The sequence below is a fragment of the Dasypus novemcinctus genome, chromosome 1 (genome assembly GCF_030445035.2).
Source record: "Dasypus novemcinctus isolate mDasNov1 chromosome 1, mDasNov1.1.hap2, whole genome shotgun sequence".
Classification (NCBI taxonomy): domain Eukaryota; kingdom Metazoa; phylum Chordata; class Mammalia; order Cingulata; family Dasypodidae; genus Dasypus; species Dasypus novemcinctus.
Genome location: NC_080673.1, coordinates 107,085,680 through 107,157,768, shown reverse-complemented (window position 1 = coordinate 107,157,768; position 72,089 = coordinate 107,085,680). Strand labels below are relative to the sequence as shown.

General features: G+C 35.9%; 1 protein-coding gene across 1 annotated transcript; it reads left to right on the top strand.

Moving 5' to 3' along the window:
• Window positions 1-31,317: 31,317 nt before the first annotated feature.
• PDHA2 (pyruvate dehydrogenase E1 subunit alpha 2) lies at window positions 31,318-32,641 on the top strand. Its single transcript, XM_004453711.2, has one exon. It carries the CDS (start codon window positions 31,352-31,354, stop codon window positions 32,525-32,527), a length of 1,176 nt encoding a protein of 391 aa, XP_004453768.2. The 5' UTR covers window positions 31,318-31,351; the 3' UTR covers window positions 32,528-32,641.
• The last annotated feature ends 39,448 nt before the right edge of the window (window positions 32,642-72,089 follow it).

Below are 72,089 nucleotides of genomic sequence, written 5' to 3'. Positions count from 1 at the left end.
TTCTTTCTCCCAAATTTCCCCAAAGGCTTTTTACCAGAGTGATTAAGCATTGGGGGGGAAATAAAATGATTAAATATTTTGGGGATTACTGTAACACTGGCTCTGAATTGACATGACTTCAAGAAGACCCAAAACATACCTTGGTCTACCAGTCAGAGTAGAGGTTTATGAAGGCCAAGCAATCAATGAAATTTTACCTCAGGTCTGTCTCACAGTGGGTTCACTGAGTCACATTGCTTTCCTGACCTGTGGAGTGAGACTCCTATGGTAGGAAAGGCCAAGTGAAAGCCACTAGGTCTGTTTCTAACCTAGCAAAACAATAAACCAAAAGTAATGCTGCATTCCTGGGTGGATTGGAGAGATTAGGGCCACCATCAAGGACTGGAACAATGCAGAAATGGTGATACCCACCACATCCCCTTTCAGCTCTCCTAATTGGTCTGTAGAAAACAGATGGATCTTAGAGGATGACAGCAGATCATCACAAACTTAACCAGGTGATGACTTCAATTGCAGCTGCTATTCCAGATGTGGTATCATTGCTTGAGCAAATTAACACATCCCCTGGTACCTGTTTGCAGCTATTAATCTGGAAAATGCTTTTTTCTTAATACCTGTTAGTAAAGAGCAACAGAATCAGTTTGTTTTCAGTTAGCAAGGTTAGCTATGACCTTCACTGTCTTATCTCAGGTGTGTATCAGTTCTCCAGCCCTGTGTCATGATGTCTGCAAAGAACTTCATCATCATTCTCTCCCACAAGACATCAAACTTTTCCATTGTACTGATGATATGCTAATTGGACCTAGTAAGCAAGAAGCAGCAACCACTCCAGACTTATCATTAAAGCATTTCTGTTTCAGATGGTGGAAGATAAGTCCAACAAAAATTCAGGAGTCTTCCACCTCAGTGAAATTTCTGGATGTCCAGTGGTATGGGTATTGTTGTCATATACCTTCTTCAGTGAACAGTAAGCTTTTGCATCTGGCCTTTCCTATAATGAAAAAGAGACACATCACTTAACTGACCTCTATTTTGCAGAAAACATGTTCCTTATTTGGTTGTGCTATACCAGCCCATTGACCAAGAGACCCAAAAAACTAATTGTATTGAGTGGGGACCAGAAAAAGAGGAAGCTCTGCATAGGTCCAGACTGCTGTGAAAATTGCTCTGGCACCTGAGCCATATGATCTAGCAAATCCAATACTGTTGGAAGTGTACGTGGCAAATAGAGTGGTTTTCTGGAGCCTTTGGCAGACCTTTGGAGCAAAACCCTGCCATTCTCTGAAGATACCTAATCTCCTTTGGAGAATGAGATTTTTGCCTATTGCTTGTCCTTAGGAGAGACTGAACACTTTACTATGGGCCACCAAATTCCCATGAGATCTGAATTGCCTATTATGAAATGGGTATTGTGACCCAACCAGCTATAAGGATAGGCATGCACAGTAGCTCTCCATCATGAAATATGAGATAAATCTCAAAAACTAGTCTGGGAAGACACAAGTAAGTTAGAAGTAGAAGTGGTTGAAATGCCCATTGCTCCCACTCCTGTCACATAGTCTTCTCTTTCCTAACCCACAGCTAGAACCTCATGGAGAATTTGCTATGATCAGTTGACTGGGGAAGAGATAATGTAGGCCTCATTTACAGAAAGTTCTACCTGATATACCAGTTCCACCTGAAAGTGGGCAACTGCAGCATTACAGCTCCTTTCTTGACATTCCTGAAGGACAGTGGAAAAGGAATATCTTCCCAAGGGCATAACTTTAAGCAGTCCACCTGGTTGTGCATTTTTCTTGGAAGGAGAAATGACCAAAGGTATTTTGTATACTGCTCTATGGACTGTGACCAATCATTTGGCTGGATGGTCATGGACTTGGGAGGAACATGATTAGATATTGGTGACAAGTCTGGGAGACATGCACAAGGAGTGTACCCCAGAAGGAGAACCACCCCACATGAAAAAAAGTGCAGCCTACCCAGGAGTAGCACTGCACACATGGAGAGCTGACACAGCAAGATGATGCAACAAAAAAAAAGACAGTTTCCCAGTACCGCTGGATAATGCAAGTGGATGCAGAAGAACACACAGCAAATGGACACTGAGCAGATAACGGGGTGGGGGGTGGGGGGAAAGGGGAGAGAAAAAAAAAAGTCTGGGAGAGCTGTATGGATAGACATTTTTGAATGGTCAAAACATGAAGATATTTGTGTCCTGTGTGAATGCTCACAGAGGATGCCTCAGAAGAGGATGAGTTGAATAATCAAGTGGAATGGGTAAGACGAACCCATTTTGTGGATACCAGTTGGCCTTTCACCAATCACACCTGTCATTGCTCAGTTGGTTCATGAATGAAGTGGCCATTGTTATAGGGATGGAGATTAAACTTAGCAAAGTGGTATTTTGTTCACAAAGCCAAACCGGCAACAACCACTGCTGGGTACCCAATTTGCCAAGAGAAGCAAACAGTTTCTGATGTGGCATCATTCCCCAGGGTGATCAGCTTGATGCCTGGTGGTAGATTAATTACATTGGACCCTTCCATCAAGGAAGGGGCAATGTTTTCCTTTTATTGGAATAGACACATACTCTGGATATTAGTCTTCCATACATACAAAGCTTCTGTCAAAATTACCAGCCATGAGCTTACAGAATGCCTTGCACACATAGTATTCCACACAACATTGCTTCTGGTCAAGGAACCGTGAAAATTGGTATATGCTCATGGAATTCATGAGTTTTACCATGTTCCCCATCATGCCAAAGTCTTGAAGCAAATTATGGCGCCAACTAGGTGGCAATACCTTTCAGGACTGGGGCAATGTTCTCTAGGATGCTGCATATGTTCTAAATTAACAGCCAATAAATGGTGCCGTTTTTCACATAGCCAAGATTCAAGGATCTAGGAATCAGGGGCAGAAATGGTAGTGGCACTATTCATTATTACTTCCAGTGGTCCACTAGAAAAAATTTTGCTTTTGTCCCTGCAACCATGAACTTTACTAGTATACAGGCCTTACTTCCATCATGAGACACAACAATGAGTCCATTGAGCTGGAAGTTAAGACTATCACCTGGACAAATTGTACTTCTTATGCCTCTGAATCAGTTTGCAAAGAAGGATTTTACTATACTGGCTGGGGCCATTGACTTTGATTATCAAGGGGGAAGTAGGGCTGCTACTGCACAATGGTAGTAAAGAAGAATTTGCTTGGAATGTAGGAGATTCCCTAGGTTGTCTCTTAGTACTACCGTGCTTGTGATCTAAGCCAGTGGAAAACCATAATAACCTAATCCAGGCAGGGCTACTAATGAACCAGACCCTTCAGAAATGAAAGTTTGGGTCACCCTACCAGCATAGAATCAAGATGAACTGGGGTGCCTGCTGAGCACAAAGGAAATATGGAATGGGTAGTGGAAGAAGGTAGTTATAATACAAGCTATCCCATGTGAGTACTTGCAAAAATGAGGACTATAGTGGTTACGAGTATTTCTTCCTTTTTTATTATGAATATGTTTGTGTGTTTGTATATATATAAAACAAATATCTGTGTTTTCTTCCCTATCTTATCCCCTTAATAATGTAACATCATAGTATTTAAGTTCCAGGATATCAAGTTTAAAAATGACTATTCCATGGCCTTGGCTTCCTCTTCTGGGGAAAGAGTATATTTCTGGTTGTCGCAAGACAGCTGAATTAAGTTAGGAGAAGGTGTGATTGTTATTATTTTATTTAGAGTTTCAGTATGGCTAATGGAGACATGTATGATGCCAAGATGACAAGGAGTGGACTGTGATGGTTAAGTTCATGTGTCAACTTGGCTAGGTTATGGTGTCCACCTGTTTGGTCAAGCAAGCAATGACAGATTGTTACTGTAGAGACAATTCATAGGCTTAAATTGTCATTCAATTGATTGAATCTATCGTTGATTACATTTACAATTAACTGAGGAGATTGCCTTCATCATGGAATTAAGTCCCATCTAATCAGTTGAAGGCCTTTTAAAGGGAACAGTTGATTTTAGCAGTTAGAAAGAAGATTTTTATCTTTATTTTAGCGAGGCAGCTTTTCCTAAGGAATTCATTGGTATTCCTAGCTTCCAGCCTGCCTTAAGGAATTTGAATTTGCCAATCCCCACAGTCATATAAGCTAATTCCTATAATTAACCTCATAACATATATATGCAGTTCTGTTTCCTTGGAGAACGCTGACAAATACATAATAAATTCTGAATTCTTTAGTATGTATTGAAAGCTTACATACAATTTGCAACCCTAGCTTAATTTCTTGCCACTCAATCCTTCAAACTCTCCTGCCAGACATAAACTATTATAGTCCCTTAAATACTGGCCTCTTTGCCTTTGAACACATTGCTCACCTTGTCTAGAATATCTTTCTTTTTTTCCTTCCATTAAGGTTGCCAACTCCTCCCTTTCCTACTCACCTACTCAATCTCTCTCTCTCTCTCTCTCTCTCTCACATATATACTAATAAATAAATATAATTATTTCTTTTCAAATCAGCTTAAGGTCTTAGAGAAGATTCTCCAATGACAAAAGCACTCAAGCTTGGAGATGGAAATTACATCTAATTTCCCACATTACCATTTGCACACCTCAGTTGAAACCATTCTCACACTATATCTTAATAGTCTGTTTATTTGACTTTGACTCTCTCTACATACTGTGAAGATCTCCTTAGAGTAGTTCTTGGCACATAGAATAATTAAAATGTTAGTTATAATTGTTAATATGGGAAGAACATATAAAGAACTCTAGACATACTTAAAATGTAGTTGTCAAGATCAAGACTATGGCTTATGTTTGTTCTTAATGAAGAAAAACAAACTTAATAAATTATTTTCTTTTCCTCTACATTCAGAGTGTAACAAAGCATAACATATTTCCAACAAAAACCTATAATTACTGATTATCTCTTTTTCAATGGCTATTAACTTACATTTTATACTTAATATCTGTTATAAGAAATAGTTTAAACATACTTCTTAAAATAAACTTTTGAGTTGTTGCTTTTTTCCTCAAACCTTCCAGTGGCTCTGGTTTATTAAAAATAAAATCTGAAGTCTTTGCAACCTATCATGCCAACCTGATGTGACCCCTAGTTCCGCTATGATTACATCTCCTCTCACATCGTGTCCTCTCAATAAATGTTATTGAATGAATAAATTGTGGAATATACTGTAGTTTAAATAGTCTCAGAAAAGTAATATATGGAACTGTATTGAAGCCTTCCTCAGAAAAAATAATTGCTTATGTTCTCTATAGATCACATTTCCTTTTGGTTTCAGAATCTATTTAGCATGATGCAGTTTTATGTATTTTATTTTTTAAAACTTTTTATGTTGAAATACTTTCAAACTTCCAGGACAGTTACAAACTAATAAAAACACTGTAAAGAGAACTACTACATCTCCTTCTGACCTCATATATCCAGATCCATGAATTTTAACATTTGTCACACTTGCCCTCTCTCTCTCTTTCATCTCTCTATCCATCCATCTCTGTCCATCCATCCATTCATCAGTCTCTATTTATCAATCCATTTTTTGAACATTTGTGTATAGATTTTATATATCATGCTCCTTGAACACTAAGTACTGCCATGCACATTTCCCAAGAACAAGGATATCACTTATGTAACCACCTGAAGTGCAGTTATCAAGCTCAAGAAATTTAACATTAAGATAAAGCTTACAGTCTAAATTCTAATTTTTCTTATGTACCAATGATGTTTTTTGAGGCTTTTTTCCTCTCTTTTTAGATCTTGTACAGGATCATATATTGCATCTAATTTTCATATTGCTCTTTTTTGTTTGTTTGTTTAAATAATGGGAACGTATATGTAAACTAAACTTTCTCATCTCAACCACTGCCAAGCATACCATTCTGTGGAATTAATCCATTCACAATGTTGCAGTACTCTCACTACCTTCTATTGCTAAAATGTTCCATTACCCACAAGCAGAATCCCTAGACTCCTTATGCATTAACTCCCCATTCACCCTGCCTGCCCCTCCCCACCTCTCCTTATAACCTATACTCTTATTTCTGTCTCTGGAGTTTTCATATTCTCTCATATTTTCTTTGTAGTTACCATGGGGCTTAAATTTAACATCCTAGACCTATATGGTCTTGTTTGCTTTGATACCAACATAACTTCAATAGCACACATAGGCGATATTCTTATAGCCCTCTGCTCCTTCTTTTCTAGTTCTTCTCACAATTACATGTCTGAGCATTGTGAGTCCAAAGCCATTGATTTTTCATTACATTTTATGTATTTGCCTTTTGGATCCTGTAGGAAGTAAAAGTTGAATTACAAATAAAAAAATATAATAGTACTGGCATATGTATTTGCCCATATTGTTACCTTTGACACAGATCTTTCTTTATGTGGTTTCAGTCTTTTGTTTATTGTGTTTTCCTTTCAACCTATATAGCTCTCTTTAGCATCTCTTGTTTACTTGGCAATGTCTTAATATTTTCTCATTTTTGAAAGACAGTTTTGCTGATGTAGAATTTTTGGTTGGAAATTCTTAACAGTACTTTAAATATGTCATGCCACTACTTCTTGCCTTCATGGTATCGAATGAGAGATTGGCACTTTTTCTTATTGAGGCGTCCTTGTACATGGCATGCTGCTTCTTTCTTGTGACTTTCAGAATTCTCTCTTTATCTTTGGCATTTGACAGTGAATATAACATGGTATGGTGTGGGTCTATTAGGGTTTATCCTGATTAAAATTTGTTGAGAATATTGGATGTGTATATTCATTTTTTTCTTTTAATTTTAAACTTAATGGTTTTCAACCATTATTCTCTGAATATTATCTCTGCCTCCTCTCTCTTTCTTCTCCTTTTGGGACTCCCATAATGTATGCATCAGTTTGCTTGATGGTGTCTGTGATAGTTTGAAGTTGTATGTACTCTGGAAAAACATGTTCTTAAATTTAATCCATTACTGTGTGTGCAGACCATTGTAAGTAGGACTTTTCGAGACTACTTCAGTGAAAGTGTGACCCACTTCATTCAGGATGAGTCTTAATCATATTACTGGAGTCCTTTATAAATCAAATGAATACAAAAAGAGAGACAAAAAAGCCACGGAAGGAAGAAACTGAAATCAAAGAAACACAGGAGAGGAAGGAGAGGCCAGCAGATAACTTCATGAGCCAAGTATCACCAGCAGCCAGTCTTTGGGAGCAAAGTATTGCCTTGATGATGCCTTGATTGTGACATTTTCCTGGCCTCAACCATGAGTAAATAAATTTCCATTGTTAAGGCCAACCCATTCCATGGTATTGCTTTGAGAGGCATAGGAATCTCAAACAATGTTTACATGTTCCTCAGGCTCTGGTCATTGGTCTTGATTCTTTCTTCTCAAACTGAATGCTTTCAATTTTCTAATCTTCATTTCCACTGATTCTTTTGCCAACTTGAATTGCTGTTTAGCTCCTCTGGGTAATTTTTATTTTCTGTGATTAACGTCTTCAGTTCACTTTGGTTCCTTTTCTTAATTTCCATATTTCAATTGATATTCTCTTTGTGTTCATCTATATCCCAGGTCTGGTCGTCCTCATTGATGGCTTTTAATTCTTTAATCTCTTCCTTTTCCTGGCTTTCATGTCATGCTTCCGTGTATGTTCTGTAGCCTTTTTCTGGAACCTGGACATATTGATATTGTAACATGTTATCACTGGATTTTAGACTCTGAGCTGTCACTTCCTTAAGCTTGTATTTGGCTGTGTTTATGACAGAAGTTTCCTTGAATGTCAGGAGCTAACAAAAAGGAAAATAGAAGGGAAAAAGAAATACCTTTCCCAATTTTTAAAAATTGACCTCTACAGGTGTTCTTTTCAGGGCTTATCCATAAAATGAGTTCAGAGAATTCAGGCCAAAGCATAAGGGTTTCCCTGATCCTTTCTGCACACACATGCTTTTTTTGGGAATATGCATATGTGGCCCTAGGCATTCCCCCATTTAGATGGTTACAAATGTTCCCTCATCCCTTTGGTCCCAGGCACTACACTGTATGTCCTACCAACTTGCTCCAGGCAGCACAGACTTCACTGCTTTCCCACAGAAGTCACAGAGTTCTGTGTACTGCTTTCCACGTGCAGGGAAACTTCTGGGATGGTAAGTTCCTCAGGTCACCACCAAGCAGACTGGGCAAGACATGCATTCTCCCATATAGTTCGCTAAGTTTATTCTATTCTCTCTAGAACTGTGACCAGAGATCTGCCCTGGGAATCTGGCCAAGCTTTGTGCCAAATGAGTGAGAGGCGAGGTAGAGGTCAGCCTGGGTTCCATAAGATCTTACCACTTTTAAGAAACCTTTTTCTTGATTCAGTGCTGATACCACAGTCCTTTACCCATTTTCTGGAGTTTTAGAAATGATGTTTCTGCAGTTGTTCTTATTGGGTGTTCAAAGCTTCTGTGGAGGGATGGAACCTGAAGTCTCACTCCACCATTATAATGGGGGTAATATTTTTTTTTTTGCAATATAAAAACCATCTGAAAATAAGAACTCTGAAATATTTTGTAAAGAATCTATGTGCTACTTAACTACTATGGGGAAAGCATATATAAGAAATTAAAATATTTTTACTTAATATTAGAACCCACATTTACTGCAAAACTATGGTTTTAGTTTCTTAGGACCTGATGTAAATAAATACTGAAGGCTATGTTAAGTGTTTTTTTTTTTTTTATATCTTCATCCATATTTGGAAAGTTTTCATTCCATCTACTCAATTAAGAGTAAAAGTACGAATTCTGAAACATCAAGAAGAATATTACCCATGATTAGATCGAAAAGAGTTAAATGGAGGGAAAAAAATTAACCTCAAGGTTTCTATGGTATACCACATATACTAAAATCATACTCCCTTCATTGAACATAATTACATTATTCTACAAGCACCATTAACTAGTACCTCACTATACATATTGCATAAAGATGTGCATTGCTATTTGGTTGATCAACATCACTTGTCTTAAAACTAAAATTGATTTTCCATCTCCATAATAGATTTAAAGAAAAGAATATGCTATGTCCAGTCTATTTCTTTACATTTCCTTTGAAGTAATTGTATCTTTTATGACTAATTTATTTAGTTTTTTACTTTCCTTGTCAGCAACAATATGCTTTTGTAAATGCAACCTGTCCTTAAGGTAGAAGTATGGAAACGCATGATTAAAATTGGTCTTTATTACTTTACTGTCTGTTAATTAACTGAACACCTTCATCAGCAGATCTATCAAGCTTTCCTTCCTGAAGTTTTAAAGACTAAGCAATGTGAGAATGAGGTTCATGTGAGAACAAGGCTCATGGAACAATTGGATTTATTTTCATCTTATATGCAATAACATGGTGTGAAAATCAATGAGGACTGAAGGCCTAGGTAATTAAAAGTTGCTTTGTTTTCATTTTATATGAAATGCATTTCTTTTATTTACACACATAAAAAAATTCAAAAAAACAAAACATGCATACATGCATACAAAAGACAAATATCACTTGAATTACAAGGGGGCTCAATTGGTGCTAATGATGAATATTAACGCAAGATGAGCTTACTGTAAATAAGAATCTTGCAATGGAATTACTTTAAAACAAAAATCTGACAAAGGCAGTTTTCCTTATAAACTACTTCCATGGTTTCCCCTAATAAGAAGCTGGTTCCTGCACACACCAAAAATCTTATCTGCCAATATTTCCCCCAATATTTAGCCTCCAAACTCAAAGATACTTGAGTTCATTAAGATGCCATGTTTTTTCCTGCCTCAGGGCCATTCAACAAGGTTTTTCCTCTGCTTGGAACACAATTTCTTTCTCTCTTCACTAGTCAAATTTATACAAACATTTGAGGATTAAGAGTGAATCTCCCAAACCTTCCCTCATTAACAACCTCTTTCATTAGTTTGGTGCATTAGTTACAATTGATGAATAAATATTGAAACATTGCTACTAATCATAGTCCATAGTTTACATTAAGTTTACACTTTGTACTGCACAATTTTATAGGTTTGACAAAATGTACAATGGCCTGTGTATTAGTTAGCCAGAGGGGATGCTGATACAAAGTACCAGGAATCTGTTGGCTTTTATAAAGGGTGTTTATTTGGGGTAGAAGCTTGTAGTCACAAGGCCCTAAAGAGTCCAACTCAAGGTACTCTAAGAGGTACTTTCTCACCCAAAGTCATTTGCCACATTTCAAAGCAAGATGGCAGGTTATGTCTGTTGAGGGTTCAGCTTCCAACTTCCCTCTTAAGGCTCTTTTGGCCCAGCTTCTTCCAATATCATCTGTAGGCTGGCATAAGTCTTGTCCCTTTCCCTTGGGTTTGTTTCTTTCCAGGCTTTCCAGGTTTGTTTTCTTCACAACATCACCTTTAAACTATCAGGCTCATTTCTCTTCCTGGGGCTGCAGGATCCTCTCTGTGCTTCTCTGTGTGTCTACTTCCATGTGAGAGTTTACTTTATCACCCAAGGGGGCTAGGACTCAATGCTGAGTCACACTGTAATGACATGGTTGAATAAAAGCCTTAATCTTAGCATAAGTTAATCAGACATCTCAGCTGAATCTAATACAATCAAAGAGTATCATACCCAGAGGAACAAAACAGTTTACAAACATAATATCTCTTTTGGAATTCATAAATAATATCAAACTGCCACAGCCTGTATCCATCATTTCAATGGCATGCAGGACAATTTCAAAGTCTCAAAAATGCCCCATGTTCTACCTATTCTTCCCTCTCCCTCCTCTCAGAACCTCTGGAGACCACTGTCTTTATATCAATGTTACAAATTCTTCTATTATTGGGTAATGAGTCTACTTTGGTCCATAGTTACATTTCCCTGTTATGTGTGTTCATTCCTCTATCCTGAGGATTTGGGGATGGTGATGCCCCTCTCCTTCTGATTGGGAGGAAGTTTAGATTAGATCCCATTGGACAGATGGATGGCACTGTCTTGCTTGCAGTTGTAGATACTCTCTATCATCACCATCCTTTTGTTAGTTGTCCTGATGAGTCTGAAGAACTGGAGGGTAGGAGTTGGTTGCTCCTTCATCATTATCCTTTTGTTAGTTGTCCTGGGTGAGTCTGAAGAACTAGAGGGTAGGAGTTGGTTGCAATTCTGTTGAGATTCAGGGCTCAACTGGCACATGAACAGTCAGAAGATTTGAGTCTCTAGCATGCATATTTAATGGATATAGTGCTAAATATGGTTAAAATAAAAGGGGCAGAGGAACCATGTGTAGGAAAATTATTAATTAGTCTAACTGATGCATTGGGTAGATATGTTATCATATATTCCATTCCAAGGTAAGGCTCACTGACAAGGTGCTGAATTCCTGGAGTTGTCTGCCCTGCCTATAGTGTCCAGATGTCTCTAGAGCCCGCAGGAGTACCCCTGCTTGAGGTATTGCTTACTGCAGCAGTCAGTGAGATCCCTCTGAGATGTGCAAAAGTGTAACCTCTGGAATGACCTCCCAACTCACTTTGAAATCTCTTAGCCATAAAAACTCATTAGCATTTAAAATTTCTCCCTTTTGGCCAAGGTCTTTTTCCAAAAGCTGGTTGGTACTTGATAATGATCCCTCTATGCCAGGAAGGTGAATCCTTAGGAGTCATGTCCCATGCCAGGAGAGGGGGTAGCAGTCAGTATATATGTTGAGTTTGACTTAGAGAGAGGACACATTTGAGTAACAAGGCAGTTTTCAGGAGGTTACTCTTAGGCAATATATATTACTAAGCTAAGTTTCAATTTTACAAGAATAAGATTCATAAATATAAGCTTTTGTATCAAGGGTTTGGTGAATTGGTCTTTCCTATTTTGCTGGGCACTACTTATGTACTCTAGAGATTTTTGGCACTCTATTAGAGAAAGTAGCAGGACTCCCCAGGATAGTAATTTAATATTTTGTTGGTTATTGGGTGGATCTTCATGCACTGAGATAGCACCTCATGACTACGTGTACACATTCATATTCCATTGGGTTATGTCCCAGCTGCATTCTTCCCCAGACATCCCCCACCACTGGCACCCTGCACCAATGATTCTCCCCCACCATAGTTTTAAAAAAGTGTTATCATTACTCTTAAATCTTCTACCGATGTAAGTTGCTGGTGGTGTGGTAGTATATGGGAATCCTGTATGCTACACATGATTTTTCTGTAAACTCAAAACTTCTCTAATAAAAAAAAATTAAAAATTGATAGAAAAAAGATCGTCTGTCTCAATTTACCTGAGCTACTATCAAAAACAGTACAAAATAAGTTGGCTTAAATAGCAAGCATTTATTGGCTAAGGTTTCCAGAGGCCAAAAATCTAACATCAATGTATTGGCAAAGTTTGCCTTCTCTCTGATAACTGTAGCATTTTGGGGCTGGTTGCCAATGATCCTTATTGTTCCCTGGTTTTCCTGTCACATGGCAATATCCTCTTCTTCTTATGCTCCTCTGGTTTCCTCCTGGCTTCTGGCTTCTCCCTGTGGTCTTCTTTGGCACCAGCTTATGGTTTCTACTTATAAGGTCTCCAGAAATTTGGATTAAGGCCCATCCTACTTCTGTTGCCACAACCTAACTAAAGATAAATCTTCAAAAGGTCCTAGATACAATGGGTTCATACCCATGGAGATGAGAATTTAGGCTAAGAACACAGAACATTATACGTTTTGTCAAAACCTATACAAATATACAGTGCAAACTGTAAACTATAATATAAACTATTGACTGTGGCTGGTAGCAATGCTTCTATATCTGTTCACCAATTGTAACAAAGGAACCAAACTGATGAAAGATGTAGTTAATGGGGAAAAGTGTGAGAATGGAAGGGAATGGGGCATATGGGAATCCCACTATATTTTCAACATATCATTTATGTAATCTAAAGCTTTTTAAAAAATAAATAAAATACATGCTTAAATTGGCATACATAAGCTAATCTACCCCCAAAGTCCTCTAATAAAAATTCTATTAGTTCTCCTGAACTTTATCTTTATTGAAATTTTAAATAAATGATTTTTGATTGTTTCATATTAGGCCGAATAAAATTATTGAGCAAGGGGCAATGATTTTCTTTATCCCTGATGTTTTCTTCCATATAAAGAGAATTCTTTAAGTGTTGTGCTCTTGAACTCTCTATGCTCCATTACTCATTTTGCCTCATGGGAAGGAAAGATTTATTTTATTTGTAAATTTTGGAAATATAATCCAGGAATAATGTTTAGTTGAGTTTCTCCCTTGGGAATGGCCTACACATAGCTCTGCTCTTCTCTGTGGGAAACTTCACAGTGTTGTTTGTGTTTTCCTAATTGGGGAGTAAAATCAGCAAGTCCATTTGACTTTCTCACTTAACTGCATCCTCTACAAAGAAAAAAAGAGATTCTGTGTTCCATCTCATTCTCCTTCCACTCTCTGTTTGCTAGACAATCTTAGAAAATCCAACATTACATTGTTAGGCCAGGAACATTGAGAGATACATGAGAGAGTACAGAAGTTTCGGGGACAAACTCTAAGTGTCACCTGGATCTTTGGACATGGTCTTTGGATAAGCACAGATGGGCAGAGTGTTTTGATTTGGGTTGTACAGTTAGATTTCAACTGCCATAGACTTGATTAGATGCTTTAAACCAGCCTCAGGATCTTGCAAAGGGCTATTTGGGCATTGGCCAAGAGGCAAGCCCAGGTAGTCAACAAACAGAACTCTGGCCTCATGGACTTCAGCAATGGCACACACCTAAACTTAGGGTAAGATAATCAGCCACAGTGTGTACTTCAGCTGTACATCCTTTAAATAATATAGGTGACTGCAGGTTCAAGACATTGAAGTAGAGCTTTTTATAAGAATGCACAGGTGTATCAGTCACCAAATGGGGTACTGATGCAAAATGCCAGAAATTGGATGGTTTTTATAAAGGGTATTTATTTGGGGTAGGAGCTTACAGATACCAGGCCTTAAAGCATAAGTTACTTCTGTCACCAAAGTCTATTTGGAGAAAGATGGCTGCTGACATCTGTGAGGGTTCAGGCTTCCTGGGTTCCTACATTCCTGGGGCTTGCTTTTCTCTGGGATCAAGATTCCTTTCTTCCTGGGGCTGGCTTCTCTTTCCTCTTCATGAGGACTTCCCAGGACTCCAGCTTAAGTCTTCAGCATCAAACTCCAACATAAAAACTCCAACATCAGAAAACCCTTGCTTCAAAAGCTCCAACTCTGTCCTTTGCCATGCCTTTTATCTGTGAGTCCCCACTCACCAAGGGGCAGGAGAGTCAATGCCCTAATCATAACTCAGTCATGTCCAGGTACAGCTCATATTATAAACATAACCCAATATTTCTTTTTGGAATTCATCAATAATATCAAACTGCTACAACAGGTAAGGCAAAGCTTCATCTGTGAGAAAAATTATCTTTCTAGTCACAGGTATCTTAAACATCAGGAGAAGGAATGACACTCTAATTTTAACCTCAAAGGTGACTACGTTCCTTATGTGCTGTAGGGCCCTAGTGACTCACTAGGACTCTACATTAAATTAATTAAATTAATAGAGAGAGACCTAAGTAAGCAGCATTATATAGGTTGCCCAAAATTCCATTTTGGATCCACGACCAAGAGAAAATGTCTGGATAGACAAATCTTGTATTCCTCTATTTTATCCATTGGGTCCAGAATGGAAGTTACTCAAATAATTACTGGGTGTGTGTGATAGTTTGAGATTATTTATGAATCCCAAAAAGAAAGATTATGTTTGTAAACTAATCTGTTCCTCTGGGTGTGATACTTTTGAATGCATTAGATTAAGCTGACATGTCTTGATTAAATTACCTGTTAAGATTAGGACTTTGATTTGACAACAGAAGAGTATGACTCAAATTGAGACCCTGCCCCCCCCTTGGTGGGCTGATATAAATGGTCATTCACTCAAGACACACACAAGAGGAGAGAATTTGGTCATTTAGGTCCTGGCATGTGACAGAAAGGAGAAGGCTCAAACAGCTAAAGCCCCAGGGAGAGAGATGAGCTATTTGACTGATAGTAGCTGAAGAGAACAGAGCAGCTAAGCAGCTGAGAAGGCCAGGGAGACCCAACAGAGACTGCTCCATCTTGCTTCAACAAGAGGCAACTGACTTTGGTGAGAAAGCAGTTGGACTCTATAGGGCCATTGTAACTGTCCACTTTTACCCTAAATAAATACTCTTTATAGAAGCCAACAGATTTCTGGTACTTTGCTTCAGCACCCCTTTTGGTGTGGTTCAAGGCAATTCAGTTATTTTAGCTGCTCTGTAGGTATTGCCTGTGTGCTAATGGAACATTCCTAAGAACTTTATGGAAGTAAAATGGAGGAATGGACACATCCTAGAAGGAAGAGCCCAAGAGGAATTATTCTTCCCCAAGCCTAGATCCCCAGCCTCAGAAGCATTAACAGCAACTTCAGTAAAGAAACCTTCAACTCAATTGCCAAGGATGGCTATAAGCTGCAACTAATGGAAGGACAAAGTGGGAAACGTTCCTGGGAGGCAGATTTTCTTAGTCCCAGACAATTACTTAAGGAGAAGGAGCAACAGTAACAACTGGGCATTGGATTAAACAGGTGATTCACAAGAAATGGTGGTGGCTATGTTACTAGATAAACTTACTTCAAATGCCACACCAAGCCAGGGACTCAGAGTTAAGAGGAAATGGAAGTTGAATGATTTTGGAATATAATCATTTGGAAACAGGGCACACAGGTAAGGCCAGGTGACTGTCTCTATTACCATTTAAAAACTTTCACAAAGACAATATGGTGAACATAGAAGACTCCTTCTGTTCCTTACCCCAGATAGGTCAACAGCCTAGTGCCAAAGTTAACCTCTAGAGAAAAGTTACTCCCAGCTGAATTTAAGTTCTCAGGTTATAGATTTTATAAAAATGGCTAGTATTCTTATGAGAATAAAACCAAATAAGTTTCTCCATTTATCTTCATTTTCTCACATACTCTGAGGTGCTTCTATATTTTTCAACCAAAAAGTTTTTCATTTTGTCCTTATGTTTATTTCAGCTTTTATTAGAAATTCTATTGTTTTCTTTCTTTTTTTTTCTTTTAAAGATTTATTTTTATTTATTTAATTCCCCTCCCCTTTCCTGGTTGTCTGTTTTCTGTGTCTCTTTGCTGCATCTTGTTTCTTTGTCCGCTTCTGTTGTTGTCAGCTGTTGCAGCGGCACGGGAAGTGTGGGCGGCGCCATTCCTCGGCAGGCTGCTCCCTCCTTCGCGCTGGGCGGCTCTCCTTATGGGTACACTCCTTGCGCGTGGGGCTCCCCTACGCGGGGGACACCCCTGTGTGGCACGGCACTCCTTGCGGCATCAGCACTGCACATGGGCCAGCTCCACACGGGTCAAGGAGGCCCGGGGCTTGAACCGCGGACCTCCCATGTGGTAGACGGACGCCCTAACCACTGGGCCAAAGTCCGTTTCCCTCTATTGTTTTCTTTAAATAGCATTTCAAAACCTGTGATATGTTATATTAGAAAAGTGATTGGACATAATTTGGAATGGCAGATTTGTGAAGGCATGGGTGAACTTTTAGGTTTGGTAACAGAGTAGCCTTAGTGTTAATTTAATTGATCCTGTGACAATCTGATAGTTATCCATTCTCTCCTTCTGCTTTAGTAACCGAAGGTCCTATATATTTTTTATGTACTTATTGGAATGACTACGTGTTCTAGCATCTCTCCCATTCATTACTTGTGGCCTTGTCACTAAGTAATAGCCAATGAAATGTAAGCAGAAATATGTTGTGCAACTTCCAAGAAACCTTCTTAGGAAATGTCTGGCATGTATCCTTTACCCTGTTCTTATTCTTTCTTGCTCTCCCTCAATATTGCTCTCTGAAAAATAGATGTGATGATTGGAGATCTAGCAGTTATCTTGAATTTTGAAAGGAAGGGCTGTGTCCTAGGGATGTGATAGCAGAAAGGGCTGTTCCTAGGGATTTGACAGCAGAGATCTGGAAGGAGCCTGGATTCCTGATGATTTCTCTTCTGTGACAGAATGAAAATTTATCTATATATGCAACCATTAATGTGGGTTTTCTGAAACATGCTGACAGACCTAAATCTAACTGATACACATACTAAAGCAGTTAAGATTCTTCTTGGGGCAAAACCTTACAAAAACCCAGGAAAGCAAAACTGGCAAAGAATATTCTAATAAAGGTGGGATAAAGACTCTCTGAATAGTTTTATTTTTGAAAGGGGAAAACAACTATTGATCTGCTGATTGTCGTAGATATGATGTGAAAACCCAATGAGGTAAGTGTTAAAGAAATAAAAAAAAAAAAAAAAGAAAAACAAATAAAACCAAACTGAGCAGCAACAGAAGAATCTAAGAGAGAATGTTTCTTCTCACTTCAGCTGCTTCCTTCCACGTGGTGGGCGCTCACTTAGTCTAGCATTCCTTATCCCTCTCTGCCCTTCTGATCACTCTCTACAGAGGAAGTAGAATATAAATTTGGCTTGCTTAGTTTAGCTTTTCCTTTCTCCCTTCTTTGTCCTGAGAATAAGCTGCCTGCAGAAAGTTGTAGTTCACTTCAACTCTTGTTTCCCTAGGCAACTCCTCTAGTAACTATGTAGAAAACTTGCCTAATTCAGGGGCTTAAGTAGCCAATGCATCTGACTTTTATATCCTTCAGCTTAAATTTTGTCATTAATAAAGGTAATATTTGTTTTGTCTTCATTTGACATTCTTTCCCTTATACCTATTATTATTTTAGGAGTTAGGGAGAGAAAAATCTCTGCCATTTTTTTAGGGTGAATCTCCATCAGAAGCAAATATTTTATGTAGATGTAAGAGTTTTGAGAATTCAGACCAGGAATAAACTTTTGGAGAGCTGAAAGGATGAACAAAAAATAATTCAACCATCTCCCTATCTTCTTCTTTAAGGCTCCCGGCTTAAAACAGCCCCAAGCTGTACTGAGAGGAGGCTTGTGATCCCATAGGGCAGATGGGTGGAATTGTCTTGCTTGCAGTTGCATACACTCACCACTTCCTGGGGTAGGCATTATCCATCTTCATCCTTTTGTTAGTTGTCCAGGGTGAGTCCAATGAACACGAAAATGGCGTTGCAACTCTGCTGAGATTCAGGGTTCAATCATCATATGAACAGATCAAAGATTTAAGTCTCTGGGACATATATTTAACACAATGGGAGAAAATAGGAGGAAACAACACATCTGATAAAGGAGTAATATCCAGAATATATCAAGAAATCCTTTAACTTAACAAAAAGACAAACAACCAATTTAAAAAATGAACATCCTGTCCAATGGACTTGAATAGATATCTCTCCAAAGAATATATGCAAATAACCAGAAAGCATATGAAAAGATGCTCAGCATCATGAGTTATCAGGGAGATGCAAATCAAAACCACAACGAGATACATTTCACACCATTAAAAAGGCTGCTATTTGAAAAAAGGAAAATAACAAGTGTGGGAAAGGATATGGAGAAATGGGGATACTCATTCATTGTTGGTGACAATGTAAAATGGTGTGGCCACTGTGGAAGACAGCTCATCAGTTTCTCAGAAAGCTGAGTAGGGAATTACTGTATGACTTGGCAATCCTACTACTTGGTATAAACCACCAAGAATTGAAAGCAGGGACTTGAACAGATATTTGCACAACAGTGTTCATAATAGCATCATTCACAATTGCCAAAAGATGGAATCAACCCAAGTGTCGGTCAGCCAATGAATGGATAAATAAAATGTGATGAGTAATTGCAATGTAATATTATTCAGCCATAAAAAAGGAATGAAGTCCTGATACATGTGACAACATAGAGGAACACTGAAGACATCATGTTGAGGGAAATAACCCAGAAACAAAAGGACAAATATTGTATAGTTTCACTCAATTGAAATAATTAGAATAAACAAACTAAATGGAGTCAGAATCTCTTAATAGAATATAGGCTACCAGGGGATGGTGAGATAGGAGTTGGGAAGTTAGGGCTTAAAAATGTACTGGTTTCTTATTTAGAATGATGGAAATGTTTTAGTAATGGATGTTGGTGATATGAGCAAAGAAATATATATTGGAATGTGATTAAAGGGGAAAATTTTACATCATATATATGGCAACAAAATGAAAAATTTAAAAATCCATTTAATTACACTGTTTGGTGAATCCTAAATTTAAGCAAAGACTATAGATAATAGTACAATTATAAAATTGTGCTATTATTTCAATATTATTTATCAATGAACAAACATTTATTCTTTTAATAACTAGTAAGTATTGGAAGGAAGTTGATAGGATCTTCTGCTCTGTATGAAGATTTATAGATATTGTAGTATCCTTTAATATATATCTCCTTCCCTTCTCTACCTTTCTTTTCCCTGCCTTTCCATTTCTTTCTTTCCTTTTCTTTCCCAAGAACTGCTTCTTATGCTAATTTGAAAGAAAAATAAATGGTCTTATTAGCCAAGCACTTAATTTTCTAGCCCCGCTACCCAGGTAGATCTACAGTTAGGAAACAGTCTTCGAAGACATTGTTTCTTTTTCTTTCCTGAAGAAACTGTCCTTCAGTCAATATGCTTAACTTATGATGTAATTGGCGACTGAATAAGCACAAGGGATACTTTGATAGCCTGGGGAATTGATCCAAAGATGAAAATCCTTAATTTTGTTCTTAGGGGAGAATGACACAAAGTTTCAGAAGCCTATTTTTACATATGATTAATGAATACTTACTACTAAACTAATAACTAAGATATTTATGTTTACTAAAATTTCAAATTCACATACCGAAATAGGAACTTACTGAAGGATCTAGTTTAGCATAATTGCTGTTGTCTGAAGTGCACATGAAATTCATAGTTGATATTCTTTTATTTACAAATTTCTCCTGGTTTAGGATTATTCTCATTTTAAAAAATCCATTGTTTCAATTTATTGCTGATGGTATAAATCCATATATTTGCATATTTTGGATTTCATTGTTAAATTATTTAAGATGTAAGGTATGTGTGTGTTGTGGTTCAAGTACAAATTAATGATACTCAATTGCTAATGCAAATGTATGCATAATTTCCCTTGCATTTTTGTCAGGTATAATCCTCTTCATTCATGATGAACTACATGTTAACTTGTGCTATCTTAATAACTTACAGCAAATAAATGTAGTAAACTTTCAGGATTAGGTTAGATTTGAGCTTATAGGGCATTGAATACAATGTAAAATACTATTTTTAAGTTCATTATTTTTTTTTTTTAGGACTAAATGATTTGTGCTTTTACACTAATAATTCCTAATATTTATATCTGATTTATTTTTATTATTTTACTGGACAGTGCTTTTTAATAGGGTAAACAATATAATTTAATTATTTTTAACAGTTAAATATCTGAATTTTTTATTTTGACATAATTGAGAAAAAATTTATATCAATTTTCATTTAGTTTTACAACAGATACATTTGCTTTTAACAAATCATAGTTGTTTTTTTTTTAATGTTTGCTTGTCAAATTCTTTGTTTCCTAATACTTCCTTTATAAGCTGGGATAGTGGTTATTAGACAATGTGCATAATTATTTATTCAAAAAATCTTTATATAGACTGTCTACTATTTTGCAGGAGCTGTTTTGGATTTATAAACTATTGCAACAGTGAACAAAACAGATTGAGTACCTGTCCTTTTGGACTGGACCTTTCCTTCTAGGGGTTGAAAAAAATGACAAGGTAAGAAGAAAATATTTAATTGGTAAGATGATTACAAGCGGCAAAATAATTGTACAATGTGTTCTTTAATCAACAATTAAGAGAGACTTGCGTCCTGTACTTTCGATAATTTTCAATTTTTATTTTTTGGCAAGCTGAGAAGTAAAAATCCTATCTTATTATCTTTGTCATATCTTTGAATATGAGAGAAGTTGATTTTGAAAAATGTTACTGACATTTCCTTTCTATATGAACTACCTATGTATAATTCTGCTGCCTGTTTTTATTTTCTTATTTTTCTTTTTCTCTTATTTGCTCTTTGCATAGTCATGTAATTAGATCATGAAATTTCAACCATCGTATGCATTTTTCTTCCTTTGGGATTTTTATTTTAGTTCACCAGATTTTTTTTCCCTACAGTTTAAAACATTATATTTGGTGAAGTTTTTTAGGGCTTCCAATTTTTATGTCAAGCTTGTTTCACTACTTCCTACAATGTCTTCTAGACTTTTCATATTGTTATTTATTCATAATTAATATTTGGATCACTCTGAATTTGATTTTAGTATAACAGCAAGTTAAGAAGCCAATTTATTTCCTTCCTCTCTCATAAATGGCTAACCATTTGTCCCAACACTGTGTTTCAGCATCCATATTTCCTTACTGATTCAGAACTATATTTTCATATGATAGATCCTCATACATCTGCATATCTAACTTTTTATCCCTTTCTTCCTCTATTTTGAATCATTGGTCAGTCACTCTACAAAGAACCAAACTTTTTAATTAATTAGTTATCACTTTTTAATATTATAAAATATAGATTATGCATCCCCCAATAATCTTTTATGCCACATCCCTGAAAACTCTCTCTTGGTTGTTTCTTAGATAAACTTTACTACTATTTTCTCAACTTCTTTCTCCACTCAAAAAAATCATGTTAATTTGTTTTAGATAGCATCGATTAATTTTAGAAGATCTGACCTTGTTAAAATAATGTATTCTTACCCATAAACTAGACTCATTTCCCCATTTTTTATGTTTTCTTATTTTTATGTTCTGATATTGGAGTTTTAGGCTGCTTCATATAAAAATGTTTCTAATATTTTTACTAGCTATTTGATTTACTTTGCTAATATTGTAAAAGGAATATTTTGGTCCTTTATATTTTTATCTGATTTTTTGTATAAAAGCTATTATGCTCTAGGTGCTCATTTCATGACAAGAAAATGAACTCATTTTATAATTAAAAAAAAAAAATCTGGTTGACTTTCTTGTGCTTTCTGTGTATAAAATTAGAAGGATAACATTTCCTAGGATTCATGTTTTTCTTCTACCCCCAAACCCACAATTCACAGAATTCACTACCAGCACTACCTGGCCATAGTGAAAGAACTTAGGCATCCACTGAAGGAACAAACACAAAAGCTAGAAACACCGAGATAGAAGAATCAGGATTCACAGGTTTCCCCAGTTGTAGACAATAGATGCTTAGTAAGTTCCCCAAGAAGGCTCAGGTGGTAAGGGTGGTGTCGGGCAGGCAGTTAGGAAAGAAAGGACTCAGCAGCACTGGATGGGAAGAGCATTTCTAGCTTTCTTCGCCCTGTCAGTTACCCCATCCAGAAGATGTGGTGTGATCTGTCTAGATGGCACTCCAGAAAATATAAATTTAAAATGTAGGCTCAGCAGCCCTCTCTTTCTCTTGTGAGTGAACATACTGACAGGAAGCAGGAATTCCTCTCAGCTCTCCTCATTTCATAATCTGTGACTGAGCATATGAGTATGAATAATCCTGGGTTAGGAGAGTCATTTTGCTTTCACCTTAAGCTATCTCCCAGTGGAACTTTTATAGAAATAATGAGAATATTTTCTCTTCCATTTGCAGATTCTTTTTCTTGTATACCAATTTATTTAAAACTCAGGAAGGAAAAATACTGGGATTTGATTGGTTTCTCTGAAGACTTCATAGGAGTTTAAGGTCCCTGAGGGCAGAGATCCTGTCTATCTCTTTTATACTCTATCCCCAGTGCACAGCGGTTAAGACTGTAGGCTTTGATTAAATTGGTTTACAAGATGGTGACATTATTTACAGGCTCTGTGATGTGGGACAAATTAATCAATTTCAATAATCCTTGTTTTAGCCAAGTGGAATGTGTGAATAATAAGATTCCATGTCAATGTGTTTCTATGAGAATTAAATTATACAGCGCATCATAAATTTAACACATTAAGCATTACCTATTAAGCATTCAATGTAAGTAGCAATTATTATTATGGCAGATGAAAGATAAAAAATAAATATATCCTTAAATGAATGTAATTTATTGAAAAGAACTGTGGACAAGTTGTGAGGAAACAAGGGAGGGTTGTGTTAGTAAAAAACATAATCTACCAAAGCAAAACTTTCTATAACAGTTTTTTAAATATCAAGCACAAAATTTGTTCATGAATTAGGTAAACTAATGCAAACAATCTGTATTTATCCCAGAAATCCAAGGATAGTTTGTTATTAGGGAATATATATATATATAAGTAAACTATACTTAAATAGTAATATATTCTATCTAGATTATTTTAACATGTCATATGTCAGTATAGTGTGGTTTTCATCTCAGTGGTGCAGGGGTCTGTGAAACAAAATAGGTTAAGAACCCCTGCATTAGAGGATTTGGAGTGAGAACTGGATTTGAAATCAGTTTCTATCATTTACTCACTTTTGATGCCTGGGATGACTTATTATTAAAATTTCAGTTTTCTTATCAGTAAAAATAAGTAAAATCATTTTATCTATGTCATAGGATTTTTGAAGAAGTTAAAATAATTATTTCAATACACTTAGTAAAGTGCCTAGAACATTGTAGGAGGTCAATAAGTAATTGCCTATAAAAACCACCATCACCCAAGTCAAAAAACAATTTTATCAGTAATGCATAGGATATTAATAAAACCATGCCACAACAGATTATATAGTCTTAAATGAGTTGAGAGATCTGTCATGTATTTTCTTGGATGGTAAAACTGAATGTTGTAAAGATAGAGTTATTTCCAATTTCTTTTATATTTAATGGAAGTCTAATCCAAATTCCAAATAATTTTTATTTCATAAAAATTCTCTTATCTTCATTTGAAATAGTATAAAGGCTATGAAATCTTAGAGGATTTTAAAAGATAAATGTAATAAGAAAGGGCTTGGTCAATTAAATCTGTAATTATATCATGCTGTTATAATTAAAACTGTGAAGTGCTAGTATAAGAATCAACTGACAGATCATAAAACAAAAGAGTCTAGAGATAAAATTTCAGGGCAAGAGAGAGAAATATGGATACAATTGTGAAGGAAACATGCCAAAACAAAAAGTAGGGATGAACTACTCAATACCTGATAGTGGGAGAATTGAGTAGGACTAAATGAAATTAGAATATTACCTCTCTTACACCCAAAGAGCTATGTAAAGGGAAAATATAAAAAATAAAACAAATAACTATTTTTAGTACATACTAAATACATAATTTCACTCAAAAAATTACTGTAAGAAAACTTAAAGTCGTAGACTGATATATTGAGCATATTAATATGTAAATAACATTGTAAACTAAATTTAAAACTTTCAGGACTCTCACTAAAGCAGGATACCTGGCACATAATATGAGCTCAGTAATAACAAGAGTTCACTCTTAGGCAAATGTTTAATTTAGTTATGGGCAGAAGTATAAAATGCAGGGCATTTTGCAGCTATTAAAATTACTTTTGAAGTCATTTTTGATGACTTTTAAATAATTATAAAAGGAAGCTTGGGAAAGAAAACTGAAGAGATATAAAGTATACAATATGATCCTAATTAAATCCAAAATAAATAAAGAGAAATAAAACTTAGTGGCTGTATTCTATGGGTGATTTAAATTTCTGTCTTTGTAATTTTCTGTATTTACCAGTATAAAATGTTTACAAAGACATTATTGGGAAGTAGATTTAGCTCAATGGATAGAGTGTCTGCCTATCACATGGGAAGTCCAGGGTTCAAGCCCAGGGCCTCCTGACCCGTGTGATGAGCTGGCCCATACGCAGTGCTGATGCACGCAGGGAGTACCATGCCACGGAGAGCTGATGCAGCAAAATGACGCAACAAAAAGAGACACAGATTCCGGGTGCTGCTGACAAGAATGCGGGCAGACACAGAAGAACACACAGCAAACGGACACAGAGAGCAGACAACTGGGGGGGCAGGTAGGGAAGGGGTGAGAAATAAATAAAAAATAAATCTTAAAAGGACATTATGTTCAGGGAAGCAGCTGTGGCTCAATAAGTTGGGCTCCCGTCTATCACATGGGAGGCCCTGGATTCGCATCCTGAGGCCTCCTTGTGAAGACAGGCTCACCCAGGCTCCCCAGAGTGCCACCCAGCCAACAAGTGCTGTGGAAAGCCAACCCAGCAAGGTGATGCAACAAAAAAAACGGGAGACAAGCAACAATGCAGGAAAGCACGCAGAGAACAGACACAGAGAGCAAACAGCAAACAAGCTGCAAGGGTTGGGGGAGGATAAATAAAAATAAATACAGACACATAAGAATGCACAGCAAATGGATACAGTGAGCAGACAGCATGCAAAAAGCTGCAAGGAAGGAGGGGGTTAAAAAAAAAAGACATTATGTTCAGAGTGTAAGTTAAATTAATAAACCAAGAATAGGTCACCAATGATGACAAAAAAATTGGGAAGGGATGAGAGTTTCATTTAAATGGGGAGAAGATAGGCCAACTTTCTCTTTAGAACTTTTCAGGCTTACATAGTTGCAGAGTTTTAAAACAGATTTTTTTCTGGTAGTCTAGAGAGAATGAGGCAAAGTTAACAATGAAAATATAGATGGTATCTTTCTACCAGTGAGAATTAAACCAGTGAATCACATGATTTAGACTGGCAAGAATAGAACACATAGTATTAAACTTTAGACCCATATTTACTTTTTGGGTCAAAGTTGACATACCAAGAAATGACATCTGGGATATAAGCAGAATAAGAACACTTTTTTTTTTTTGAAGTAAGGTAAGGCAATACCCATGGATAAAGGCTTATCGAGTTAGTCATGTGGTCAAGAGTTCTAGCGAGTTATGATACTCAAGTTGTCATTAAATTTATCCATGTCCTTGGTAAGAAAAATGTCGGCTCATTGTTGACAACACACATTGCAGAAGCATATGGAATCAATTAGAGGAAAGTAAATGGAGACTATGGATGCAGGCTGCATGTTTGTGGAGCTTGACTAGATAAAAAGAAAAGTATAGGATAAGATCTAAAAGAGACAAAGAGGACCCTGGTATCTACTTTCAGAGTTGAGGAAATTTGAGTATGAAAGCAAGACAGTGGAGAAGACAAAATTGATGATTCTCTGGTGGGAATGTGGAGGTGGGGAAAATATGAGTGAGAACAGTCTCTCATTATGAAGGAATAGCAAATTCTGTAGAAAAGACTAAGGGGTTAGATTTCTAGATAAGGAGAGGACTGTTTCACTGGGATTAGTGGGAAGGAAGTTATGATAGGTGTAAAAATCCACCAGGAGACAGACAGCTGGGGCTGGGGACCGCTAGTGTGTGTAGCAGAGGAGCACTGGATAAGAAAATGAGACTCTGGCTCTCCATAAATTAGAGTTATGACATGAGGGCATGCCTGATGATTGGGCTTATTAACCTTGCTGGGTCTGTTTTTCCTTGGATATATGGAGATAAGATGTATTCCATATAAAATGGAAGAAAAAGCCCTTAGAAAATTTGCAAAGCATTCTTGCAAGTAGAAGTTATTGCTATTATTATTATTATTTCTTATCATTAAATGAAGTGGGACAAAGGTTAGATGAAGGTAGAGGTTAAAAACAAAAGCTTTCAGAGAAATTCTTCATACATTTTCAGTGCAGTTCAGGGCCAAACAGTATGTAAGCAGTATGGTCAGTTATTCCCCAACAATCTTACTGCCTGAATATGAGGCTTCTGCTGAGTGCCAAACATGACAGAGTTTGAAAACTCTTATTGCACAATCTTTTTATTTACCAGTATAGGTGATGTTTATTATGCCTCATTTAAAATCCCATGGTTTCTCCATGGTCGCCTTTAGATTCACAGCGTTGGGTACTATGGAAATATCTTAGAATCTAGATGCACAGTGGGTCCGTGGGAACAGAAAGATTCTCACGCATGGAAAACTCCATAAAACTACAGCATTGTCTTAGGTTGCTTGGAGAAACTGCATTCATATTCATAGAGTATTGTATAATTATGGGCTCCTGATATTCATATTTCCCAGTGTGCCTTTTCAGCTCTGCTGTATTACCAAATTAAAGGAGATGACATAACTTTACGAAATTAGAATGTTCTGTTTTGTATGTTGCACTTCAACAGTACTATATTTTTAATTTGTTCATCATTGATCCTAATAAAGACAAACTGTCATTGTAACCATTGCTTGGAATGCAATACATTAGTTTTATTGCCACTATAACAGCTGTTCATGTGTTGCTTCTTCTTTCATTCAGTGATGATGTGTCCTTTTCTCTAGTCAGTGCCAGAAAATCTTGGAGAGCTCACAATACAAAAACCTCTACATGAAGTGGATAAAGTAGAGGGAAATTTAATTCTATATTGTCATTGTATTTCTACTTCTTCGTACATAGAGGAAATATATAGAAGGAAGAAACTTCATATATACTTGTTGTATATGTGAAGAATAAATATTTTGCTTTTTTACTACCTTGGTAACTTTTGGCTATCACCTAAATTCCTTGGACCTCAATGTTTTCATCTAGAATTTGGAGATGATACTAATTGCCTTAGCTTCCTCTGTGGGGATCAAATAAACAATCTTTGTTAACTTTGCATCTCTAGAAAGAGATGCATGGCTAGCGTATTATCTGTTCAATATATACAACGATGCTCTAAACTTCAAATACATTCTTGCAAATCTAGAATTTAATCTTTATTATTAAAAAAAATATTATTTTGCTCAGGAGAAACTTGCCTCTATGTCTTTGCATTTATCTGCAGAATCTCCTGAGAGAGCCATGGAATAATCTAAGATAAGGATAAGATAGAAACTACTGTGCCTAAGCCAAGATACAGAATAGGGCAAAGTAAACTGAAGATGTGGCCAACAGTATGTTGTCAAATTGGGGTGCAGGCTTTACCTTCTCTCACAGTCTTTTCCTTCTAAGGTTTCTCTGTATAAATCAAATATGCTACTCTAGCTTCCTTCTAGGGGGCAGCAGTGCCCTGGAATTTTACCAATAGCCTTTCCCCTCTTTAAAGCTAGTTCAGGGATTCTTAGTTCTTCTTCAAATAAACTAAAGTCAAAACAAATAAATGTGCTGATATTAGAAACAGGTAATATTCCACCTGTAGTCATTAGAAAGAAGGGTTGATGGAGGGCATTCATGAACAAAGTATCACAAACTAGTAACCTAAGAGGAAATCATATTACAGCAGACTGCACAGAGGAAAGAAGTCCTCATTTCACTATTAAATAGTAAGAGTTCATTTTTAACTATCACATTATATATATACCTTATCCTCTTAAAGCTAAAGTTTTCGGGATAAATGTATGTTTACATAAAGAATAAAAGTTGTCCTGAGTTTTTAAGAATGGATTATTAAAATGTGCTGAATGAAACACCAAGAAGTGGAAACAATAATTTTTGGAGAAAATGCCAATAGTCTTAACTCTGATTTAACCTGACTTCTTAAATTTGTTCCAACTTATCAGAAACTTTTATTAAATTGATGATTTTTATTTTGAATGGGGATTTGATTTTAAAAGCAACTCATAGTACTGAGGAGAAATCAGTTCATAACTCTATTCTAGTGTTTTGCTGATGGAAACACTAAGTCAGAGTAAATCTTGACACCAGATTTTACATGAAATTTCTATATATATCTCGAACACATTCAATGAGAGCTGCAAAAATAGAGAGCTTAGTTAAATATTTTGGAAAGTTTTCTTTTATGGTTTTGCATTTTGATCTCTTTCATCATTATCTGCTTTACCCTGGTGGTGCTAAACTCAAGTCGCAGGGGCATGGGTACGATGGGCAGTGACTCAGTCTTATCACACAGGAGAAAAATGGTCACTCCATTGGTTGCTATTAATAATTAGCCCATAATACTTTCCTTTCCTTATGCCTTCATAACCTGAGTGGACTGAGGAACACTCTCACTTTACCACTTGCTTCCAATAATTCTTCTCTTGATGAGAAAGTATCCTGAATTTTCATTAATCATAGTTCAGAATTTTGGTGGGATGAGAAGAAAAAAGGAAAACATTGTTTGCCTTAAGCTCTGGACTGTTTTGAAATAACTTTCCTTACCAGGACATTAGAGAGGAAACTTGCTTGATTGCCATTATTTTGCAGGATATATGGTGCTGTCATTCTCTCTTTTCTCCAAGGGCAATGAAGGAAAAGACCAAATGGGAAAAATTCTTTTCTGAGTAATATATAAACTCTTAATTTTTTGCACCAAATTCTTACTCACCACTCTTAAATTGCCATATCCTGGAGCTATGAAAAAAGCACATACATTATCACTCATCATTTAATGAGATCTGATATTATTTATCTGAAACTTAACAGCTTTCCTCACTTAACAGTTGGTGAAAGTGCAGTTATTACGGAAGAATTTAAATATCCTTCAAACATGCTACTTGCTCATTTTTTCATGTTTCCTTTTCTCTTATTCAAAAGTATTTTAATACTCCTGATAAAATGGAGCTGATTCTTTGAAGATATATTTATGAATGCCCCTGTAGGATCAACCATCAGGCATGAAATGTGAAATTCTGTCACACTGACATAAATGACTGCTACTATAATCACTGGCTCATCTTTTATTAGGTTTTTTATTAATTAAGTATAAAGTCTGCCATTGGCCTTATAAAAGTGCTCATCTGTTTTCCTTTAATTTCAAATAGATTAAAAATGAGATTTGACATTAATTAAAAACTTAGAATTTATGGGGAGTTTTAATTGCAAATAACATTTCAGTGGTGAGCATATAGATGACTTTTTAGTTCTATTTGGGAATAACAGGGTATTGAACAATGAGATGACATAAAATAAATCATATGAAGAAAAGAACACCATTATTGGCCCTTTTCCCCATGCTTAGGTTGGAATCCTGTCTTGCTGGTGGCTAGTAAGAGGACAGTTTCATAAGTCATGATCTTGGGGAGTTTTAAACATTTACACTAAAGTCTGGTGTAATAAACTTTACTTTTACTTGGAAAATGTGGATGGGTTTGGGAAACAGCAATAAAAGTAAAAAAATCATCAGTATTAATCAGTTCAATAGAAATAGTTTGACATTATACAAATATGATTTTAGCTGTCTATCTTTAAGTTGAATTTAAGATGCATAGGGTAACTGATATTCAAGAGGTCCCTTGAAGTTTCATATTTCATTATTTATAATCTTAAACAGAGCCTGTTGCAAAAGAGGAGCATCTTCTTTTGGGACCTGTAGCACAAGTATTTTCTAATTTGCATCTTTGCATGTTCTCCTCTGGCATGAGTAGGGTTTAGCCTTGTCACACGAGGCTTTTAAGAGAAGCTCTATCTTTGCAGCCCAGGCTATGTGTGACAAGATTAAATTGGCACACTTTACTGAATATCTCTTGTGTTCCTGGCAGCGTTAGTCTAGCTGATACCTCAGAGAGAAGGCTCAGCTGTCACTCAGTGACCCATTAACACTACCATTCCATCCTACAGTGTCATTTTTCTCATTCTCATGGAGATAATGCTCCCTAGAGACCTCCAATACCTGCAGGAATGAAAGAGAACCGCAGAGACAGGCTAACTATCAAAGAGGAAGCAAACAGCACAGCAAGACCATGAATTCCAACAGCAGAATTTTAAATTGAATGAAGAGATGATGCCCATTATTATGGCTGGGTTGGGAAAGTAGGGGGAAGATCCAGTTTTAAGAGGTATTATAACTTTTTAACAAACTATTTTTCTCCTCCCTGCCTGAATATCAAAAGTGTCCAAAATAACACTTGCCACTAGATATAAAGAAGGCAGCTGCTTTGAACATGTAATAGGGATATTTGGATGAGAATTTGTCATTTATAGATAGACTATGGATATAAAGGAAAGTATGCATTAAAATGAATTGCTTATGCTCTAAATAGAACAGGATTCCTGATTAGGGTTGCCTTACTAGGGCGACAAAATAATCTTCCTAATAAAAGCACAAAAGTGGTAAATGATATGGAATCTCTCTAAGCCCTAGACCTAGGGTCCCTTTTGTTCTAACACCAGTGGCTTAAGCAAACTCTATTATTATTTTTCAGTCCAAACTACGTATTGTATGGTATGTCACTTTATAAGAAGTGGTGTTTTCTAATGGTTACTAGTAAAGATGCATTTTAAGAACATGCTTCTCAGTTTCCTGGACTAAGAGTGGTCCAACCTACTTTAAACGTGAGTTGGTCCAGGCTGGGGGCGGCGCAGGGCACGCCAGGGTCTGGGTCAGCTGCCCGCCTCCGCCCCGCCCAGCCGCGAGCCGCGCGAGGTGGACCCGGAGCCGCCGGGCGGACGTTGGGGCCGTTGGCTGCCGCCCGCGGCCACGGCCGAGCTCCCTGCTCCATGAAGAAGATGCTCGCCGCCGCCGTCTCTCGTGTGTTGTCGAGGGTCTCCCCGAAGCCGGCTAGCAGAGTGCTGGTGGCATCCTGCAACTATTCAAAGGATGCTACTTTTGAAATTAAGAGCTGTGACCTCCACCGGTTAGAAGAAGGCCCTCCTGACCGAACAGTGCTCACCAGGGAGGATGGGCTCAAGTACTACAGGATGATGCAGACTGTTCGCCGAATGGAACTAAAGGCAGATCAGCTGTATAAGCAGAAGTTTATTCGCGGTTTCTGCCACCTGTGTGATGGCCAGGAAGCTTGTTGCGTGGGCCTTGAGGCGGGAATAAAGCCCACAGATCACGTCATCACATCCTATCGGGCTCATGGCTTAACCTACACCCGTGGAGTTTCTGTCCGAGCAATTCTTGCAGAGCTCACAGGAAGAAAAGGCGGGTGTGCTAAAGGGAAAGGAGGCTCGATGCACATGTACGGCAAGCACTTCTACGGGGGCAACGGCATCGTGGGAGCCCAGGGCCCCCTGGGAGCCGGCATTGCTCTGGCCTGTAAGTACAAGGGAAAGGAGGAGGTCTGTTTGACTGTATACGGCGATGGTGCTGCTAACCAGGGCCAGCTATTTGAAGCGTACAATATGGCAGCTTTATGGAAATTACCGTGTGTTTTCATCTGTGAGAATAATCGCTACGGAATGGGAACGTCTTCTGAGCGAGCAGCAGCCAGCACTGAGTACTACAAGAGAGGAGGCTTTATTCCTGGGCTAAGGGTAGATGGAATGGACGTTCTAAGTGTCCGGGAGGCCGTCAAGTTTGCGGCTGCCTATTGCAGATCAGGAAAAGGACCCATACTAATAGAGCTGCAGACCTACCGGTACCACGGGCACAGCATGAGTGATCCCGGAATCAGCTACCGCTCGCGAAAAGAAATTCAGGAAGTCAGAAGAAAGAGCGATCCTATTATGCTTCTCAAAGACCGAATGGTAAATAACAAGCTTGCCAGTGTTGAGGAATTAAAGGAAATTGATGCAGAAGTGAAGAAAGAGATTGAGGATGCTGCCCAGTTTGCTACAAGTGATCCTGAACCATCTTTAGAAGAATTAGCTCATCACATCTACAGCAATAATACACCTTTTGAAGTTCGTGGTGCAAATCAGTGGATCAAATATAAGTCGATCAGTTAAAGTGTGACTGTGTGTAAATTCATTATTAGGCCTTCAGTGAATCATTCATGGTCATCTTTAAGAAACTGGTTGTGTTCTCAACTTTGTTAAGGAGGAATAAAACCCATAAAATAAGTCTTGTAAACTTTTATTAAAATAGATTAATTGGTACATGTATTCAAGTACAAGGGATATTAATTAGATTCAATTGTACACTGTTGCATTAAAAGATGCTGTATAGTTAATTATTTAGTGTGAATATCTTAGTTTATTTTAAATTCATAGGACTCTAAAACAAGTACAAAGAAAAGATAATTTAACTTCCAAATTATTTACTATAATAATTCTATTTGGCTTAAATTTAAACTATTTTACCAAATACTCTTATTTACCAAAGGAACAAAAAAAACAATGCTTTGATTCCTATTCCACTGTGCCACAGGTTTGTGTGTGTATAATGTTGCTTTCCTGGTGTAGAAAGGTGTTTATAATCCACAGCAAGGTATCAGGACTCCTCCTGCTAAGCCACGTACAGCAACTTAATTAACCAATAACTAACACATACACAGTATGAAATATTGGTATAAAGGTAACAGTGACCATCATTTCTTTAATAAAGCAAAATATAGTAGGGCGGGGGGGGCGCAAGATGTGGAAATTTTTTTCAGATTGTACTAATTTAAAGAAAGCTTAATCTATTTTATTTGCATATCGGAAGACCTAATAGGCCATGATGGTTATAATAAGAATTTCACTGTTGCAATAAATGCTAGAATATCATAGAGAAGGAAGAGTTCCTAATAGTTCAACAATTTTTATGAACTAAAAAGGTTAGAATTGCATGCATATGTGTGGAATGGAATGAGAAGTAAAGGAAGTTGAAACAGGTATATAAGGGGAACATTGAAAGAGATACATAAGAAATACATTTATTTGAAAAATTCACCTAAATCTGCTCACTTTGTATAAAAATGCAGAGCAGATTTTAGTGAGGTTTAACCTTATTTCTGAAAAAACAGCTATTTTTATTGAGATACGTCATATAACATAATTCAGTCTTTTAAAAGTGTACAATTTAGTGGTTTTTAATAGATGTACAAGGTTGTGTAACTATCACCATTATCTAATTCCAGAATATTTACATCACCCCATTTCCCACTCTATTTATGCCCTGGCTACCAGAAATCCACTGTTTCTGGAAATGCCTATTCTAAACATTTCATATAAGTGGAATCACACATTATCAGGTCCATTTTGTCTTCTTTCACTCAGCGTAATATTTCCAAGTTTCATCCATGCTTTAACATGTATTAGTACTTTATACCTTTTTATGGCTGAATAACATTCCATTTGTTTATTGATTAATTAGATGACATACATTTGGATTGTTTTCCACTTTTTGGCTATTATGAATAATAAAAACTGGTTTTAATAAAAGCTCAGTCTTTTTCCTTGTAAACACGAAGACAATAGATACTTTAAAGGACTAGGCCAAGTAAATGGCAACAGTATCTCTTATGATATAATCCTTTTCATTTAAATCAGACAAATTAAGTTTAAGACAAGTGTTAAAATACTTGCAGCTTTAATATTTATATCTATAGAATCCATTGTTCCAACTGGATTTTGCTTTTCTAGTAAACTTTTAAAACAGTTTTAGATTAACATGAAAACTTGAGAAGAGAGTATAGAGCCTTTCTGTAATATCCTGCACCAGTTTTGCCTATTAACATATCAGCATGTGGGCAGGAAAGAATCAATTTAGCAGTCCTGAACTGCTCAAATCCTATACATTCCAGTGAAAGTTTGTCTTCATGCTCCTTGGAGATCACATCTGAGCCATTGGAATATTCTATCTGATAGTATTTTTGTATGCCTGAGGTCTTGGGCCATGCTGTATCAGTTTGACCAAAAACGTTTTTCTTAATATTGTGATTTATTGTGTGCACTTGATATTCTCAAGGAAGGGGCAAGTGTATCCATATGTAGGTGTTGCATACTTCTGTGACTGACTACCAATAGAAATCCTGGATACCAAGACATGGGTGAGCTTTCCTAGGGGGCAACACTTTGCATACTTGTCACATGTAATTACTGGAAGAATTAAGAGCATCCCCACGCAACTCCAGTGGTAGGGGACACCTGGAAGCTTACCTTTGGATTCTTCTAGACTTTGCCCATGTGTCTTTTCTCTTTTCTGATAATGATCTGTATCCTCAACTGAAAAAAAAACAATAACATAACCATGAATATAATGAGTCAATCCAGCTTCTTAATTATGCAGAATAAAATACTACATGGAAAAGGTGGTTCAGAAATATTAAATGGCTAATTCATGTTCACACCATCAATTAAAGTAATAGTTATTAATCATAGCTACTATTCTTTTTTACTGAAATGGTTTGGAAAGCAAGGAATTATGCTTAGCACTTTATGTACATTATCCCACTTAATGTTTGTAATATTCACAAAATATAGGCATAATATTCATTCTACAAAAGAGAAATTAAGACTCAGGTTTAGTTGCTCTGCCCTACAAAAAACATCAATGATGCTGTGTGAATTTAAGAAACTTAAGATACAGTTTCTGCTTAATGTCGTTTGGCACATTCTCTCTGGGAGTCATGAGTCTCCATTTAAGAAGTTCAAATACGTTGAGACCTAACCTCCCCACTCACCCTGCTAGAGAAGTCATGGACAGGAACTCTGGTCACCAGTCCCAAATTAGTCCAGTCTACCAGCTTAAACTGCCCAAGCAAGAGATATGAATGAAGCCATCTTCGACACTTCAGACAAGCCCATCAACCAGCTGAAAGCCAATAAGTAATATCAGGAAATATCTTGCATTCACAGGAATCACCCATCTCAAACTCTGCCCAAATTCCTAATATACAAAATGACAAGATAAATTGTTTTGTGGTTGCTTTTAGGACTCTTCATTGCCAAGGTATTTGTTACATAGCAATGGATAACAAGGATAGAAAGTCAGGTTTGACTTGACAAAATGGGAATTAAATTCCTTAGTCAAAGTTAGAGACCTAAGGAAAATACATGAAAGTAGTGAAACAAGTCAGATTCAGAAAGTGTCAAGAATGTTTCCCCACATAGTTTCCCACTTTAGATGTAGCAAGGGGAAGAGACAGGTCTACAATAGAAATAGAGCCTAAGGACAAAATAAATGTTAGACATATATATTTCTACCATATGTATTTGGTTTTCAGATTAAGATACATATTATATTGGATTTTAATGCATTTATAGACTGGGAACAATAGGTCAAGATACACATTGAAGATTCTTTGCATATTTACTGATGGAGGTCTGTCTATATTCAAAATGGAAGTTTCCCCTTAACTACTGAGTATCAGACTTTGATGAGTCAAAGTCAGCATTTAGAAAACCAAAGCAGTATGTAAGCAATCATTGGAAGTTCAGAGTGTTTGTGACTAATCTCCCTGAGTAGAAAAGGTTTTCTATTAACAGAATATGAGAAACTAAGCTGTAATAAAGTCATGAACAGCAAATTGGTGGCCATGAACAAAGGAGAATAGCAACCAGGGATCAGGCTAATTCAGATACCAGGAGAATGAAGTAGAAATATGCAGCAAAGAAAGGCAAGGGAACCAGGAGCAGTAGGTTGGCATGCATTCTATGTCATCATGGAAGTCAGTACCATTGGATGAACTGAATCAGTATCTCATGTCTTGGCAGGACCATCAGAACTTAATGATTCCTGCCCAGCATCCATGTTTAATGTGACAGGGAAACAAACTAGAGCCTCAGCTTCGGCATCACTTAAGCCCAGGTTCAAATCTTGGCCCTGTCATCTATGAGAAATGGTACATTGGGAAAGTGACTTTACCCTCAATGTCCATTTATTTGTCTGTAGGAAGGTTTAACCATATGACTGTTGTAAAAGTTGAATGTAGAAGCAAGGTGACATCTAGCTTAGTTCCAAGCATTCCTAATGTGATCGATAAGTTAAAATTTCTGGTCCAGGAGAAGATGAAGCTCTTTGTTCATCTCATCTTAAAGCAAGAAAAAAATTCTTAAATATGTTTTAGCAGTTTGAAGCTGAGTATATCCCAGAAAATCATGTACTTAGAGCTAATATATTCCTGTGCATGTAAACCCACTGAAGACGGGAACTGTTAATTAGATTCAGTTAGAGGACTTTCCTTTTAATTAGATCATTTCAGTAGGGCATAGCCCAGGGTAGATCTTAATCCTCTTACTAGAGCCCTTAATAAACAGAGGAATAAAAGCTGCAGACACAGAAAAAAACTGCAGAAATAAAGGGAGCTGCTGAGAGAGAACGCCCTAGGGACGAGAAGCCGGAATCAACAGAACACAGAGGCTGAGAGGAAGTCATTTTAGCCAGAAGCTGAAAAGACAAGGCCTGGAGGAAAGGTGAGAGATTAGCAGGCACTGACATATGCCTGATAATGCACAAGTGAGCTTGTAAAGAAAACAACTTTAGATGCTGCTGCTGTGCCATGTGCCTGACATTCCATAGCTGCAACTTGGTGAGACAGCATTTCTTGATGATGGCTTGATTTAGACACTGTGATGCTTAGGCTTATATGTCAACTCTGCCAGATAATTTTGCCCAGTTGTTTGGTCAAAAAAGCACCAGGCTAATTGTAATACAAGAACATTTATGGACTTTAGTCACCATTGACTTTACTACATAGATAGCTGATTACATTTACAACAATCAGGGAGACTGCCATCAGCAACGAGTGATGGCTTATCCAATCAGTTGAATCCCTTAAAAGGGGAAGTGATTTCAGCATTCAGAGAGAATTTCCCACCCTTGTTTTTTGACAGCTAATGGCTTCTGGAAACTCATCAAGAACCTTCACTGGACTTTCGTCGGAACCCTGGTTTGCAGTCTGCCTGCAGAACCTGGACTTGTGCATCCCCACGGTCACATGAGAGACATATAAAATCACATGCTATTGACAGATATCTCCTGTTGATTCTGTTTCCCTAGAGAACCCTGACTAATATGGACACTTCACAATCTCAAAACTGTGAGCTTTTAACATAGTAAATTCCTATTGCAAAAGCCAACCCATTTCTGGTATAATTCATTGATAGCATTTAGCAATCTAAAACATATGTTATTTAGATTGGTAACTGTGTGGATTGCAAGTGTCAGAAGAAAACGAGAGCAGCAAGTAAATATATTTTCTCAAACTCAGCCACTTTTATTTTCCCATGACCCTCTCACTCTTGATTTGAGTTTTCTTCTTCAGCCAACAGTGAATAGAGAACATATCGCAGTAGGGCCAGCAAGTTTGAGAGCAAAACTGCAGGTTGGTTTTCATCAGAACAGGGTCCATCTATTGACCATAGTAGAGTACGTAGTTATTGTGCAAATACTACTTTGCTATAATCAGGTGTGGTTAATACAGATTTTGCTATTCTATTGTAATTTTAATATAGATGACAATAGATAATCTAATACCAGAAATTTCTCCAAAATTAGCCTACCCTTCCAATTTTTTTCAATTTCCCTTTATAGAATGTTTGCAAACAGTATTAATTTTAAAATTCTGACCAGGCTTAAAGCAAAAATCAAATAGAAACTCTTCATCCAATCAGTATTATCTTTCTTTCACCTTGATTTAATTCATGTCTATTGGATCCATGAGGCTGATCTATACAACAAAGGGAAAAGATGAGAAGCCCTTAAACTGGAATTTGAAAGCGAGAGATGGAAATTTTCTGCTGAGCCTACGTACAGAAAAGAACACAATCAAATTAGGAAACACTGAAGATCAACGAAGACAGTTCATACAATACTTTCCTTTTGACAGGGAAATAAATACTCAAACTGAATAATTTACCAAAAGAAAAAGAGCCCACTCAAGCTTCATGACCTTTTGAACAATAAGTAGGAGTTCAATTATCCACAACTGTTCTATTAAACAGCAGATCTCCAGGCGGCAGTGTTATTTCAACAGTAACATTTAGAATTATTAGAGTGAGAACACTGCCTTTGTAGATTCTATATCCTGCTATAGTTTATGTTACCTTCCCTTTTAAAAAATTTGCTGCCACAAGAAGTAGCATTGGTCAAAATAAAGAAAAATCAAGAGGTAGCAATTATTTTAATAATGTTTCTTACAAGTATGAGCTATTAGATTTCATTGAAACACTATCTATGAATTACCTAGAGTGATATGGTCACTTTAGAAAGTATATGATTTGCTTCCATTAGAGGCTTAAAGTATATGCCACCATTACCCAGAGAATTTCTCCACCACCATTCACATGGGCTGCAGTGGAGCAGAATGAGCAACTCATCACTTTTTTGGCACGTATATCCAGGTTCCAAGAATTGCGGAATATTTTTCCTCACTGATACCTCATAAAATCCTATAGCTTCCCTAAGATAAAAGCCTGTAGAATTCATGTGTGCAGTTTAGCATTGTTTTAGAATTGAAGCACTAGTATTAAGTACTGTTACGAAAGCACACCATAAGCTTCTTTCTTGTGGAGACCACATATTTAATGTAATTTTAATTTATCTCTGTCTTTGTGATAATCTTTCTTTACTTTCTATATCTTCCTTTCTGAATTGTTGTTATTAGAACTAAGAGCTATAAGTAAATGAATCTGTGACAGGCCCTGAGATAGTGGAAAGGCAATTCCACCGTTTTGACATTGAATATTTCCTTATTTACTCCCTGACTTGTACTTACTGAGGAAAAAGCTGAATTTTTCACGTGTGTAATGAATTAATCTCTCACTTATACCTGGTCAGATGCAACTGAATTTGAAAGCTCTCCATTTAGGCTGTGTGATGTTGGGTGAGCTACTTCTTTTCTGAGTCACTCTTTATTCCTCTGTAAAAGAGGAAAAGGAATATCACACTTAGCTTGTAGTGTTGTTGTAAGAATTAGAAACAGCATGTATAAAATACTGGTTGGTACATAGTAAATATTCTACAGAGTAGTTATATTTTCCCTTCTCTCCATTTCTTCTACTTCACCTCCTATCTTATGAGAAAAGCTTAATTTTCCTTACACATCTTTATAGAAAAACATTCCATCTGTCTCTTAACCTTTCACAAATATCATTTAGATTTTGAATCCTTATTTCCAAAACCTTAGTCATGATTTTACATTCAGTGATTCCAGAAACTAACTAAGCATTGTTCTTATTGAATTATATAGGTAACTAGTAAAAAATTTAAATGTCATCTGATCAATAAATTGAGTTTATCACATAGAGTGTAGACATCAGTTTCTTGGAGTGTACCTTGCCTATCCTGATTATCTAATCTTCTCTTTGTCAAACTGTCCCATTTCTAATAACCCCATTGAATTCTATTTTGTAAAATTTAATATGAACCAACATTTGTCATAAAGGTTTCATTAATATGAAACCTGTCAATTCTCTAAAATGCTGTGAACCTTACATATATTAGCTAATTTAGAAAGAAATTTGACATGTGCACAATAAACTATACATGTGTGTAAGGATTTCCTTACAGAATAAATTTGCTGTTTTATTTCTTAGTAATGATTTTATTTCAGTATTAACCAAAAAGGAGAAATTGATAACATTCTGTCACATTACAGCAGCAGCAATGCAGACACCATTTATTAGCAGTATTCATAAACTTCCTGTGGTAAACAGCATTAACTATTTTCCATTCACTATATGGTTATAAAAAGTGCACTGAAGCTTCAAAATCAATGACATGATTTACCCAATGCTGCTCTTTGGCAAAAAGAGAAGAAAATGCCCCTAAAACTCAGCATGCCATTTTTTAATTCACACTTAACTTTCCACTTGAAGAGGCAAGCCAAAACAAACGAGTCCTCTCTTAGATGCACCCTGGGAATAAGTGCCCTCCCAACTTTAATAATTATCTGGGAAGAGTCTTTTTCCCACTCCCCTTTGCCATCTGAATAGGGGTTGCTTATTAAGCTCTAGTTTTCTACTCCTATGTTTGCATAATTCTCAGATGTTAACTGGCTGGCTCTACTCTGTCCCTTAGAATTATGCTCTTTGTTTTCTGAGTAGATTGTTCCATTTTTGCATCTGTAATTATGGATGCACAAAAGATTGTTACAAGAAACAGCTCTCAGCATTTAGATAGGTAGATTAGATAGAAATACAAATATAAATTGAATTTTTTAGTTAATCTTATCCTCATTCAAGAATACCTCTTCATTTATAAAGTGGTCTAGAAGGCCGTTAAGAAATCTTTATCTAAACGTAGGATCGACTGAGGATATGTAAATAGCTGTTTATATCACCTCATTCAATTATACTTTTAAAAGCACACTACTGTAAATAGGAAGTATATAATTAATTACTTACTAGAATTTGGTAATAAAAATTAGAAAATATGGTTTTGTTTATACCCATCATAGCTTTTAAGTGGTTACATGGATATTTTGATAAAAGTTTTCCTTCATTTGATATTCTATGCAACCTAGTTTAACTCATCAAATGTCAAATGTTTTCATTAATTGTTTTGGCAAATTTCTTTTCCCTGGGAGTATCAAGGAAGGAGTCTTTCAGAATAAACTGATATATAGGGTCATAGTACTAAAAGTAAAACAGACACACCGTTGAATTACACAAGAATTTCAAAGACACTCTAATGTGACTGTTTTGGATAGGTTTAGTAGAAATGGAAGAAAGCATTTCTGATCAAGACATTCATCTGCAGTAGTTAAGGAAGCAAAATATTTGGGCATCCACAAGCAGTGAAATTTGATTCACAAGTATTTTGCTCATGTGGAATCTTTCTGGCATGTTATTTCAGCTAAATTTTTCTCTGATTTCTCAACTATATCCAAATTTGCTATAAATTCGTTCACCCAGTGGTTGATGGCTACTTTACAAAGACTGCCAAGGTGCAAGTAAAAGTCACTGCATTCATCATCTTTATAAAAATTATAGATGAGTACTGTTAGATGTGTATTTAAAAATTAATAGCCATGTGTAACAGCATGGTCTTGTAAATACAGTTACATAATAATAACCATACCCTTTTAATGTAGTACAAATTTCTTGTACAGGATTCTGGAGTCTCTTAATTCAGTTTTTTAAGAAATTGCTTTTTAGTATATGGAAAGTTTAAAAAATGGGGTCTCTAATCTGATGGGAAACAGATGTAATCACGTTCAGACTTTCCTTTTGTTCATGAACTTGAGCAAATTCATGCAAGATGCAGGGGCACCACGATGTTTGAATTTTCCTTTCCATTTTATATATGTGGCAGACTTTTATAAATTCAAATTAGTCAGAAATTTGTGTTGATACCACTTCATTGTGATTGAGACATATTGGAATGTCTGTGTTTCACCAAGTAAATTATTTTGGTTTCTGGTCCTGTGATTGGACAGTTGTAGTCTCCATGACCTTCCAGGGTCTACATTTCTTATTGCCCCTTAGAAAATGTGTAGTATTTGAGCCAGTGTTTATAACATTCTTTAAACAGAAATGAGGGAAGTGAAAGACTTCTCAGTGACCACACGATTAAAAATATGCAGCAGATTGGACTATCATATTTTAATCCTGTCATCCTCAATTGAACTACAAATGAAATAAAGTAATCTGAAATATATTTTATGTAGGAACCAAACATAACTAACTCTCCCATTATCCTTGGCACAGAACACATGGTAATTGCTCCATAATTAAGGAGTAAATAAAGGAAATTTATAGTTTAACTGAAAGAAGGAGAAAAATTGAATATGTAGGTTAGTTTTAAAATAATGGAACTTAATGAGAGAAGAAAAGGAGCAAATGAAAAGTTACTGTTAGGTAAAACAGAATTTCTCAATCTGGCATCTCTTAAATAGTTCCAAGAGAAACTGAGGATAGATTTTTTCTCCTTCTTTGCTAGTAAAGGTGCATATGGATTGAAGATAAAAGGAAGAACCTAAGAAAATGCTGTCTGAAAATATTGTTTTACAGAAAAAAAAGTATGTTAAGAGTATCAGAGGCCACTTGGTAAGCCATATGGTAGAAATGGAAAATTGTGTTGCCTTCTTAAACATATGGATTTTGAATGATCCTTCCATTTTCAATAATTATCATTGGTATGAGATGCTATTGATTTCAAATTAGACGAAGACGAAGACGAAGACGAAGACGAAGAAGAAGAAGAAGAAGAAGAAGAAGAAGAAGAAGAAGAGAAATAGACAAATCTTCTGTACCTAAAAAATTGAAATAATTTAGGTAGATTCTCCACTCTGAAGTAGGTATACCATAACTTCCTATTCTTTAAGTATGGGCTGTGCCTAGTGACTTCCTTTCAAAAAGTATAGAATGCAAAGGGGGAAGTACAGTAACTTTGCAGTGGAGAAACCTGAAAAACATTACCTCAGGTACTTCAGGAGATCAAGGGCAATGCCAACACTGATCAGTTCATGTTATGAAATGTTATAATATGATGTGATGAAAATGGTACTGTACCCCTGTGGTATTTTTCTCAAAACACAGAACCCTAGTCTAGTAATAGAGCATAAAATCATACAAAATCATACAATTGAGGGATCTTTTATAAAATATCTGATGAGTACTCCCCAAAACTGTCAAGGTCATCAAAAATTAGAAACATCTGAGAAAATGTCACAGCCAAGATGAGCCTATGATGACACAATGATTAGATGTAGAATGGTATCTTCAGATAGGATCCAGGAGAGAAAAATGATATTAGGTAAAAATTAAGTAAATCCTGAGTAAAGGTTGGATTAAGGTTAATAATATATCAATATTAGTTCATTAATTGTAATTAGTGTAAGATATTAACAATAGTGGACCCTGAGTTTGGGGAATATAGTAATTCTATATTATTGTCATAATTTTTGTAAGTATATAACTATTCTAAAATAAAGTTTATTAAAAATTGCAAAAAGAAAAATTATAAAATACATTTTTTTCTATATTAAGACTTTCCTATAGAACTCCAAACTTGGATATGTATTTTTAATATGTATTCATTAATTGGGTGTTTAATTAATTTTCCCCAAAATATTTGTATAAATACATAGATATAATCAGGTAAATAATTTATATTCATATTTATGTAAATGTTCTGTTTATAACTATTATATAAGTACTTATATAAAATATTAATAAACTTCATATAAATTAATGCTTACCAATGTCCAAATTGTTCCTTTGTATGACATCTTTGCAGTGGAGTTAATTAAGTTAACTTTGGATATAATGATAAGTTAATTTGACCTTCAGTAAGGATTCAAACTAATATGACTTATGGACTAATTTAATTTAATTTTTGTATCTGGTTGCAAAAGTATGCAGTAGTATGCATTTTGAATAAATCGATTATTAAATATTCAAGATATTTAAACGTCGATTTATTAAGCAAGATAAAATGTTAATGTTTCAGCCAAAACATTAGTGTTGTGTGAATATACTCTCCATTATTAAATGCAAGTTGAGTTATTTTAAACAGCTTGGTCCATTTGGACTATAATGTATACTTGTGCTGCCACATTGATGAATACTTCAAGGTGCACAATCATAGCTCCTTGTGCAGATGATGACTTAACTAAAGCGGGCTTTTCATTTATATTAGAATTTTATAATGATTACATGTAACAAGGAAACTTTAAAAGTAAATAATCAGGATAGATTTTAAAAATAATCTCAGGGAAAACTAAAATGAAGTCAACTCCTCTTAAAAAAACCTAAATAAATTAGAGCCTAAAAAAATGAGTGCCATTAATATTGAAAAGCAATTTATCAATAATCAGGTTATGAACACAGAAGAGCATTAAACAGGGAACTTTATAAAAATTTGAAAGAAATAATTACAGGTTATTAATAAAATATTCTGCAAAAGCATTTATCATTTCTAGCTAATGGGTAAAATCCTAATTTCAGGTCCTGGGTAAAAATTGATATCTCTGTGTTATTTACTTTTGTGTACACCTCTTGATAAAGAAAAGAACCTGAGTTGAATCTTATTTTCAGTCTTGCTCTGGAATGAGAATGGAGTGGCCTGACATTTATAATACTACAATGACAATTGCAGCACAGTTAATATATCAATTTAATTAAATTCCTATAGTGATCCATGACATAAAATATCAAAATAAGTTAACTTGCACAGAAATAGACAAAAGATCAATGTAGTTGCAGTGGTCAGAGATACCATGAATTAAATTAAAGCATAACTGTCATCCTCTGAAAGAATTGTGTACATAAGTAGGGTTTTTTGTAATCTCTTAGAAAGTTAGATAAGATAGATCTTAGAAGACTCCAAAGATTTTGTAAAGCCAGTCTTAAAGCAAACCCTAAAATATTTGTATCTGCTTGTTTAAGGAGGAGTCAAGGAACTATGTCTGCATTGAATACAAATAAATGGATTTCTTTTCTATATTTTCCTTGGTGTAATATGAATTCTTTTCAGGTGTGATTTGTCACTAGTCTTTACAGTGTTTTTACATAAACTAAGTAATATCACTGAAATCCTTTTGGCATTATAATAAGGATATATGTCAAAGTAGATCTATGTGTCAATGAGACAAAAGAGAAACACTGGCACTTGTAGGATTAGGTTTTCGCATTGTCTTTTCACCATTGACCTTCCTGCTAATAAAGGCAGGTAGGGTCTTCAGTAATTAAATGAAGTACTGAGATGAAATGTCATTCATTTAGTACCTCAAGCTGGTGAAATAGGTCATACTGGTTACATGGAATGAGATAGCAATTTAAGGATAGGTAGTTTTATGTATCCCTTCTTTATAAATATTATTATGATCATGTTCTTTCTCCTTGTAGCTTTAAGCATTTTCATCTTATGCATCTTCATCAGAAGAATGAGTTGAATTAGATGTTTATTAAGATATCTTTTAATCTGAAAATTTTATAGTTCTGGAGTGGAGAGCCAATGCCTAGCTCATTTCCTGTGCTAGGAATCTTAGTTATTTCTGGAGAAATCAGTAACTTTTAGCTTACAAGTAAAAAAGCATTTTTCTTTTCTTTGTTGAATCAAGCAAAGTGATATATTGTGTGTGTACGTGTATTAGTTATGAAACCTCCCATTTGGTTAAAAAATATCTGTTGCTTTATATGAAAATATGTTTTAGAAATAGGATTACCAACTATTCCAAGAAAATTTGAGTTGCCACTCTTACCTTCATCGGAAATCTTTACCTAGAACAACTATTGTAATGCTAATGAAATATATTGTCTTTGATACCAAGAAAAGAGAACAGTTAGATAATAGAACCTTATTTCTCTAATGTGACTGCTAAGTCACATCTCAGCTATAATTAGGTTCAATTGTGAGTAACAGAAAATCTCAAATTACAGTTGTCTATTCATGATAGAAATTTGTTTCCCTCTCATAAAAACTTCAGCTATCCATGACTTACATGATGGCTCTATTATCACTAGGGACTGAAAATCCTTCTGTATTGCTCTGCACCTTTAACATGTGACTTTCCATCTTGTGCAAGGTATTTTGTCCAGTTCCAGATATCACTTCCACATTCCAGTCTTCACAGAAGTAGTGCTGCCATTTATATATAAATATTTTATTGGTAATGTGTAGCTGTAGAAAATGCTAGCAAATAACCCATTTTTGGCAGCCCTTTGCTTAGCTTAAATCCATAGAGTCTGTTACGGTGAGGGTGAGCACAGGTATTGAGAGACAACTGGTAGCCTCTGCCACTAGTCTAATCTTTGAAAGGATGCCCCTGCATGTGGCATACACTGATCTTCTCACCTTAAGGTCTTCTCTGGTTATAGAGAACTACAAGCTAAAAGGCAAGGTCTCTTCCCCTAGGACCCTCTGTGGAAGTATAGATTGCAGTAACCTTGATAATAAAAGGAGAAGGGAAGCATGTGGACTATTTAGCAATTGTTAACTCATGAGCAATTCTTCCAAAATTCTATTTTTTTTGCTTGAAACCTCAGATATTAACATTGGCAACAAACAGCATCCTTGTTTTCAACTGAAGTGACAGGCTCACTTTGTTAATTTTAGAAAAAATACCAAATATTCAAGTCTGAATAACCAGTTTTCCTGTCACTCATTCTTCCAAGGAAAAGTGGTGCTTTATGAAATAAGGGACTAATTCAACTTATAAAATATTTTTCCTCAAACTGTTGTACTTGGGTAGGCAGCAGAATGTTTTATGTGTAGTTCATGTTTCATCACGTAAAATATAACAAAAAATGTACGCAAGAGTAACATTTTTATCAAATTAATAATTTATAATGGTTCATCAGGGACATTTTGAATGAAACTCCATGTGTGCATGGTTTTTTGATTATATGTGCATGATGGACAAAAATAAAGTGATTATTAGTATAATTTGTTTCTACTATCTTGATTCTCATTAAAGTGATAGGAGTTTCACACATCATTTCTTTTGAAACTTCAATGCAAATGTTTTACACAGTGTAAAAGGCAAATGACATCTTCATATTAGATGAAAATCATTTTGACCTCACAAACGCCTGAAAGGATTTGGGACCCATAAGAAAGCTTGAACCACACATTGAGTATCACTGTGCTAAGTTAGAGATTGCACATTTAAATATTTTTAGATGCTGTTAGGTTATACAATTTTTACTCCTGCCAAATTTTTTGGTGTGACTGTTTTTTGACATTCTGATCAACATTTTTATTATTATAAGTATAAATTTTTACCTCTGTAATAGATAAGAAAAAGTTCATTGTTACCTTGTTTTCCTTTCAATATATTATGAAGATGTGATCTTTCCTTTCATAGATTGGCCAATATGACAGTGGTGCAGGGGCAGTGGTAGCTAGGATAGTTCAATGGCACAGAATGAAGAGTTTATAAAATGAACCAAGTTCATTTGGGAATTTAATTTACAATAAAGGTTGTTTTCCTCAATGGGTAACTGGTTGGGAGGAAGTTAAAAACGTTAATAAACATATTGGAATAGCAGGATAGCTATTTGGAAATAAAAGGTAAGTCTATACTCTATACATGGATCGAAGATCAAGTATTAAAAAATTCAACCCACAAATTAGAAGAAAAACTGAGATATTTTTATTTTATATGTGAAAGACGTTACAATATAACACGAGAAAACCAGAAGACTTAAAGAAAATGATAGATATCACTGTGCAGAATTATTTAAATTTCTAAATGGCAAAAATCAGAAAATAAGTCAAAAGGAAATAGTGAAATGGAACTCAGACGCTTAGCACGTATGACAAATAAAGAAATCTACTTTTTAAAATATTAAGCACTATTATAAATCAGTAAAAATGAAAACAGCCTCTTAGAAAAAACTAGGCAAAGTATGCTCATATAGTATACTGAAGTAGGTCACAGAAACAATTTTATAAATATTGTATTCTGAGGAATATTTGAAGTCACCTCATCAAATGTCCTCATTTATAGAAGAGGAATCTGAAGTCTAGGGAGACATACATAAATGTTAAATCTCTTTACTCCTCATTGAGTGCTTTAATCATTATAGATTATTCATTTGTTTTTACTGAGTAACTAGATTAGGCAAATCTGATCTCTTTTCAATTGCATATAAACTTAATTATGTCAAATATATAAATTCAGTCTGTGGCTACTTCATAAAAATGCAGATGGCAAAGGATGACCTTTAACTGTTTGTAACTTACATTTTTTTTTCAAATAGATTAACATTATTCTATAGAAATTGACACCATGTGCTCTTGATACACAGAAGTAGGCTTAGTGACCAAGAACTCAGCCTCCAATTGGAATACTGACTCTATAACTAACTGAGTAGCAAGAACAATTAATTGAAACCCTGTGGGTCTCAGTTTCCTGATTTATGTGGCATCCTGGTTCCTAAGCTTATTGTGAGAATTAATGCATACTTATAAAGAGCTTATGACAAGGCACAGCCTACATTAAGTATGCAATAAATGTTAGCTATTATCGTTTTCATCATCCTTTATAGATGGAAACACTTCTCCTGTTGATCATTAACAGTTTTCTCTTTTTTGCATTTTCCACTGTGGATTAGGAGCAGGTCTTATCTTGCTCTACACCACCACAGTAATGATATGCACATAGAATTGATTTCTTTACAAATCTGTAACGCATATTTGTATAGAATGTACCAAGTAAAATGATAAATGAATTCCAAGAGTCTATTGTCAGTAAGAGGTTAAGGAAAGGATTTAGGGTCCTTTAAAAAATGGAAAGTGAATGAATGTATTTATTAGAAAATTGTAAAATGAATGAATTTATTGCAAGCTTTTTGCTTGAGGATGAATTTAGAAAACCTAGTTTGTTGATGCAATAGTGAGGAGAAAGAACAAATGATACAAATTATCTGAATTCATATTCGGATTATGTTTACATGCCCTGAAGTTTTCCTTGCTTATGTTTCTCATTTCTACTTGACCTTGCTGTACTTTGAAAACTCTCTGGACACACTACAAAAGATGAAGGGATTTATCATAAGGCCAGATATTCTAATGTAGCCTGGAAAGTAAATTAAACTGGAAATCATCTTTGCATACTAAGGCCAATGCCTGTCCATTCTAAATGGATCACTGGTATCTTACCGTAATTTCTTAGAGACCCAGTACTGAAATTAGAAAATGATTCTCAGAGGCTAAAAAGGTTTTCATTTTTCAGGTTTTCTTCCCTTTGCCATTTATCGTTCTGAGCTCAGTTGAATTTTCAGAAGACTACCTCCCATCACAAGGATGACAGAAGTGGGAATTTGAGTCTATTTATTTCCAAACAGAAAGAGCCAGGTGTATGACAACTTCAGCATTTTAGCAACATGCCTACACTAAAGCAATCAGAGTTTTCTTGCATGAAATTCTTGTCTAAAAATACTCCCAAACACCAAATGGACTTTTTCCATTTAAGTCAAATTTTGGTTATCATCCCCTCTGTCTTAGTAGCAATTCTAGTACAACTGGAAATACTTTAACATACATAATTTGATAAACTGGAATAATAAATGACCATAGGATCTTTCATAACAAAGCAGTATTCATGACACACTATTCTTTAGTCATCCATTCCACTTTTCTGACATATATAATACTTTAAATTTATTCCTCCTTCTGAGTTTTTGCAGTACATTTTTCTTTCATTTTTTTTTGGATTTTTTAATGTTTTTTTAAAAAATATTGCATTATTGAGATATGATTTACATACAATGGAATTAACCAATTTGAGGTTATACAATTCAGTAATTTTTAGTATATTTACAAATTATGCAAAAAAGCAATCTAATTTTAGCATATTTTAATTACCCCTAAAATAACTCCATGCCTTTTAGCACCCATTCTCCTTTCTCATCTGTAACAATCTGATATTTTTATGAATACCAGAAAAGATCATGTTCTTGGAGTTAGTCCATTCTTGTGGGTGTGGGACCTTTTGATGGAATTGAATTCAGTTGGGGAATTTTTTTGGAATACTTCAGTGAGGCATGACACAGGGTGGGTCTTGGCCCTCATATTGGAGACTTATATAAATGGGAGAAAACGTAGAGATACACGGAGAAAGAGACCATCATTTCATCCTGCCATGTGAGAGAGAACTCCAGGATTGCCTGCAAGGGTGGAAAGACTGAGAAACTTCCAGAAGCTGAGAGAGAGTCCAGAGGCTAGAATCAGCCGAGCAGCCAAAGCTGAAACAATGAGAAGGGAGAGATGAAGCATATGCTTGATTACTCATAGCTGAGCTCCAAGAGAAAACATCTTTATAAGATGTCACCACGTGCCTGATCATCCACAGCTGCAACTTGGTGAAATAGCATCTCTTGATGATGCCTTGATTTGGACATTTTCACAGCTGAACTGTCAGCTGTTACCCTAATAAAACCTGTTTTAAAAGCCAACCCATTTCTGATATTTTGCATTTGTAGCCTTTAGCAAATTAAAATAGCACCCTCTCAAATAATTCCTAGTCTCAGCCAACAATTTACATTCTGTCTCTTGAGATTGTCCTATTGTGGACATTTCTTATAAATGAATCATATAATATGTGTTTTTTGTGGTTGGCTTCTTTTACCTAGCATAATATTTTCAAGGTTGATCCATGAAGTGCCATGTATCAGCACTTAATTCCTTTTTTATAATTGAAAAGTATTCTGTTGTCTAGATATATCACATTTATCTATTCATCAGTTGATGAACCTTTAGGTTGTTTATACTTTCTGCTGATATGAATAATGCTTCTACAAACATTCATGTACAAGTTTTTCCATAGATGCAGGTTTTCATTTCTCTTGGGTTAAATATACCTAGGAATGGAATGGAAAGGTCAGATTATAATCCCATGGTTAGAAGTTTGAGAAACCACCAGACTCTTTTCCAGAGTGGCTACACCAATTTTCATTCCCATAAGCAGAGTATGAGCATTCCATATCTTCTCCTCACCAAACCTTATTGTTTGCCCCTTTGATTATAGCTGTACAAGAAGTTAAGAGATAGAATCTCATTGTATTTTTGATTTGCATTAATGACTAAAAATATTGAGGAACTTTTCATGTATCAGTTTCCCAGTTGCTGAAAGAAATATTGTACAGTGTTCTGGCTTAAACAAAAGGAATTTATTGGCTTATGGTTTTGAGGCTAGAAGTCCAAAACTGAAATATCAGCAAGGTAAATCTTCCTCCTGGGAAACTACGACATTCTAGGGCAGGCAACTGGCAATCCTTGGGTCTGTGGTGTTTCTGTCACATGACAATGCACACGTTGATGTCTGATCTTTTCTCTTCTGGGTTCTGTTGACTGCCAGCTTCTTGTTCATTCTTTTTGTTCATTGTTTTTTTTTTTTTTAACTAAACAAATTAAACAAATGTCCTTTGTTTAAAAAGACTTCATCCATATTGGACTAAAGCTCACCCACATTCAGTTTGGGCAAACCATGATTAATAACCTTTTAAAAGTCCTATATACAAATGGGTTCACATGCCACAGGGCCAGTGGTTGGGATCTGAGGTATATTAAAAAATTTTTTTCTTTCATCACCTGTGCTTTTGGAGTTATATCAAATATTTTGCCTCACTTAAGGTGATAAAAATTTATTCTTATGATTTCTTAAAAGATTTTTATAACTTTAGTTCTTATATTTATGTCTATGATCAGTTTTAAGTTACTTTTTGTGTATGGGGAGAAATAGGGGTCCAAATTCATTATTTTGCATAGGATGCCCAATAGTTCCAGAGCATCATTTTTTGAAAAGACTTTTCTCTCTCAATAAAATTTTCTTGGAACCCTTGTAAAGAAGTCACTTGAGTGTAGATGTGTGACTTTATATCCAGACACCCAATTCTCATATATTTATCTATATTTCTATATTCGTGCCAATATCAAAGTCTCTATTTTTATAGCTTTGTGGTAAGTTTCAAAATTTGGAAGTACATACCTCTAATTCACAAGCTTATTTGGGCTACTTGGGAACCCTTTCATTTCCGTATGCATTTTAGGATTAGCTGGTTAATTTATGAAAAATTGTAGGTGAGATTTTGACAGGGGTTGTATTCAATCTGTAGATCAATATGGGGAGTAACATCCTCTAAACAATAATAAGTTTTCCACTTTGTAAACTTGTGATAGCTTTTCATTTATTTAGATGTCTAATTTCTTTCAAGAGTGTTTTATAGTTTTCAGGGTATGAGCTTTGCCTTTCCTTTGGTAAACCTATTCCTAGTAGAGATATAATTGATTTTTGTATATTAACCTTGTATCTTTCTGTATTGAAGTCATTCATTAATTCTAATAATTTAGTGACTTCCTTATAATTTCTATTTAAGATCATGCCATCTAAACATACAGATAGAATTACTTCTTTCTTTTAATTTGATGCCCTCTATTTTTCTTGTCTGTACTGCTAAAAACTTTAGTACAATTTTGAATGAAAGTGGTAAGAGCAAATATTCTTATCCTGTTTCTGATCTTCTGGGGAAAGCATTTGGCCTTTCTCCATTAAGTATTATGTTAGTGGTATATTTTGTGCGTGCACCTGTAATATTCCTTATTAGGATAGGGAAATTCCTTTTTATTCTATTTTTTTAAGGTTTTTAATATAAAATATTTTTTGGCAAATGATTTTTCTGCTTCTATAGAGATGATCATTTTTTCCCCTTTTATTCAGCAAATATTGTGTAATACATTGCTTTTCAGATGTTATGCCAACATTAGTTCCTAGGATAAGTCACACTTGATTGTTTGTCAGGGTTCTACTGAGAGTGACAAAGATAGAGAGATAGAGTGGAGGAGGGAGGAAGAGAGAGAGATCAAGATTTACTGCATGAAATTTGCTTAAATATTTCTGAGGATTAGCTAGGTAAGACTGGAATCCCTAGAAGAGGTGGCAGAAAGGACAGGCTGAAACTCTCAGACTCGAGCTGAAGTTTGCTGTACACAGGCAGAATTTTCTCTTCTTCAAGGAGACCTCCTTTCTCAAAGCCTTTCAAATGTTAGAATCAGTCCCATTAAGATTATCTAAAATAATATTCCTTATTTAAACTGATTTGTATGCTAGTATTCTGGAGGGAATGTTTAGTGTCTATATTTATAAGGATATTGTTATGTATTTTACACCACTTGTGATGTATTTGTCCAGTTTTGGTATCAGGATAATACTGGCCTTATAGATTGAGAAGTGTTCTGTCTTCTTCTATTTTTTTAATTTTGGAAAATTTAAAAGGATTGCTGTTAAATCTTCTTTAAATTTTTGGCATATTTCATCAATAAAGCTTTCTGGGCTTGGGTTTTACTTGGTAATATTTAAAATTTTTCTAATTCCATCATTTTACTTATAGGTCAATTCAGATATCCTATTTCTTCCTGGATTAGTTTCTGTAGTTTATGTCTTTGAAAGAATTTTTCCAGCTCATCTCCGTTATCTAATTTGTTGACATACTATTCTTCATGTTTTCATATATTAATTTTTATTTCTGTAAGATGAGGCTCCAGAGAATAGTGCTTCATGTGAGGGTTTAACAGAACATGGAAACAGTTAGCCTTTTCAGGATCTGTGGAAAGTCCTACTGTCTGATGGTTTGGAACATCAGACAGCACAGGAAATTCTGCCTGTTTACAGCATGTGTACTACATGCAAACACAAAAGGTTTTTTTTTTTTCTTTTTTTGTGAGAGCTATAAGAATGGAACTACCGCCAGCCTGGGACTAAAAGATAGAAAAGGGACAGATTAAAGTCAAAATCACTTTAAGAGCATTACCATGGAAGCTGAGGTCTGGAACAAAGATATCTTCTTGGGCCAAGAGAGTAGAGGCTTACCCATGTGTATGGAAAGGGTGAGTATGCCCTGGCATTTGAGGAGGGCAGGTCCTCCTCTCCATTGTTCAGGATGAGTATTACCACTCTAGTTTTCTCAGATTTCGGGGGAATGGGACCACCAACCTGATGCTTAAAGAGGGTGGAGCCTGTAGTCTAAATGCCACCATGATGCTTGACAAGGATGGAGCCCAGATCCTGGCCATCATCCCAATGCTTGAAGATGCTGGAGCCATCACCCCCGTGTTTGGGGGGAACATGGTTCCTGTGCATATCCTTGGAAAGTTTTGGGCTGCTGCTCCATCAGATCCAGAGGACAAACCATTGTTCCATAAATGACTCCTAGACCTTGAAATCTAATATAGTATGTCCTGCAGGGTTTCAGAAGTATTTGGGATTCGCATCTCTTGTTTTCCTTCCAATTTTTTCCTATGGCAATCAGAATGTTTATCCTAAAACTGTCTTTCCATTGTAAATTGTAAGCAGATAAATTCTTCTCTAAGTTTCACAGGTCCACAATTGTGAGGAATTTTGTCCCAGAACAGACCACACTTATACTTGATTTTGAGGAGATTTTTTATGTATATTCTTACTGAAATGCCTTAAGTCTTTTGGGATATTGCATGGAATGAATGCATTTGCATATGGAAAGGACATGGTTTGGAGGTCCAGAGGGTGGAGTATAGTGGCTTGAAACTCTATATACCCCAGAAAATTGTTTTTTTAAAGCCAATTCATTCCTGTGTGTAAATTATTGTAAGTAGATTCTTTTGCTTAGTTCCTTCAGTTAATGCATGGATCAGGGTGAGTCTTAATCCTTTGACTGGAGTCCTTTATAAGAGAATTAAATTCAGACTGAAGAGAGAAAGCTATGAAAGCAAGAAGCTGAAACCAACAAAACCCAGAAGAGAAGGAAGAGACTAGGATATGTTTCCACGTGCCTTGCCGTATGGCAGAGGAGTCAAGGGTCACTGTCAGCCCATCTTTGAGAAGAAAGCATTGCCTTGATTTGTATATTTTCCCAGACTCTAATCATAAGAGAATAATGTTCCATTGTTAAAAGCCAACCCACTTTAAGGTATCTGCTTTCAGCAGCATAGCAAACTAAAATAGCCCTCAGTCTTTTTGGGACTCCCGTGCATATAACATGTTGCTTTTCTGTTGCAACTTTAAGAACTCTTTCCTTGACCTTTACATTTGATGGTTTAATCTATATATAAAGGGATAAACTTTTCTTCATGCTTATCCTGTTTGGTGTTCTCTGAGCTTCTTGTATGTGCATATTCACATCATTTGCTAAGTTCGGCAAGTTCTCTGTCATTTTTTTGTGTGTGTGTGTGACTATTCATTCTTCCCCTTTCTCTCTTTCTTTTCCTTCTGGAACTCCCAAAATGTTTATATTGGTGTGCTTAATGATGTTTTATCACTCTCTTATATTATTTTTGCTTTTCATATTTCTATTTTTTATTTCTTCTCCTCAGCCTGACTCATTTCAATTGCTTTGTCTTCAAGTTCACTGATTCTTTCTTCTGCAAGCTGTAATCAGCTCTTAAAACTCTCTTGGGCATTTTTCCTTTCAGTTATTGTGGTCTTCAATTCCAACAGTTCTGTGTCTTAGTATGCCAAAGGGCTAGCAAAGCAAAGTACCAGAAATGGGCTAGCTTTCATAATGAGAAATTTATTAGAGTAAAACTTTATACTCCCAAAGTTGTGAAATGTCCCAATCAAGACACCATCAGAGATACTTTCCCACCAAAGCCAGCTATGTTGATTCTCAGGTCCTGCCACCTGGTGAAGATTGTCACTGACCTCTGTTGAGGTCATTGCCATCCCCTTCAGAATCTACCATCTCCTGAAATTCAGCTGTAGGCATCCAGGTGTAGGGTTTATCTCCTACCAGGCCTTCTCTCACAATCTTGGCTGCACCACCTTCTTCCCAAGTTCAGTTGTGAGCTATTATGGCTCATCTACTCAGCCTGAAGTTATTCCATGTGCCCAGCCTCTCAGGGGCTTCTTTCCATGCCTCTGTACTCGGCTGGCACCAGTCTTCAGGAACTCTCATCTCTTTGAGCTTCTGTTTTCCTGCAGTCCTCTCTCTCATATGGCAGGATCATTATGGCAGCTTCCTTTCTCTGTGAATCTGTCTCACTCTGTGTATTTGTTTATATATCAATTCCAGCAAGAAGGCAGAGATAGATGCAAACTGGCTCATGATCACAGAGGTAATACAATAAAAAGTAATCTAATCAGGTAATCAAAGGTAATCTAATGTAAACAAGGGGTACCACACCATCAGCAATACATTAAAGAATATAATCATTATTTTTGGATTCATAAAAGAACATCAAACTGTCTGTTTCATTTTTAAAATTTCTATCTTTTTACATAGACTTTCACACTGTTCATCCCATGTTCTCCTGATTTCTTTATTTCTTTCCTCCATTTCCTTGAGCAGTTTAAAGACCTTTTTTTTTTTTTAAAGGCTTTGTTCAGTATGTCCACATTCTCCTCTCTTTCACTGGTGTTTTCTGTTTTATTTTATTTCTTCCTTTAAATGGGCCATTATTTTCTGTTTCTTTGTTTTTCTAGTACTCTTTGGTTGCTTACTGTGCATTTTAATATTTTAAAAGTTTAACTCTTCAATTTCTCCCTGAGTTGTCTGATTCCTGATTTTATAATCATCTGGTGACTAGACAGAGCTTTTCTTGAACTTTAGCCCTCCTATCAGGAAGGGCTGCCCAAAGTGAATGTAGTATCCAGGAACCTCCCTGTCTTTCTGGGCCTTTCTCTTATTCTGGGCATTTGCTGGTTAGTTGTTTTGGAGTTCTCCTGTTTATAGGAGTTTAGTTGTCCCTCTGTTTCCCAGGGGACAGAACTTCCTTTCCTAGATATTTGAAGATGGCAAGTCTTTTTTTCTGACGGTTTCAATAGCTTTAAACATTCCTTTCATTGCCTCATGCTGATTTTGGCTGTAGGGCAAATTCTATAGGGAGAATCACATGGAGAGGACTTTCCCAAGTCAGTCTTTCCCAGGAAAAACAGGGTGAGGGACCCACAAAGTGGGTACAAACTGGCTCCAAAATGCCCTAAGGAGGGAATCAACAAGGGTGCCAAAATTTTCTCTGAGGCCTCCCAGAAGCTAAGCTGTCTTGGCCTGCCCAACAAATGCAGCCCCTCGGCTAACTCTCCCCCACAACACTGAGGAGTCCTGTATATTTAATCTGCTCCACCTCCACACCTGTTCAGGAAGGGCTGAAACAATGTTTGCTACTGCCTTTGTTCAGGGTGGGTTGAAATGACAACCACCCTCAGAGCTGTGACGCGGTGATCTGAATTCATTAATCAAAAGCCATGATCAGTGATGGGCAGTACCCAGCCCTGTTCTTGGTGGAAGAGGATTATTTATGCCCCTTTTTGTCATCAGCAGCTAGCCAGAGACTGCACACCACAGCATCCCGTATTGAGACTGGGCAATGGACTCCAGTAGCCTCCATGGAGAGAGCACTTTACAGTTATTTACTATAATTTACCAGCGTCTTCCTCTTACTATTCCCTGGAAGCTGTACAGTGTTCTTCTGTCCTTTGAAATTTCAAAAGAGTTGTTTCTGACATTTCCTTCCTGTTTAATAGTTGTTTTGTTAGAAGGGCTGAGACCTGGATCTCCCTACTCTACAATCTTCCATGGAAGTCTACAGAAGTTTATAGTACCTATTTTTCATGGTATGAAAATGTGAGCATCATATATTTTATTCTTTTTTATTTGACTTTCATGTATATTAGATTTTATTAAAATTGTTTAAAGTAATCTCTGTTATTTTTTACATTTAATTAATATCTTGTATTCATCATTCTTTTCTGTCACATGCCACTTGCCTCTATATTTGGTTTTATGAGGAAAATTGAATTCCATGTAATTATTGCCTTCTCAGTCTTCTAAATTCCATATCGAACAAGAGCTTCATCTATTACATTTTTAAAGTACACTTTTATAAATTCCCTCAAATAAGATAGAATGGTTTAATTTTGTTGTAGTAAATTTGTTGCAATGAATTGCATTATAACTTTTTATTTACATTGTATCACTTGAAGAAAAATTAGTGGCTGAAACATGGCTTGCAAACACTTCTTCAATTAATTATGAAATAATAGAGTATTCAATATATATTATCATTTACAATTGTAATTTCTAGATGATACAGAAGAGATGTAGCAATAATAACAAAATTGCCTTTTTAATATGGTGTTAGTGGGCTATGGTCATTAATTATCAACTTGACTAATTATTATCTGGAGCAATTAATCTTTTCTCTAATAATTATTGCTGATGATTGTACATGTTTTGCCCCATTACCTTTTGTAATGACATGAAGATGATGTATATGGTTACTAAGACTACAAATTCTCTAAAACAGAGTTAAATAATTTGCAATGGCAAAGATGTCCCTGAGCACAGATAGATTTTCATTAAGCCTATGGACCTGCAAGTAGGCATACGATACAGTGAGTTTTTTCAGATACTAAGATTTCCCTGAGAATTTTTTCTTTGTACATCATATACTACAATGATAAACTTCTTGATTTCTTTTTTTTTTTTAAGATTTATTTTTTATTTATTTCTCTCCACTCTTCCCGCCCCAGTTGTCTGTTCTGTGTGTTCATTTGCTGTGTATTCCTGTCCGCTTCTGTTGTCAGTGGCACGGGAATCCGTGTCTTTTTGTTGTTGCGTCATCTTGCTGCGTCAGCTCTCTATGTGTGTGGTGCCATTCTTGGGCAGCCTGCACTTTCTTTCGTGCTGGGCGGCTCTCCTTATGGGGTGCACTCCTTGTACGTGGGGCTCCTCTACATGGGGGACACTCCCGTGTGGCACGGCACTCCTTGTGTGCATCAGCACTGCACGTGGTCCAGTTCCACATGGGTCAAGGAGGCCTGGGGTTTGAACCACGGACCTCCCATGTGGTAGACGGATGCCCTATCCACTGGGCCATTTCTGCTTCCTGGATTTCTTGAATAGCAGAGATGCTACGATACTTTTGGAAACGTGGTGTAATATTTCTATTGGAGTAAAAGGAGTAGAAAGGGAGTCATGAAATGATGACTTTTAAAAACTCCTCATAGTAATTAGCAAAACTCATGTTTACAAATGCCTGGCAGTGACTAATAAAACATTAATAAAAAGAGGGATAAACCTTGGATTTCTGATGGTTTTCCCTGCACAAGAAAAATGCCTGCCACTCATTAGGTGCTCAAAAAATGCTTGCAAAATAGTACTTGGATAGTGAAGTGGGCTGAATGTCTAGTGACAATGAGAACAAGAAGCAAGTTGGTCAGTAGAAAATCAGCTAAGTTTCATTGAAGAGATGGTTTTATAAGTCTTCCAGACATTTACCATTCAAGGACTGTCAGGTAAATACTTGGATATCCACTGAAATTGGATATCAAAGAAATTTGAAAGTCATGATGCTTATTTTGAGAAAGGTTTTCTGGCTCTTGGAGCAATATAAGTTTATATTTGCTATAAGATTTATCAGAAAGAGACTGTGTTATCAGAATAAACTTAGATTACTAGTATCAGAAGTCTCAACCTGTCAGATCTATGAACAAACATTTTACCATAGTGATTATATTAAGTGTTTGATCTTAAAAAGTTCATAAAATCAGACATATGATTGTTATTTCACCCTCTATTTGGTGGGACATTTAAAATATCTGCATGGTTCATAGTGGGTTTTCCTTAATTCAACTTTAATATATAATATTATGACTATAGGAAGAAAGGATTTAATTTAGGTTGACTTGATTTATGACTGACTGTCATCCAAGAAATAATCATTTTGTTGGCAGTTCCTGTGTGTGTCTGTGTTATGTATGTGGTGAATACTGTGTCTGTGTTTTACAAACAATATAGGAAAAATATATATGCACATACTTCCCTGAATAAAATTGTTGCTGCAGATCAGCCCCACAGTATTACTTATGATCAATGTTTTCTTGGAAAATGTTTCTCTAAATAATATACAGGCTCAGGTGACAGAAAACATAGTTATTAAGAATGGAAGTTCTGAGGTCAGGCTATCTGAAATCTTATCCCATTGTTTACTGTGAGTCTTACGATAAGTTCTTTAATCATGTGGAGCCCAATTTCATCATCTTTAAAACAGTAGCTATTAAAATAGGACCATATCATGGGATCATTATGGAGATTTCATGTGGGTAAACCTCCTAAGCTGATTATGATAATAATAGCTGCCTTTTAGGGTTGTTCAGGGAATTCAATGTTGGGAAAATACTTAGTATACAAGCAAGATCTAAATAACTATTATCTATCATTTTTATAGCTATTATCTTTATCAAGTAAAAAATGTTGACAATTCAAATACTACAAAAACATTTTAAAATCACAGGTGAAGACATATAAATACGAATATAATTTTCTTTAGGCAAAACAATTTTCAAAATCAATAATATGATATTTATTAAGTAATTTGTTTCAAATAATTCATCAGCAAGCCTAAGTAAAGATGATCATTTCTTTCTTTTCTGAGATATTCTTTTGTCAGCCTAACAGATATTCTCTGTCTTTCAGTGTGAGGAACTGTGCAAGTAGAAGGATGGCTTATACTTCTAGGTCATTCTACAGAATCTACCAATGTGAATATCACGGGTAGGGGTTGTTTTCTGATCAAACTTTTTCTAAATGAATCCATATCAATGACTTATTGCAATTGAGATGGCCTTTAGTTCTTGGCAAAAATAACTTCCCAAATTGGGCTAAACTCGATAGTGGAGACAACATTTAAAATTTTTGTATTCTAGTCCTGCCCCCAAGACATCATGCTCTTCCTCTAGCTACACTGAATACTAACTCATGACTTAGCAAGTGTTGAAGATTTATCTATTTTTTAACATTTTACTCACAAGGATGAAATTCTTGAAATATTACAGCTCATTTTCCAGAATGTCCTTGGGATGGAAAGCAGATATATTCTTTGTCACATTACATTTTCAGCCCATGTAGGTCACTGTCATAAAGCAGTCACTAGAAAAGTTAAATGAAACTGCACTATGCAATAGAGTTTTTCATATTTTAGATGCATATACATTTATATAATACTTGACTATAAATTTTGATGGTAGGACTAAGAACTCTATCTTATAATCTCTTAAGATGGTAAAACATTTTTGAAATGGACATTATTGTATAGCTTTGCTAAAATATAGCAGAATTTTGAGGTCTCATTTTTTTAAAAAAATCTTTTATTATTGTTAAAAATTAATTTAAAAAACTGGCTGAGACATGCCATCCATCATGTCTTCTTGCCTTTTTGGCATGTATTATGAATAGAATGGAACTAGAATGATGGGGGTGAGGTGTTGGAAGAAGTATCAGCCATGCATCTTTGTTGGCTCCAGAGTATTAGTTACCATTGTGATAAGTGGTTTGGGTGCAGGTGTGGATTATAACATTATAGGTAAAGATTGAGGACTTGGATTTGGAGTCCAATTTGAAGAAACACGTCTCTCAGTTTTCTTATTGTAAAAAGAGTATAATAATGTTGGAACTGTTGTTGGGTGATTGTGATAAAAGTAAAGGTAATTATGCATGCAAGATGTTTATTACAAGACTCAGAATAAATGAGTATATATAAAATGAAGACTTATACAATTATTTCCTATCAAATTTATAACATTCCTTTAATAAACCACTATAGTTCTCAAATAAATTTATTTTTATATATTTATTTTAGTTTCTTTACTTTTCAGCCTGTGTCACTTCTAACCTAAAAGAGCAGACTATATGAGCATACTTCCTATGACTAAATGAATGCTTCTTTTCATTTGCTCTATTTTAGTTTCTTTCCATCCTTTAAGGTGAGTTACTTTCCTTAGTGTTTGTGGATTCATTAAGTCGGTTCACATGAAATAATCTTTACAATGATTATTGCCCTAGGAGCTGAGATAGAACTTATATGCAAGGTAAATAGGATCTCTGTCTCCAAAGAGCTTACAGTCTAGTGGCAGAAATGGACGTACAAATGGAAAATTGCCCTAGCATAAGAAAAGTACTGTAATGGGAGGCATACATGTTTCCATGGAAGCCAGGACTATGTAAGTGATGTTTAAGCTCAGAACTGAAGAGTGAATAGGACTAGGTAAGAAAGGTGTTAGGGGAAAAATATTCCACAGAGAAGAAATAGAATGTTCAAAAACCTGTAATCAAGAGTGAGCGCAGTGTATTCAAGAAACTAAAATAAAGTATTTTTTGTTTATGTGTCTGAAAGAATGGAAAGTAATATTTCAAAGGTAACAAAAAATGGTACTGGAGAAGCAAAGGATTTATCATGAATGGCCTTTTATGATATTTTAAATAAGTTGTTCTTATTCTAAGGGAAAAGAGGTCCCTGAAGGATATCAAGTATGATAAGAAATGATCACTACGTGCTTAGAAAGAACAAATTGGGGCTTGAGGGAAATGAAGGACAGGTCAAGGTTAAAGTCAAGAGAACAATGTTGGAAGCTACTGCAGTAATTCAGGTACAAAAGCATGTATATATAGACCAAAATAATGGCTGAAGGGATGGAAAAAGCAAATTGACTTGCTAGATGTTTAGAGAGTTTACTCATCAAAATTTGATGAAAGTTTGTATTATATCTCCAGCGGCAATAGCAATAATAGTTAACATTGAAATAGCACTTATTATGTACCTATAAGCTTGTGTTTTATGTATATTAAGCCACACAACAACTGTATGAATGCTCATAGCTCATGTCTACTATCATCTCCATTTTAGATGAGGAAACTGAGCAACATAGAATATAGGTAGCTTGCCCAAATTCTCACTGCTAGGGTGTGGAAAGCCATGATTTAACCCCAGGCAATCTGGCTCTGTATTGCAAGCTATTCAGCATGAAGTTTCTCTGCAGCTCCAAATATCAGCATCTAGCACTGATTTTGCATCTTTGTCCAAGGCACTGTGTCAAGTACATTTAGTCCTAATTTCATTTAAATGGTTGTAATTGGTGAAGGTTAAAGAAGAGTCAAGTTTTACATTAAAATTTCTTGTTCAATTACTAAGATAGGGAGTCCATGAGATGAGAATATGTTGGAAATGATTAATTTAGTTTTAGTAAAGTCTATTTTGAATTGTCTGTGAGTCATCCAAACAGATGTATCCAGCAGGCAATTGCACAGAAACAACGAAAGCACTGGATAGCTATTTAGCTTGGAGATACGAATTTCTGTGTTAATCAGCACATGGATAGTAAATAGAGACGTGTCAAGTGTTCAGGTGGAGAATTTTACTGTGAAATACTCAGAGAAATGTCAACATTAAAATCTGGACAGAGAAAGAGAGAGGTACTTGGACAGCAGGAATGGTCAGAGTTGAAAAAATGAAAAACGTAAGGTCACAGAAATCAAAAGAAGAAAAAGTTTCAATAAAAGAGAGGCCAAATCAACAATAATAAATACTACAAAAAAGGTCCAATGAGTTAAGGCCTGAAAAATGTCTATTTGATATAATGTAAAAGCCACTGGCAAGTGGACTAGTAAGTTTTAGTGAACTAGCAGAGACAAACGTCAGATTTCAATGAATTAAGAAGTGAATAGAGGGTAAAGAAGTGTTGATAGGAAATACAGAAAAGAGAGTCAAGGAATTTAGTTGCAGCTTATAAAAGAACAATCATGTGGTAAATGTAAGATGAGTGGGTGCAGGTGAAGAAGAGTATATTTTGTATTTGTTTCACTTTTTCAGTAGAGAGACCTTAGAATGAGGAAATGGGAAGAGGTTTAAAAAAATGCAGGTTTTTGGCTTCTGATAATGGTGTGGTATTTTGTGTTGTACTAATCCCACTGCAGAAAACAACTATTAACTCTGGGCCAAAAAAAAAAGTCTATTTGAAGGCATTGGATAGTGATCAAAAACAATCAAAACTAGAAGCTAGAAGAGTGTTATCCCTGGTAACCCAGAGATGTTTCTGGGTAAGATTCTACTGAATGCATACTCCAGTTCTTGCAGCAAAGGGTCAAGAGGGAGGTAAATGGAAATATAATGATACTAGGTTCTTATATTATATGCAAACCTGAATAATATTAACTCTAAGGAGACTGATAGATTAAGGATGCATGTTACAACAATAAAGCAACCACAAAATATAATACACAAAAGCAATAATCAATTGAGGAATTAAAATGAAATTCAAAAATAATGGTTACATCATAAAAGGAATAGGAAAGGAGAAACAGGATGAAAAACAGATGAGAGAAATAGAAAAAAAATAGCAAATTATATACCTAATTAAACCATTACAATGGTTACATTAAATGTAAATAGATTAGGTACTTCAATTAAAAGGCAGACATTTTCAAAATTGGATTAAAAAAGACCCAGGTAAATTCTGTTTACAGCTATACAATTTATATATAATGACACAGTAGATAGGTTGAAAGTAAAATGTTGGAAAAGTTACACAATGGAAACTATAAGGCACAAGGAAAATATTAAATCAGATTAACTGCATTTGAATGATTAACCACCTCCCTCCCTTCCTTCCTCTTTTTCTTTTTCTTTTTTTTCTTTTCTTTCTTTCTTTCTTTCTTCCTTCCTTTCTTTCTTTCTTTCTTTCTTTCTTTCTTTTTTCTTTCTTTCTTTCTTTCTTTCTTTTTTTTTTTTAGCATATTGCTGGGGATAGATCTTACAGTATTAATTGAATAAGTATGTTGTGAGCAGACGTCCTTGCTTTGTTAAAACCTTAGGGATAACACATTCGGATTTTCATTATTATGCATGATGTTAGTTGTAGTTGTTTGTAGACGCTCTTTATTAAGTGGAGGTAATTCTCCTCTACTTCTAATTTGCTAAGAGGTATTTTTCCTACTTAAAATATTTTATTAAAATATATCACTCATAGTTGAATATACATGAAGAAAAAGTGCATAGTAAATGTTGTGAACATACAAAACAAACATGCACATCATCATATGGGGTTCCCATACATCACCGCACTGCCAACACCTTGCATTTTTGTGAACCATATTTTACAAACTATGAAAGAGTATCATCAAATGCTAGTAGTTGTACTACTATCTATAGCTAATATTTTAGATTTTGTGTGTTTTTCCCCCAACCCACTCGATTATTAGCATACTGTAGTAGCATTATATATTGGTTGTACTTCATAAGAGATCATTTTCATATTCGTTCTTTAACCACAGTCCATCTTTTACCACAAGATTCACTGTGTTATACAGTCCCATGGTTTGCACAATCCATTCAAAATATTTACTCAGTGGCTCCCATATTCATCAGAGTTGTGCTGTCACCACCCCAGTCAATTTTAGAACATTTCCATTACTTCAAAAGAAAATCCCATATCCCTTTATACTTCACCTATTTGTTATCCCTTAGAATTGATACAATTTTTTCTTTACCATTGCACCAGAAACTTACAATATCACAGTTAACTATCATCTTTAAGTTACTTTAGTTATAATTTTCCCATGGGTCACCATATTCTTAACATTTTGTAAAAGAACTTTCTTATATTTATACTATTAACCACAGTCTTTATCCACCACCAAAATCACTTATACATCCCTAGATTATTCTTTATCTTCCTTTCCACTGACATTTACATCCACAGACTACCCCTTTCAGCCACAATCACATTTATAAGTCAGCAGTGTTTGTTATATTCACTATAATGTGCTACCATCAAGTCTATTCATTTCCACAGTTTTACAATAAACCTTATTAAAAATTCTACATACATTAAGCATCAGCTTCCATTCTCAAACCATATATTTTTTAAAAGATTTATTTTATTTATTTCTCTCCCCTTCCCTCCGCCCCCAGTTGTCTGTTCTCTGTGTCCATTTGCTGCGAGTTCTTCTTTTTGTCCACTTCTGTTGTTGTTAGCGGCATGGGAATCTGTGTTTCTTTTTGTTGCGTCATCTTGCTGTGTCAACTCTCTGAGTGTGCGGCACCATTCCTAGGCAGGCTGGACTTTCTTTCGCATTGGCGGCTCTCCTTATGGGGCGCACTCCTTGCTCGTGGGGCTCCCCTATGCGGGGGACACCCCTGTGAGGCAGGGCACTCCTTGCGCGCATCAGCACTGTGCGTGGGCCAGCTCCACACGGGTCAAGGAGGCCTGGGGTTTGAACTGTGGACATCCCATGTGGTAGATGGATGCCCTATCCACTGGACCAAGTCTGCTTCCCATCTCAAACTATATTTTATCTCCTAGTAACCTATACTCTAGACTTTACTTCTATGAGTTTACTCATCATATTTAGTTCATATTAGTGAGACTATACAATATTTATCCTTTTCTATCTGGCTTATTTCACTCATCATAGTGTCCTAAAGGTTCATCCATAATTTCATATGAGTTCCTTTTTCTTTTCTTCTTACAGCTGAATAGTATTCTATTGTATGTATATACTACATTTTGTTTATTCATTCATTGGTTGATGGACACTTGGGTTGTTTCCATATTTTAGCTATTGCAAATAATGCTGGTGTGGACATTGGTGTGGAAATGTTTGTTTGCATCCTTGCTTTCATTTCTTCTGCATATATTCCCAGTAGTGGGATTGCTGGATCATATAGCAGTACTATATTTAGCTTTCTGAGGAACCCCCAAACTCTTCCACAGAAGTTATACCATTTTACATTCCTACCAACAGTGAAGGAGTGTTCCTGTTTCTTCACATCTTCTCCAGCACTTGTAGTTTTCTTTGCTTTTATTCTTTTTTAAGTATGACCATTCTATAAGATGTGAAATGGTATCTCATAGTTTTAATCTATATTTCCCTAATAGCTGGTGATAATGAACATTTTTTCATGTGCTTTTTGGCCATTTGTATTTCATCTTTAGAAAAAGGTCTATTCAAGTCTTTTGCCCATTTTGTAATTTTTAACATTTAGATGATGTACCTATCTGGTAAGTGCATACCTAACATCAAAAGAAATTGAGGTTTCATGCTAATGTGCTGGAGGTGCAGTTAGTGTTGGGGTTTAAGATATATTTAGGGGATTTGAATCTCTGGACTGACAATGTGATAGCCAGGTCCTGAGCCTCAACAGACTCCAGCACCTACAATCTGATTTATTGGACTTACCACACTCAGCTAAGATGGAGTTGAAGAAGGACAACCACCACACCATGGAGCCTAGAGTGATTACAACTGAAAGTGGGAGGATTGCATCCAGCATCCATGTGGAATCTGAGCCTCCTCGTGACATAGAGGTGCAATGGACACAACCAATCCAATATCCACATAGAAGAGGTGGCATTGGATTGGGAAAAGTGGACATGGTGGCTGATGGGTATGGGGAAAGGCAGGAAGAGATGAGAGGTGGAGGCGTCTTTGGGACATGGAGCTGCCCTGGATGGTGCTTCAGGGGCAATCACCGGACATTGTAAATCCTCACAGGGCCCACTGGATGGAATGGGGGAGAGTATGGGCCATGATGTGGACCATTGACCATGAGGTGCAGACGTGCCCAAAGATGTACTTACCAAATGCAATGGATGTGTCATGATGATGGGAACGAGTGTTGCTGGGGGGGGGGCGGGGGAGAGGTGGGGTGGGGGGGTGGGGTTGAATGGGACCTCATATATATATTTTTAATGTAATATTATTACAAAGTCAATTAAAAAAAAAAAGAAATTGAGGCACCGATAGTAATCAATATAATGGGTTTATCAAAAGAGGACTGTTAATAGGCAGCAATCAAACCAAAGAAAGTCTCCTAATAGTTAGCAAGTTACATTGGACTATAAAGGCAATTAGTTCTAGGGACATTTTTTAGATTCCTTGATATTTTCCCTGCAGACGATCATGTCTGAAAATAGAGACAATTTTGTTCCAATCTGAAAGCCTTTCATTTCCTTTTCTTCTATTTCCCTCCCTCCCTTCTCTGCTCCCCCTTTTTCTTTTGACCATATTGCAGGAGACAGATCTTCTAGTACCATGTTGAATAAGAATGTTAAGAGCAGAACTCCTAGATTTGTTATAATCTTAGGGGTAAGGCACTCAGATTTTCATTATTGTGCATGATATTAGCTCTGTTTTTTGTAGATGCTCTTTATTAGGTGGAGGTAATTCTCCATGCCTAACTTGATAAGAGTTTTTTAAAAATCATTAATGGGTGAGATTTTGTCAGATGTTTTTCTGTGTCAATTAATATGCTAATATTATTTTTTCTTCCTTAATTTATTGATATGATGGATTACTTTGATTTCTGAAGGTTGAGCCAGTCTTGTATAAGTATAATAAGCCATAGTTAGTCATGGTATATAGTTCTTTTTATGCATTATTGAATTGGTTTGCCAATATTTTGTTGAAGATGTTTACATTTACATTCATGAGAGGCACTGATCTGCACAGTTCTTTGTTTAGTTCTGTTAGGTTTTGTTACCAGTATAATACTCTCCTCATGAAATGAGTTGAAAAGTGTTCTCCTGCTTTTCTTTTTTTTAAAGATTCATTTTATTTATTTTTCTCCCCTTCCCCCCCCCCACCCCAGTTGTCTGTTCTCTGTGTCCATTTGCTGCATGTTCTTCTTTTTGTCCACTTCTGATGTTGTCAGCAGCATGGGAATCTGTGGTTCTTTTTGTTGTGTCATCTGGCTGCGTCAACTCTCCACGTGTGCAGCGCCATTCCTGGGCAGGCTGCACTTTCTTTAGCGCTAGGCAGCTCTCCTTATGGGGTGCACTCCTTGTGCGTGGGGCTCCCCTACATGGGGGGCACCCCTATATGGGGGGACCCCAGCTTGGCACAGCACTCCTTGCGTGCATCAGCGCTGCGCATGGGCCAGCTCCACAGGGGTCAAGGAGGCCCAGGGTTTGAACCACGGACCTCCTATGTGGTAGACAGATGCCCTATCCACTGGGCAAAGTCTGCTTCCTTCTCCTGGTTTTCTATTTCTGGAAGAAATTTCATAAAATTGGCCTTTATTCTTTTTCCCTTGGTAGAACTCTGCAGTAAAACCATCTGGTCCTGGGGATTTCTATTTTAGGAGCATTTTAATTATGAGTTTAATTATTTTAATGGTTATAAATTAGTTTCATCTTGGTTAAATTTTAGTAGTTTGTGGTTTTGAAGAATTGACCCATTATTTCTATGTTGTCGAAACTATGAGTAAAGCTCATTTGTAGAATGAATACTCTCTTATTATCACTTTAATGACTGAAGGATCTGTAGTGATATCCCCCTCTTTTATTCCTGAAATTAATGACTTGTGCCTCATCTCTTTTTATTTTTGTCCATCTTGCTAGAGTTTTATCAATTTCATTGAGTTTTTTAATAAAACATTTTTTGTTCCAGTGATATCCTGTATACTGCATTCCTGTTTTCAAATTCATTGATTTCTGCTCTTATTTTTTTCCTTCCTTCTTCTGCTTTGTGTTTATTTTTCTCTTTTGTTTTGATTTTCCTAAAATAGAATTTAGATTATTCATTTGATATCTTTCTTTATTTTCCAATGTAAATATTCTGTGTTATAAATTCCCCTCCCAGTGCTGCTTTGCTGCATCCCACATTTTTTAACAAATCAATTTCATGATACATATCAATAAAGCATAAATCCATCCAAAGTGTACAATGAATGGTATTTGGTATAATCAAATGCATAGTTATTTTTGCTTTCATTTCTTACTTTTATTCTTTTCTTAATTTTTCTTATATTCTCTAATTCTTATATTTGTATTTTTAAAATTTTCTTGGAGATTTTCTCTTTAAATCATGCCTTATTTAGGAGTGATTTCTTTAATTTCCACATGTTTTGACATTTTCCTATTTTATGTCTTTTATTGATTCCCGATTTAAATCCATTTGTTCAGAAAATACACTTGGTATGATTTCAATTATTTTAAATTTGATGAGTTGTTTGTGGTCCTGGATATGTTATGTTTTGGCAAAAGTTCAATGGGTGCTTAAAAAATTGTGTATTCTGCTGTTGTTACATAAATTGTCCTATATGTGAGATTTTTTGTTGATTAAGTTGTGGAGATATCATCACTGATTTTCCATTAAGATTTCTATCATTCGTTGAAGAGGGTTATGGAAATCCCTACCATAACTATAGATTTTTTTCATTTTTTTTTTCCTTTTAGCTCTATCAGTTTTAGTTCCATGTATTTAGACCCATTAAGCCTTTCTAGCAGATTAATCCTTTTATCAGTTTGTAATTCTGCATTTTTCTCTAGTAATTTTCTTACTCTGAAATCTACTTTATCAGATATTATTATCACCACTACTACTTTCCTTTGTTTAATGTTTGCATGATATATCTTTTTCCAAGTTTTTACTTTGAACATACCCATGCTGAATTTGAAGGACTTCTTGGAAGTAGCATATAGTTGAATTATGTTGTTTTATTTTTTTATCCTCCCCTTGTGACTTTTTGCGTGCTGCCTGCTCTGTGTCCATTTTGCTGTACGTTCTTCTGTGTCTGTATTTATTTATTTTCCCCTACCCCCTTGTGGCTTGCTTGCTGTCTGCTCTCTGTGTTCATTTGCTCCCGGCTCTTCTGTGTTCTTGCTCTCTCCCTTCTCTTGTTGCGTCACCTTTTGCTGAGTCAGCTCTCCGCAGCATCTGTGGGCTGGGCGTTGCTCTGCAGCGTGTGGGCAAGCCTGCCTTCACAGGGAGGCCCTGGGATGCCAATAGAGGACCTCCCATATGGTAGACAGGAACTCATCTAGTGAGCCACAGCTGCTTCCAGTTGGATCATGTTTTTGTATCCACTCTATCAATCTCTGCCTTTATAGTTATGGCAATTTTTGATATGTTGGTGCTTCAGCTTGCCTTTTTATTATTTTTCCTCTGTGTTTTTCATTTGGTTCTCATTCCTCTGTTTCTCTTTTTTTGCCTTCCTGTGGGTTACTTAAACAATTTCTAAGATTCCATCTTGATTTTTATATTAATAACATTTTTTGAGTGTATCTTCTTGTATAGATTTCAAAGTGGTTGCTCTGAATAGTATAATAAATATATATAACTCATTGAAATCTCTCTAACAACATTTTACCACTTTTTGTGAAGGGTGGAAACTTTTCTTCCATGTAAGTCCCTTTAAATTTCCTGCTTTTTATTATTAATATCTTAGGTATTAAATAGATTTTTAATTTTTGTTTTAATCACCAAATGTGATTTGTAAAACTGTTAACTAGAAGGATAGTCTGTTGTATGAACCAAAATTTGCCTAGGCATCATCGAACTCTGGACATCCTATATGGCTGACAGGATCCCAATTGCTTGAGCCACATCTGCTTCCCCATCTAGTGAAACTTTTAAAGTGTGTTTTTCAGTTTTATATAATAATTTCCATTTGTTTCCAATTTTTATAAGCTCTCTTTCTTTGAGAGCAAGTATTATTTTTTATTAACTTGTTTCAATATAATTTGTAATTGATCGTTGAAGCAGTTTTATGATCACTTATCTAAATTCCTTGTCAGATAATTCCAACATATGATTCATCTCAGTGTTTGTATCAGTTGATTGTATTTTCTCATTCAAGTTGTGGGGTATTTTTTGTTTTTGGTATGACAGGTGATTTTCTATTATATCCTGGAAATTTTGTCTATTATATTAAGAAATTCTGGGTCTTATTTAAACCTTTTATTTTTTAATTATTGCTCTTTTTAGAAGGCAGTAACCCTATTTAGGTTTTGCCTACTCTTAGGGGCTGTAGTTCCAATAGTAATTTAAATTTTGGAGCCTTTGTGGTATTATTTTGATCTGCTTGGTTTACTTGGTACTACCGGGGCTACTGCTTGTCTCTGTTGCTCCTGTCTAAGGGAGTTGAAAGGGTTTCTTCAGACTGGGCACCATTAGTCTCATGGTAGTAGAGGGTGGTTTGGGTTCTCCCTACCTGTGTCCCTTGGTTGCCCTGGATTGTCTAGGGGAAAAAGGGGCAAAAGAGCCTCTTCAGACAGGCAGAACTGTTTTCTCTTGCTCATTCCACTGTTTCCACATGCCCACACAGTGTTGTTGGTCTGGAGAGGGATGTTGCAGGACTGAAGAAATTTTCCAGGCCAGGTCATTTGCTGTGACCCTCTCCTGCTGATTCTGCCTGCTCGACCTGGTATCTCTTGGAAGGGAAGGGGAAATGCAACCAAGTGTGGAAGGAGAGTACTTCCCCAGGCTGCTTTTTGTTGATGGGAGTCCATATTGATGCCTTTTTTCATGGTGTCAGGCTTACCTAATGTTGTTAGAGGGACTCCTATTTGATATGGGGGAAGTAATGTGCTTACTTGAGCTCCTTCATTCGCTACATGGTGGTTGGCAGATGCTGGGTTCTAGTGATTTTTTTTGTTGGGTGAGGGGA

Excerpts from the sequence above, each read along its gene's own strand:
- PDHA2 (XM_004453711.2), top strand. The coding sequence starts at position 31,352 with ATGAAGAAGATGCTCGCCGCCGCCGTCTCTCGTGTGTTGTCGAGGGTC.